We start from the raw sequence: 72,089 nt of genomic DNA on the forward strand, positions 1-72,089 counted from the left end.
ATTGATGGAGATATAGATTGGGGGAGGTTTAGCATGTGGATCTACTCAGTGCAGTGAGGAAGATAAACAGGAATGTAAGTCCCCACCCACTTTGGAGAGAAAAGCAGAGAACCCAGCCCCTTCTGCGCCAAAGGCTCCTGTAGAGACAAGCCGTCCCAGAGGGGCAAATGCTGACACAAGTCTCACCACGTTTGCAGAAATTTTAATTTACCAGGGTACATCCCATGAATGTAACATTGTGATAGCAAACGATCTCAAGGGAATATTTCTATCAAAACAAGAATGGAGGTGGAGTGGTTACTGGTGAAGAGAAGACAGAAAATGAAATATCACCCTTCAATCTTTCCTTAGAAGGTGAAGTTGCTGTGTTCTTCTCACTCTACTTACAAGTCTTTCAAAGAGAGAAAGAGAGACACTAACTTCTGTGTTTGACCAAGGTAATAAATCTTTCCTGTCTTGATGCTAATGTAAATGCCCATAGTCCCTCCATTAAGTGTTCATTCTGTGTTTTGGTTTGTAGACATCGGGCATTTGTCGGTTGTTATATGTTCTCTTTTGTAATTTGTATATTTTGTCTCAAGATTTGGTAATACTTTGAGTTTAGTTTTTTTTTGGGAACGTATGGTGATTTGAAAGTGTAGTGTGTGCCTGTGTCAGTATCCAAGATATATAGATAATGTATTATCCTTTGAAGCAACTTTGGATGGTTGGCGTAAAGGAATAACTGTGACAAAATATTCATTTTGAATTTCACTCCCATAGCTTGATTAAAACTTAGCTCTTGGAATTGGCAACAGCTGATTAAAATTAATTGAAGAAATAAAATTACGATGTAACTTATCTGCTCTATCTTCAAATTAGAGCATTGTGTTTGGATTGAGGAAAGTTTCGGGGTAAATTATAATTTTAGAAACTTTATGTTTAAAAAGCAACCTTCACCATTTACTTTGTCTCCTGCCATTAAGCCAATTATATATCCAACTGGCAAGCTCACCCTGAATCCCATTAATTTACCATGTGGAAGCTTGTCAAAGACTTTACTAAAATCCAAATAAATAATGTCTACTGCTCTGTCATCAACCACCTTCCTCAAAAAAACTCATTCATGTTGTGAGACATGATATTGCTCACACATAACCATGCTGACTATCCTTTCTCAATTTATGCCTCTCTAAATGTCCACAAACCCTATCTTTTATAATCACCTCCAACAATTTACCACAACCAAGTCAGCCTCACAGGTCTATAGTTCCCTGCTTTTTCCCGACAATCTTTCTTGAACAAAGATACAATATTCGCCACCCTCCAGTCAACAGGCATCTCACCCATTGTTGTAGATGATGCAAATATTTCTGCAAGAGGACACATAAGTTCCTCCCTTACTTTCCACAATGTTCTGGAATACATTTGATTAGGTCCCTCCTGTATTTTCTCTAAGACCTCCCAAATTTCTTTGTCTTTAATGTGAACTGTTTTTTCAAACGTTCAAGTTTATTTCCCTATATTCTCTAGACTCTGTTTCTTTCTCCACAGTAAAAACTGACGTAAAGTATTCATTTAGTTTCTTTCCCATCTTCCGCAGTTCAACACAGATGACCTCCTTTAAGAGGCCATACCCTCTCTCTCGTTGCCCTCTGGCTCTTCGCTTTGGATTATCCTTAACCTTATCTGCCAATGCTAACTCAAATCCCCTCTTTGCCTTCCTAATTTCTCTCTTAAGAATGCCCCTACAATCTTTATATTGATTAAGAGATTCAACTGAACCAAGTTGTCTGCATTTAAAATAAGGTTCTCTCTTATTTTTGACAAGAACTTCATTATCTTTATTCATCCATTGTACCATACTCTTAGCAGCCTTACCTTTCACTCGAACAGGAATAAAATGCCTCTGAACTCGTCATCACAGTCTTGAATGCCTCCCACCCACCAGATATCCTTTTTCCTGAAAACAGTCGACTCCAATCAGCTTTTGAAAGTGCTTAATCACATACCATTAAAATTTGCCTTATTTCAGTTAAAAATTTTGATTTTTTATGGAAGGCTTGTCCTTGTTCATAACCATTTCATCACTGAACTTTGATTACTAGATTCAAAGTGTTCCCCTGGCTTTACTTCAGTAACCTGTCCTGCCGTTTTACCCAATGTAAGGTCTAGTTTTGCTCCTTCTCGAGTAGGAACATCCACATTTGATAAAGAAAATTTTCTTGAACATATTTGACAAATTTTTGACCGTCCAAACTTTTAATACAATGATAACTCCAGTCAATGTTTGGAAAATTAAAATCCCCCATCATGGTGGGCGGCACGGTGGCACAGTGGTTAGCACTGCTGCCTCACAGCACCTCAGACCCGGGTCCAATTCCCGACTGAGGCGACTGACTGTGCGGAGTTTGCACGTTCTCCCCGTGTCTGCGTGGGTTTCCTCCGGGTGCTCCGGTTTCCTCCCACAGTCCAAAGATGTGCAGGTCAGGTGAATTGGCCATGCTAAATTGCCCGTAGTGTTAGGTAAGGGGTAAATGTAAGGGTATGGGTGGATTTCGCTTCGGCGGGTCGGTGTGGACTTGTTGGGCCGAAGAGCCTGTTTCCACACTGTAAGTCTAATCTAAAATCTAATCTAAATTAACAGCCTTATTGTCCTTGTGCATATTGGAGATCTCCCTACATATTTGTTTCTCAGTTTCTCTCTTACTGTTGGGGAGCCTATTGTACAATCCCATCAAAGTGACCTTTCCTTTCTTATTTGTTATTCGTTTCCATATATTTTCACTGGACAATGTAAATAGAAAAAAGCAAGAGCTGCGATACTGTCCTGATCAGACATTCCCAGGAAAGGAACAGCACAGGGTGAAACATAGATCAAAGCCCACTCTGCAATGTCAAAACTGAAAATAAAGTTGCTCTGACTCTGTTAAACAAAACCAAAAGTGCTATTACTATGGGGAGAGAAAACAAAAGATGAACAAGCAAAAAAAAAAGGCTCTACCTTGATGGTCCTCATCGACCTCTTTTGGGACATGGACAACAAGGGGCCAAAGTAAAAATAAACACAAGCAAAATCAAAGAAAACAAATAATTAAACAAACAATTAAACAACTCAGTAAATAAATCCTCTCTGCCCCATCCCTAATGAACACTCCCAGGACAGGGACAACGATAGTTTAAAATCCAAGGTATATAAAACAGCCCTCTTCCTGGGGCACCAAACTGAAAATGAACACAAACTGAATGGGCTAAATGTAAACTGATACTACAGAGACAATTAACTAAATGAGAATATCATTATCCACACTGATAATGCACTTCAGCCCCCACGGGCCCAGCAGTCTCAAAGGCCTCGACTGTGCGGGTGAGCACTGTGTGCTCCCTCTCCAGGGACACGTGAGCATGGATGTAACTGTGAAAGAGGGGCACACAATCTGGAACAATGAGCTCCCCTTCGGCCTGCTGCCTGTTGATGGTGATCTTGGACAGGTCCAGGAGCAAAGCCATGAGAAAACTCAGACTTGTCTACCCCTCCCCCACCGGGTCCTCACGGATCAGGTGTGTGGGGCTGAAGTGCAACCAACGTTTAACAACAGACCATTCAGAGAGATAAAAAGGTACTGCAAACAGATGCACCATCTCCTCCAGGGCACAGAACATGCACGTGGTCTGGCGCCTGGTAAAATTACTCATTCACCAAGATTGCTGCACGTAGCATTCTCCACCCCAGATCCCCGATGTAAGAGGAGAGGACACCTTCGTAGACGGCCCTCCATTGGAGAACGCTGCCACCGGAGGGTGAAACATTACACCAAGGCACGTCCAGGTGGTGGGTGAAAACACAGCAGTGGAGAGTGTATATACAAATAAAACCACCGTGCTGTTCAAAAGGGCATCGGGAGGTTATCTCTGAGATGGCTCAGACTGTGGAGCACCCATGTCACTTTGGAGAGTCGGCTGTGTACGGTACAATGTGAAATTCCGGACGGATGGTGATCAGTTTGTCCGGAAGATCACTGCACGCCTGAGCTGCCTCGAGTGTCCGTGAGGTGTGGGGGCTGAGTGCCTTGTCCAACAGAGTCTGGATGGCTCGGGGCACGAACCAAAGGGGGACCAACACCCTCGCAGTCAACCTTGTCGGTGTTATCCAGTCCACTCCTCTGCCATCCAGTGGGTCACCAACTCTGGTCATCCCTGTAACCCGAGCTCTCTCCTCCCCCAGCCAGCACAAACCGTGTTCAGAAACCTGTTCCTGAGCAGTGCTCCCGGATAAGAGCCAGCTCTCCAACAGGGGGAAAAACTCCAACTAGAGCTGAATGTGTCCCAGACTGTGATCCGGTTCAGATAGAAACCAGACAATCCCTGAAAGATGACCTGAGACTGGGACCAATCCACGAACAGGAATTGCGTGTTGGAACGGAGGTCGTGCACTTGTTGGAAGACATACGTCATGAGACTCAATGTAAAGGTATCACTACAGGGTCTGAAGGTGGGGAGTCATTACCTGAGTGCAATGTCACACCAGCAGCTGACCACCCTCCTCCAGCAGGAGGCTCAGAACCACAGCAGTGACTCAGCACTGTCTCTTGTCCCAGAAAAACCCAACGAGTTTTTAACTGGACGGTGGTGAGGAAGCCAGGAGGGACCAAACTGACCAGCCAGTACCACAACATGGCTGTCACTAATTGGTTTGTGACTCACAATCACATTGTGTAGGACAACACTCATGCCCTGATGCTTTCCAGATCTGAGACGAGGGATTCATCATCAGTCAGCAGCACAAAGAGCTGCAGGCAGACCCTGTATCTTTTTAACAGTGAGCAGAAGGAGGGGCCAACACGGTTGAGATCCCGAAGGATCCACACCCGTAATCTCACGCATGCATCCCGGTACTCAATGAGATCCAAAGCCTCCTGCTTCCTTCTCCCTCTGGTCCAGAAGTGATGTAGCGAGTCCAGGAACTACTTGTCATCCTGCAGCAGCTTGTTAAGTGCAAGTACACGGTCCTCACTCCGGTGCTAAATGGACCGTGCTCTGCTCAGACCAGGTTGTGATCAGTAAACTGCACTTGCTGCATGGAGGACTTCAGAACACAGGAGGCATATGCCCTGGAAATGGAGATGCAGTCAATGCTGGACACTCCACGATCTGATTGTGACCAACTTTGCCTTCCTTAGTCTCTCAAAGAGCTCTGCCAAATGCTTCATGTGATCTTTCCATGAATGGCTAATGATCATCAAGTCATCCATGCAGGTGACACAATTAGACCATAAGACCTAGGATCAGGAATTAGGCCATTCAGCCCATTGAGTCTGCTCCACCTTTCACTCATGTCTGATACGATTCTCAACCCCATTCTCCCACTTTCTCCCAGGTCCTTTAATCTCCTTGATACTCAAGAACCTATCTATCTCAGTCTTAAATTTATTTAATGACCTTGCCTCCACAGCCTTTTATGGCAATGAATTCCATGGATTCACCACTCTCTGGCTGAAGTTTCTCTTTATCTCTGTTCTTAAAGGTCTTTCCTATAGCCTTGGGGTAGACCCTCAACATCTAGTGTCTCTCATGAATGGAAACATTTTCCCGACATCTACTCTGCCTAGGCCATTCAGTATTCTGCATGTTTCATTAGATATCCCCCTCATCCTTCTGAACTCCATGGAGTTTAAACCCAGAGTCCTAAAACGTTCCTCAGATGTTATATTTTTCAGTCCTAGATCTATTCTCATAAATGTCCTCTGAACATGCTCCAGGGCCAGTATCCTTCCTGAGAAATGGGACCTAAAACTGTACACAATACTCAAATGTGGTCTGACCAGAGCTTTATCGAGCATCAGAAGTACATCCTTGTTTTTATACTCAAGTCCTCTCAAAATAAATGTTGTCATTGCATTTGCCTTCCTAACTAATCACTCAACCTGCAAGTTTACCTTAAGAAAATCTCAGACTAAACTTTCCACTTCTCTTTGCACTTCAGACTTCTGAATTCCCTCCCCATTTAGAAAATAGTCCATGCCTCTATTCTTCCTACCAGTGTACATCATCACACACTTTCCAACATTGTACCTCATCTACCACTTCTTTGACCACTCTCCTAATCTGTCCAAATCTTACTACAGCTTCTCCATCTCTTCAGTATTACCTGTCCCTCTACCTAACTTTATATTATCTGCAAATTTATCCAGTATGCCCTCAGTTCCTTCATTCCTGATCATTAGTGTATAAAGTGATAAATTGTGTTCTCATCACTGAGCCTTGGGGAACAGCACTTGTCACCAGCTGCCATCCTGAAAAGGACCCTTTTCTCCACTCTCTGTTTTCTGCCAGACAGCCAAGCTTCCATCCATTCTAGCACCTTGCCTCTGACACAATTGGCCCTTATCTTACTCAGTAGCCTTCTGTGTGGCATCTTGTCAAAGACCTTCTTGAACTTTAGGGAGATAACATTGTCCCCTGTTTTCCTAAAATCTCTTCCTTAGTTCAAGAAGACTCGGTCCTTGACATTTATCCTGAAAGGGGCAATGAACTGGGCCGGGCTCTGATCACACTGGTTTGGTACAGAGATGAAAAGGATTTGAGAGGCTTTTTGTTTGTATGTAAACAGATGAGACTTCAGGTAAAGTGGTCATGTTTTAGAAGTGATCTGTATAATGAAAGGGGTGGGGGGGGGTGGTCAGCTCTCCAGCTGAGCTGAGCAGTTTTAGTTCAGTCAGACCTGGTGAAACGTTCAACAGGGAACTGAGTGGAAGCTCTCTCTCTTTCTGCCCTTTAAATTCAACCAGGAAGCATGTGTTCCATTTATACTAGTTTTTAAAGGGAGTTTGCTTTTTGGGACTGTTGCTTATATTCAGAACAACATAATTTATTCCAGTTGGATAGGCTGAGTTCTGTAAGGGTTCTCTATTCTATTCTTTGTGTTTCATTGTGTAACTTTGTGAATAAATTTTTGTCTGTTTTAAAAGCTCTCAGTCAACCCAGCTAACATAATCTGGGTCATTAGCCCTGTACACTTACTGAAACAAATTACAAAGTCTGAGTTGCCTGCTTAAGCATGTTTTGAGTGGTCTGGCTTCGTCCATAACACTAGTTAGCCATGGTTGCCACATCCTCCCTGTATGTGCTTCTTTTTCCTCAGGATGAATCTTTGCTGTGCCCACTGAATTACTACCTGAAACTCCTACCATTGCTGTTCCACTGCCTTTCCTGCTGGGAGGTGCACGGTGGCTCAGTGGCTAGCACTGTTGCCTCACAGAGCCAGGGTCCCGGGTTCGATTCCAAGCTTGGATGACTGTGTGGAGTTTGCACGTGTCTGAGTGGGTTTTCTCCAGGTGCTCCGCTTTCCTCCCACAGTCCGAAGATGTACTCGGCGGAGGGTGGGTGTGGACCAGTTGGGCCAAAGGGCCTATTTCCACAATGTAGGGAATTTAATCTTCATCTTGCATCAACTCTGTTCAGAAGCCTTAGAAAAGAGGCTGGTGCATTTTTCATTCCAAATGGCATCACTTTAAATTGAAAAATCCCATTTGGGCTCCAAAAGCAGAAACTACTTTTGCTTTGCCCAGCAATGGTAATTGCCAGGAACTGTGAAGTAAGTCCCACTTTATGATTTAAGTGGCTTGTCTTATGTTTTCCACACAATACTCCAGCATTGCAATTGGATGTGAATCAAATTTAGACTTTGTGTTGACCTCCTGATAATCTATGCAAAATCATTGAGTACCACCAGACTTCGGAACCAACACAATCAGTGAACTCCACTCACTTTGAGTTATCTCTATCAAGTCTTCTTGGAGCATCGCTTCCACTTCCTTCTAAACCTGGGCTGCTTTGAGAGGATTAAGCTTGTAGGGGTGTTGTTTTATCAGATCAGCATTCTCTATGTCAACCTCATGTACCATGGCATTAGACCGCCCCATTCTATTTCTACATTGGTTCTCAAGGACTGTAACAAATATTTCAATTCAGTTCTCTATTCCTGGGACAGAAAGCTCACTGCCTTATCCCGTTACTTGACAACTTCGTCATTACTCAGTTTATTTTGAGGCATATCAAAATCCAAATCACCTGGATTTGATTCCTCACTGAGTGGCAGGAGCTAATACCTGTTTTTCTAGCTCCCTTACCCTGTCATAGTATTGTTTCAGCATGTTCACATGATATACCCAATCATTTTGTTTCCTACCTGGCACCTTTACCAGATAACTCCCCTGACTTAATTACTTCTCAATCTGATACGCATCACTAAACCTTGCTTTGAAGGGATCTCCCACCATTGGTAACAGCAACGATACTTCATCCTCACAGGCAAACATACAACTATTAGATTTCTTATCTGCTTCTTTGTTCAATAAGTGATGTACAACCTTCAAATGTTGTCCAGCTAATTCACCCACTCTGTTTAATCGGTCTCTGACCTCAGATACATAATCCAACTGTCAGATCTCTGACTTTTCCTCAATTATCAGCTTTTCCTGAATTTTAAAGGTTGTCTTACTTTGTCCGATTATCAATCCAAATGGAGTATACACAGTCGATTCATTTGGAGAATCTCTAACAGCAAGTAATACAAAGGGGATACATTTAACCCAATCGTTCGGTTAATCCTGGCAAGAAACCCTCAACGTGGTCATTAGGTGCTGATGCTATTTTTCTAATGATACCAGAGATTCAGGATGGTCCGCATTTGAAGCTTAATCTTTCCATGACCTCCTTCGATAATTTGGCAAGAAGATTGGACCCTTGGTCTGAATGAATCTCTGAGTAATCTATAATGTGTAAAGAAAGCAAGCAACTCTTCTACAACATTTTTGCCTGGAAATTCTAGAACGGAATTGCTTCCAGAAATCTAGTGGACACATCCATTATGGTTAGGAAATTCTGGTTCCCACCTCTGGTTTTAAGGAGGGGGGGGGGGGGGGGCGGTCCTACACTATTATAATTCTTGCAAAAGATTCTTCAAAAGTGGCACTTCTCATTTGGTGCCACTTCAAATGAGAAGTGGCACCAAAGGTGCTGGTTTCATCACTGCCTGTGCTTTTCTTGCCATCTGACAGGTATGAAAGGTACTGCAAAATTCAACCACATCTTTATGTAATATAGACCAATAAGCATGTTTCTACATCTTAGCCCGAGTCTTCCTCACTTCTAGATGACCTACAGCAGGCAATTTGTGTACTTCCTGTCTGTATTCTACCAGCAACTTATCTGGTGAAGTTCACATGCCTCATCTGTGCTAATCTGCCAAGGTCTCCATTTCCACCGAAAGATTTTATTCTTAAGATAATAGCTTTCTGGAATGTACTGATTCTTTTTCCAAATAGGCTTTATGATATTAACCTTGGTTGTCTCATCGTTTTGTTCTAACTCCATTGACCTTTCAGAACTAAACCCCTCTGTCTGATCCTCTACCTGCTGAGATTTTTCCTTTACTACCTAATCAGAGTGTCAGCTGACCCGACCTCATATCCTTCATCTTTTCTTTTAACTCCTCAGTTCCCTGGTTTTCTTTTGGTTTCTCCATTCCACTACAATGGGCCTCATTCCCAGCTGTGATCCGGCTATATCATTTCCAAGAATTAACTGGACACCTGGAATAGCCAATTTTCCAGTCACTCCCACTATCACTTCCCCAATCTTGATTGGACTTTCTAACATTATCTTACACAGGGGAATACCACTCCTCATCTTTTCATTTATTCCACAGATTACCACACACTCAGACAATATTTCAGAAGGATTGCAAATATTTTCATCTCTTATTATTAGAGTCAGACTATTTCCATACCTCTCAATACTTTATGTTTATTATCTATTCCCCCTAATCTACCAAACACAGGTGACGTCTTTAAAAAGATCAAGCACTATCTTACTATCCAGGCTGTGACTAGGCTGTGCACTCTCCTTCAGCCCCTCAAATTCCCTTGAGATTTCCTTCACTGCCTTAACTAATCTGATGAGTTTAAATACCACTCTTTTACCACATTCTTCTTCCCAGTGCCTTTCTTAAACCACCAGCATTGTGACCTTGTGTGTCTCATCTTGTTGCAGGAAAAAAACCTGAGATCTTTCACCTCTTTTCCACCTTCTTGCGTTTCTTTATTCATCATGGTAAACTGTTCCCAGTTGTTTTTTATTGTAGCATCTAACTCTTTCCCAATTTCTATCCCTCATTTGCTGTCAGAAGCTGGATTTTGATTTATGTATAATTGCATATTCATCTTCTATCTCTTCAGCTCTTCTTGCTGTTTTAACTTACTGTACCTCAACATGAGTTGTCATCAATTCTGGAAGTGAGTTTTTAAACTTCTCCAGCAGAATACATCGTTTAGAGCCTCACATCTTTTCTACTTTTACTTTTCTCAACTACCTATTGAAATTGCTCTGTTTAATTCTTTCAAACTCACTGCAAGTCTGATATGGTACATTTCTTACATTTCTGAACCATTGTCTGTACCCTTCTGGTACCAATTGTTTGGCACTCGACACAGACTTTTTTACTTCTTCATATATCCTGACACCTACTCTGACAGCACCGTACACAATTCACTAACTTTGTTTGGATCAACAAAACCCACATGGTTACTGGCCACTTTAATTGTTTAGCCATTTTCTGAATTGAGATGAAAAAGGCTTCTATATCCTTCCCATCACATGTAGTTAATGCTCAGATATATTTAAATAGGTCTGCACCTGGCCTTTGGCTACAGTGATTTAGCTCATCACCGTCCTCCTCACTAAACCTACCTTCATCTCTATCCTTTGGAACCAACTTTCCTGTCTAATTGTCAATTTTTGTAGTTTCCTCTCTCTCTCTTTTTCCTTCCTTTTGCAAGGCACTTCCCCGCCTGCTCTGTTTCCTCAACGGTTAACTGTCAGTCGTAATGTTTCAGTTCCTTTCTAACTCGAATTGTCTTACTTGCAGTTTAATTTTCTAACTCCACTGTACTTGACTGTAGGACTTTTGCCTGAAACATCAATTTTCCTGCTCCATGGATGCTGCCTGACCTGCTGTGCTTTTCCAGCACCACTCTGATCTCATATCTGTTTGTCTGGAATACTTAAATGCATGACTAACTCTGTTACAATTTCAGCTTTTTAATTATTCCTCATTAAACCCAATTTCAGCTTGTTTGCTCATTCTACAAGTGTCACCTTTTCCTGATTTTCCTAAACTTTCTTGGCAAATTTGAGAAGCGTCTTTGCCCTTGAACCCCTTTAAGCAATGATCTGAGCCATTTCCTCATTTTCAATTTAATCAACAACAAGCCACCAAAATTAAACAGATTTTCCAGTTCTGACTTATGTTTTATTTTAAGATCTAGGACCTTAGTCCAGAGGTCTGCTTAAATCTGCTGGGACCTTTTGTATCCTAAATCTGGAAACTAAATCTGTCCAGATCGTGGACTAGAGTCACCAGTCTGTTGTAAAGCAGAAGTTGACCCCTCTCTGAGACCTAACATCAAAACACTAAGAGGTGCACCACATAATTTAATTTGTAAAAGAAAAGTGTGAAAACTGATGTAACCTGCCTTTCAACAACTTCGTGTTTAGATAAAATAAATCCCTGACTCTCATTAAAATCAACAAGTAACAATTTATTTAACTAACTCCAACTGAGAACAAATTAGCTAAACTATTACAAACCAAATACATCCCTTGCAACTGCTAATTTTCCCAAATAAAACAAAATTCTAATGGTTTGCTTTTCTAATAAACATAAGGCTCACTCATCTAACAAAAACAGAATTTAGTCTCTCAAAATTACTGCCAGGTTCAGTGTCTTCCAGATTTTTCTGTGCCTCCTGCATTGTTCTTCTGTCAGGAACATCTTCTCTGTTGTTTTTACTTCTGTTATTTCGAAGCTTTTTTGTCGAACACATGCTGATTGTGAGAGCGAACTTCTTTCTCTCTCTCTCTCTCTCTCTCTCTCTCTTAGCTCTTAGCTCTGGAAGACGGCTGTAATCTCCGCCTGCCCATTCTTTTATGCCCTTGATAAATATATTAATATCCTTTACAATAGAAGTGGTCCTATGTTGTCAAAACCATCAGATTTACATTTAAATCGGTCTTTAGTATCAAAGTACCTGTTTCAAATCAAGTCACTAAATTCAAAAGCCTTATCTTGGTAATAACTGATGCTTGTTTTGCTCATGATGTGACTTTCAATGCAAATGCTTCTGCTTGGGCTCTCTATGTACTGCTTTAAATCTCCAGGCACAAAAAAGCATCATCTTTTAAAGGGATTTTACAAACATCAAATTCTGACTTCCTGCCTCCCAATCTAAACTTTGCATCTACGCCGGACTCTGAGGCAAGGCAGTTCCTCTGGATGTGCCTCACCTCCTTGCAAGAATGACATAACACAGGCTCCACCAACTAGAACACCCAGTAAGCAGCACTCAAACGAAGGTGCCCTCCGGGACCACCTCCCGGGTCAGGCAGACAAACCCTTATAACCAGCAGGAATAACCATGTCTCAAGCGGGCCTCCTTGAGACTGAGCAGTCGTGACATGACATTCAACTTTCCCCACCTGGGCTGGCAGAGGTGGTGGAGAAGGAGCTCAGACAGAGCAAAGAGGGAGACATCAGATAAAATGACCTTGAGTTCCACTTACCCACACTCTCACCGTATCTCTTACTTGTTGAAACAAAAATCTCTCTTTGCCTTAAAAATCTTTACTGAAATAGTGTCAATTACATCACTGAACAAGGAATTCCATAGATTAACAACCCTCGAGATGAAGAAGTTCCTTCTCAGTTCAGTCCTAAATCTGCTTCCTCTAATCTTGAGTCTATGCCCTCTGGTCTAAGATTCACCTGACGGGGAAACATCCTCTCTACATCAGTCTTATATATTCCCTTCATAATTTTCCATGTTTCTATTAGATCACCTCCCCCACTTTCTTCCAGATACCAGTGAATATAATCCCAGATTACTCAGCATCTCGTCATAAGCCAACCCCGTCAACTTCAGAATCAACCTCGTGAACCTCTCCTCTGTACCCCGTCCAGTGCCAGTACATCCCTTCTCAAATAAGCAGACCAAAACAGAACACAATATTTCAGGTGTGGATTCACCAGCATCTTGTACAGCTGCAACATAACCTTCCTTCTTTTAATCTCAATCTCTTTAGCAATGAAAGGCAAAATTCCATTTGCCTGCCAAATTACCTGTTGTACCTAAAGACCAACCTTATGTGATTCATGCACAAGGACACCCAGGTCCCTCTTCATAGCAGCATGCTGCAACCTTTAACCATTCAAGTAATAATCCTTTTTACTGTACTCCTACCAAAATGGATGACTTCACATTTATTAATATTGTATTCCATCGGCCAGACCTTTGCCCACTTAAAGTATTTATGTTCCTCTGCAAAGTTTCACAGTTCTCTGCACACATTGCTTTGCCACTCATTTCAGTGTTAACCGCAAACATTTACACATTACACGTTATCCCCAACTCCAAATCATCTACATAAAGTGTGAAGAATTGCGGTCCCAACACTGATCACTGAAGCATACCACTAGTTTCTGATTGCCAATGAGAATAGCACTCATTTATCCCCACTCATTGCTTTCTATTATTCAACCAATCCTCTGTCCATGCTAATACTTTACCTCTAACACCTTGCATCTTTATCTTATGTAGCAGCCTATTGGGTGGCACCTGATTGAAGGCCTTTCAGAAATCCAGAGAGACCACATCGACTGGGTCTCCACTGTCCACCTAGATCATAATGTATTCATAGCATTTGAAGAGATTGGTTAAGTGTGACCTGTCCTTCATAAATTTATGCTATGTCTGCCCAACAGGACAATTTCCATTGAGATGCCTTGCTATTTCTTTCTTGAAAATAGACTCAAGCATGTTCCCTACTTCAGAGGTAAAGCTATTCGGTCTATAATTCCACATCTTTTGTCCCCTTCCCTTTTTAAACAGTTGTGTCACATTTGCTGTTTTCCAATCGGCTGGAAGTGCACAAGTGCACTTGCTATTTCTTTTACCACACTGAGCCGCAATCCATCAGGCCCAGGAGACTTAGCTCCATTAGCTTGCCCAATACTTCTTCTGAAATAATGATTGTTTCCTGGTCCTCACCTACCTTTGTCTCTTTGTCAATTACTAGTATATTATTAGTGTCCTCCACTGTGAAGACCGATACAAATACCTGCTCAAAGCCTCAGCCAGTCCATCATATCCCATGACTAAATGCCCCTTCTCATACTCTGAACGACCTATATTTACTTCAACCACTCTTTGTTTTACATATTTGTAAAAACTTTTGCTATCTGTCTTTATATTCTGTGCTCGTTTTTTTTTCACATTCTATCTTACTTTTCTTCCAATCTCTTTTTGTGGCTTTCTTGTTAGCCTTTAAAGTTTTCCCAATTTTCTGGTTTTCTGCTGTTCTTGGCCACGTTGTATGCCTTCTCTTCAATTTGATAGCCTCCCTTATTTCCTGAGACACCCAGGGCAGATTACCCCTTTTCTTAAAGCCCTTCCTTTTCACCGAAATATATTTCTGCTGAGCACTTTGAAAAATTGCTTTGAAATTCCTTCACTGCTCATCAACTGTTCCTCCAGAAAGTCTTTGTTACCAGTCTACTTTAGCCAAGCCCTCCCTCCCTCTATTGCAGTTCCATTTTTTCAAGCACAGGACCCTGGTATTTGATTTTATCTTTACAATCTCCATCTGCATTTTCTAAATTCAACCATGCTATGATTGCTCCTTCCAAGAGAATCCCAAAATATGAGGTCATTAATTATTCCTGTCTCATTACACAGGACCAAATCTAAGATAGCGTGCTCCCTCATCAGTTCTTTTACATACTGTTCCAGAAAACAGTCATGGATACACACAACAAAGCCCTCCTCAAGGCTACCCTGACTGAGCTGGTTTGGCTAATCGACATGTGGATTATAATCCCCCTACAGCTGTCCTAATTTTACAGGCATTAGTTATTGCTTTATTTATTGCCGGCCCATTGTGATATTATTTGGTGCTTATACACGACATCTATCATTGATTGATTTTTCTTAGGATTTCTAATTTCCAACTGAATGGATTCAATCTTATTCTCCATAGAACCGATATCATCACCGCCCTGATGTTGTCCTTGAATATCAGGGCTACAGCATCTCCCTTACCTTCCTGTCTGTTCTTCCAAATAGTCTGATACCCCTAAATATTTAACTCCCAGTTGTGACCATCCTGTAACCATGTCTCCATAATGGCTACCAAATCATTTTCATTCACGATAATTTGTGCCATGAACCCATCAGCCTTGTTATGAATGCTATGAGCTTTCAGGTAAAGTGCCGTGATGTGAGCTTTCCACCCCTCATGATTTCCAACATCTCCAATAATATCACCTGAGTTATCTTTTCTTTTTACTTCTTTCACAGTCTGTCTTGAACGTAAACCCTCCTGCACAGAAGCTAACCTGCTGCTTACCTTTTTATTTATCAGCATACTGTCATTTTCCCTCTCCCTTCCCCCAACTCACTGGTTTAAAGTCCCAGTGACCACCTTATTTATCCTTTTCACTAGAACACTGGTTCCAGATCGGTTCAGGTAGACACCGTCACATTGGTACAGATCCCCCCAGGTCCAAAACTGATGCCAATGTCCCATGAAATGGAACCCCTCTTTCCCCCACCACACCCTCAGCCACATTTACTTCTCTAATTTTCTTCCCTCTAAGCCAATTTGCATCTTGCTTTGGCAGTAATCCAGAGATTATTAGCCTTGAGGACGAGTTCCTTAATTTCGTTCCGAGTGCTTGATAATCCCCAAAAATGTGCTCCTTCCTAGCCTTGCCTAATTTGTTTGTCCCAGTGTGGAGCACAACAACTGGATCACCCCCTTCCCGCTCCAATGTCCGTTCAAGCTGATCGGAGATGTCCCGCACCCCCTGGCATCAGTCAGGCAATACACCATGTGGGACTCCTGATTCGGCTTTCAAACGATACTATCGATCCCCCTAATTATAGAATCCCCTATAACTACCACTTGTCTTTTTGCTCCCCTCTCTTGAATGGTCTTCTGCACCATGGTGCAGTTGTCAGCTGGCTCATCCTGCTAGCAGTCCTTTTCCTCATCCAGACAAGGAACAAGTATCCCATACTTGTTGGAAAAGGTCAAGAGCTGAGGCTACTCCATTCCTGAACTCAGGATCCCCCACCTGCCTCACTTGCAGTCACACCATGTTGTCCCTGATCACTAACTGAATTTGAATTATTCATATCTACCAGGTGTGACTGCCTCCTGAAACAAAGCGTCCAGGTAACTCTCCCCCTCCTGGATATGCCACAGTGTTTGAAGTTCAGAATCCAAATCATCAACTCTGAGCTGGAGATCCTCCAGCAACTAACACTTGCTGCAGATGTGGTCACTGCCATTCACAATGGGATCAGCCAGCTCCCACATCATACAGCTGCAGCACATCACCTTCCAGCCAGCTCCACTTAGTTAATTACATTATTAATTTAGAAATAATTAACTTCTAATGCTTCTTTGCTCTGCTCAAGTTTAGCCACTGCCCAAATATATCAGTTCACTCTCCTTCCTGGAGCACAATTTGACCGCTCCCGCAGAAAATGGAGACCGCTGACTCTCAAGTTAAGCCCTTTTCAAGGGAAATTTACCTTCCCACCAGTTCCCTGCTCCCACTGCTGCTGAAAATGGAGGATGCCCCACCCCCACATAGGAACAACTGGCTCCTAATCAACTTGTTGTTTTATAACACCCCACGGTTACCTTAGATACACCTTCGTTCCCCCAAAACCAGGACCACTACCTCCCTTGCACAACGCACAGAGAAAACCTGACACAGGCTTAAAATCTGATTCTAATACTGTGTCTTCCTAGAAGCCTTAAAATGTGGAAATAGGCCATTCGGCCCAAACTTCTAGATTGACTCTCCAGATAGCAGCCCAGACTCAACCCCCTACCTTCTCCCTGCAAGCCTGCATTCCCTACGACTAATCCACTTAACTTACGTATCCCTGGACACTGGGCAGTTTAGCATGGCCAATCCACCAAATCTGAACATCATTGGACTATCGGAGGCAGACACACAGACCTGGGTAGAAAATGTAAACTCCACACAGGAAATTGCTGGAGGCTGGAATTGTACCAGAGTCACTGGTGTTGTGAGGCAAGAGTACTAACCACTGAGCCATCATATTCAGCCCTATCAGTCAACACAGTGCCTTATGCTACAAAGTCCCAAGTCACAGGCCTTAAACAAGAGTTGGCCAAAACTCAAAGGCAAGTCACTGGCAGATGATACAGGTCACAGTCTGGAAATAGTAACAGTGGGAGTCCCAGGGTCCAAACAGTTTCCAGGCTAAAGACACTAGCATACAGTCACCAACAAATAAGTGCTCATGCCCTAAGTTGTTAGCGTCCAGATCTGCTGAAATACCTGTGAGTGCCCTACCCCCATGACTGAGATTCCCACCACCATTGTTCTCCCACTCTTTCTGATCCCCACCTTGTGTAGCTGAGCTCTGGTTGCACTCCCCAGAGAATCCCTCACTCTCACTGTTCTCCAACACAGAAAATCGCTTCCTGAGTGAGATGCACCGTGGGGCTTTCCTGAATCTCTGACTACCATTGACTGGTGATCAGTGTCAATCAGAAACACTTCAGCTGCCAGGTGGCCACGTCCCAGCTCTCAACCCCCATTCTGAAGCTGATCAAACCAGTACTACATCCTGCAGACGTGGTCAGGGAAGGTGAGTGCAGTACCTGAGCCTTGCCCTCTCTCCATCCACTGCCCTGGGGAGAGATGACCCCAATGGTCCAGCAGTCACTGCTCCCAGAATGGGAGTGCATTTATGTGACACGTGCAGGTACAACAACACTGCTGCAGTTTATTTAAAGTGAAACAGAATCTTTATTTACAAGAACATTAATTATTTACAATATGTACAAATATAACTCAGTGAAAGATCTATTGATTTCATGAACTGCACACTCTGGATGAGTGTACAAAGTTGTATACTTTTGGATCAGTTTCTAAGAAAGGAGAAGTATCTGGAGGAGATCAATTCTTCCTATAATGTCCACGATCTGGAGAAGATCAATGCTGAGACAATGTTGAGGTTGCAGACAGAGCATTTGCTGAGGACCTGACAGAGATCAGATGCTGTTGAAGCTGTGAAGACCATAAGATGAAGTAGAAACGATCCGTTGGTGAGACAGAAACATTGATGTTGAGGAGGACTGTTTGTTTATTGACGGCTAGGAATGGGATCTAGAGCATAATAGTTGGTATGAGAAGACAAGGGTCTGGGCCTTGTTGTGCTGAGGTCTCATTTGGGGACCATGCAGCAGCAACTGCAAATTACTCTTTTACACCAGGAGGTCCATTGGGTGATCCGGAAGCGATGGGTCTGCTTGGTGAGGAATGCTGCTAAGGCCGCTGCTTGATCGCGGTGATGATCCTGGTTGGAACTGAAGGATACGCAGTCTGAAATGTAGGAACTCACCATGTCGGGGTAATCGTCAACGAGTTGACGGGAAATACGTTTCAGGAAGTTTTGGTAACTCCAGCCTGGGGCCTCGAGATACCTCTCAGCTAAGGAGCAAGCCTTTGTGGATCCAGTGGCTGAGAAAATCTTCTGCAGTGCTGCACTGCAACACTGGATGGTTTTCTCACTTTTAGTATCCAAGTGCAACAGCAAGGGCACGATGTTGGTGTGGAGCTGTCATTGGAAATCACTGGACTCTCCAAACGTGGCCAATATTTCCAACGTTTGGAGAGCTCCCACAGAGACTTGCTCACTTCCTGCCCCAAACAGTGGCTGTATCCTGGAGAGGATTGCATTTAAAAAGGGCCTGATCATTTCTGCTGGTGCCTCAAGGATGTTTTTCTGAAGGCAAGACAACACCGCAAGAGTGAATACATCGCTGTTCTCTGGATTGCCCAACAGGCTCACCAAGACATCGGTCACACTCCAACACCGTCGCCTCGCACCAAAATCAATGTTATTTAAAGCTCTGATGCAGAGCAACTGGCTAACGGGTGAGGAGTCATACCAGCAGAGGTATCGTATTAAGCTGTTAATGACGATGTCTGTGAGACCCAGTTCGGAAAAGCAAGGAGCTTTCAGGAGTTCCCCAAAGAAGATGATAATCGGAACTGCCTGACAGTCCTGGATTCGAACAATTTGGGAAGCCAGACGATGTATGGTCTTAAACAAATCATCACCTGCAGATGCTGTCATTGCCTGGGCCAACAGAACAACCCCCTGATCAAATCCAACCCCTCGGAGCTGTTGCCATCCTCCTACCATCACCATCCAGTCTGAGATGTCACTTTGACCAATTAGATCAAACAGGGCCTTGAGTGACCTCACACACCTTTCATTCAGTGACCTACTTGTATCAGCATCAAACCCAGCGGTGAAACCTCTCTGCTGTGACTGAATATCTGTATCACTGGGCAGAGAGAAACTCATTCCGCTGGTGAGTGATATAAGCAAGCCACTGAAAATGTGTGGGAACAATGTCCTCACCGCGTCTGCCATCCTGGGCTGAGTCAGTATTTCATATAAGCCATGGACTGCAGTCAGTGAGACGTTGGCCAAGTACATGTTCCCACTGACGGGGCAGCTTTTTCCCTCCAGAGAGTACACAAGATGTTGGATCGTACTCACTGGACAGGCTCTATCCTCAGCTGCTGCTCTCCACAAATCCCGCATGAACTTGTCCCCTGGGGGGCGACAGAGCAGGAGCTGGGACATAGCTGCTGTTGAGTGCTGTGAGGTCAGAGCAGACATCCCTCGTAGGACACGCCCTTTCACCTCCTGGTGAGGGATGATCTCCAAATGAAGCCCCAGCACACGCAGGATCTCGGAGACCCGGTCCTGAAGTTGTTTTCGCTCTTGCAGGAAGATGTTTTCCAAGAGCAAGGACGCGACCCGGGCACAGCTGGGATTTTGGTCCGACAGACTGCCACAGACCATGAGAAGCAGGTTGTCCAGCTGACAGCGCGGCAGGCTTTGGCAAATCAGCTTCATCACCTGATGACACTTCTCAAACTGAGCTCCTTCATCAGGGTCCATCAGATCTTCTGGAAGGGTCTTCAGAAACAACAGACGCTCTTGATATTGTTGTAGGCTGGCTCCATCAGCCACTATGTACATGGACAGGATGGTACTGACCGCGCTGAGGGCCACATATCCCTCTAAATGCTTCCTATTCATTTTCCTCTCCAGAATCCTTTTACTTGCTGTAATTATACCAGCCTCCATCAATTGGTTTGTCAGCTTGTTGGGTGCACGCACCACCCTGTGCATGAAAACATTGCCCCTCACTTCCCTTTTGAATATTTCCTCTCTTGCCTTAAACCTATGTCTTTAGGTTTTGAACTCCCATACCCTGAGGAAAAGACCTTGCCTACTCAACCTATTCATGCCTCTCATGATTTTATAAACTTCTATAATTTCATTCCTTGGCTTCCAACATCTTGGGGAAAATAGCCCCAGTCCATTCTGCCTATCCCAAAATCTCAAACTCTCTCACCCTTTCACAACATCCTTCATGTAACAGGGAGACCAGAATTGAATGTAGTGATCCAAAAGTGGCCTCACCAATGGCCTGTACAGCCGCGACATGATCAAAGCAGTGGATCCAGCACCAATCCTTTAGGCACACTGTTGGTGACAGGCCTCATGTCTGACAAGCAACTTTCCACACTTTTAAAGTAAAGGGATAAACAATGAAATAAGACCAAGGCTGCGACTCTGCCCTGATCAGACCCACTCGGGACACGGACAGATCCGGGTAAAACACGGAGCAAAGCTCACTCTGGTCTAACAAGCCAGAAAATAAAACTGCCTAAACATAAATAATGATCTGGTCACTCTGAGGAGATACAAAAATAAATAAACAGATAAAAAGTGGCTCTCCCATGATTCTGTCTGCAATTCCCTCTTCTGGGCAGGGACAATGAGGGACCAAAGTAAAAAATAAACTCAAACAAAATCAAAGAAATCAAATGAATAAACTGTTGTGAAGGTGGATAGACTAAGTGTAGCCTGTGAGGCAGGAAGATAGAATGTGGGGTTTATAAAATTGTAAAGCTGTAAAATGGAGAAAGCATGGCGTGGTCCCTTTAAAATATTGTTTTTTTCTTAGAATTAAAATGGATGTCTGTGAACAGCTTGAACATTTGTCAGAACACAGAGATCCTGAATTGAAGCATTTTGTATCGAAACGGCAGTACAGGTGGAAGATTCTTTATCCAAACATCCAAAAAAAGAAAATCTGTGAAATCCTAAGTTTTTTCTGTAAAGTTTTTTCTCATTAACAAGGTTGTTTGGCGAGCAAACAGTTAACCCAAGTCGACACCCACTCAATGTGTGTCATTCAGATGTGACATGGGATGGTATGGCCAAGCACTGACAGGCCGAGGGTTTCTCTATGAACACCCAAGTCGACACCCACTTGATGAGTGTCTCTCACATGTGAGATTAGAGGGGTCGTGGTTAAGCATGTTCTTAGTTAGAAGTCTGCTTCTCCAGTACAAGTTTAAAGGTGAAATTTTAAAAAATGTCACTATTGTGAAAATCAAACAATTTTGAATTCTGAAAAACAGCTGGTCCTGAGCATTTCGGATAAAGGATCTTCTATTTGTACAGTTAGTAAAACCTGCTGCCTGGCCCTGCTAATACAGCAAGGTTTGCATTTCGCAAATGAATTTGAATGGAGCTGTCTGATACCAAAAACCTGTTAAATTTAAATCGGATGGTTTTGACAACACAGGCCAAATCCTATTGTAAGAAATATTGATATTGTCATCAAGGATATAAAACAGGGGGCAGTTGGACAAAGACCCCAGAGCTACCTGCCATCAGCCAGAGTTAACAGCCCTCAGCTCGAGAGAGAGAAACTGGCTCTCACAGTCATCTATAATTCCTGACAGAGGAACAACAAAGAAGGCATTTCTGAAAGAAGAATTGGAGGAAAAACCATTCCTGACAGAAGATCGATGGAGGAGACACTGAACATTCCACAAGACATGTAACCTGGCTGTAATTTCTAGAGACCAAATTCTATTTCATCTATTGTATGAGTGGAACATTGGAACAACATTCCATTAAAATCTAGTTTTATTTGGTTATAGTTCATAGTTAGAAGGGATTTATTTAGTTTACTAATAGTTTCGTTTATTTATCTAACTCTAAGAGAACATATTGTTACTTGTTGATATTGAAGGGAATATCGGGGATTTGTTTTATTTAACCACAAGAAGTTGCTGAAAGGCAGGTTACACCACTTTTCACACCCTTTTTACAGATTAGAAGGTGAGGTGCTCCTTTTGGGTATTTTGCTTTGAGTTCTCCAGGGTGGTTAACCTCCCCTTAATAACAGATCGGCAGCTCGGGTGCTGCATTTGGACATATCTGGAGGGATCTGGACAGATTTGAACAGACGTAGGGTATGAAAGGTCCCAGCAGATTCAAACAAACTTCGTGGCTAGCGTCCTACGTCTTTAAATAAAACATTAGTGACAACTGGAAAATCTGTTTAATTTCAGTTGCCTGTTGTGGGGAAAATGGAAAGTGGGGAAATGGGTCTTAACATTGCTGAAGAGGTTCTGGGGGCAAAGATACTCTCCAAATTTGCCAAGAAAGTTTAGAAAGGCATAAAATGGTGGCACTTTAGAATGAGCAAACAGACCAAAAGTGGGTTTAACGAAGGATAGCAAGAAAGCTGAAATTGTAAGGGAGATTACCAAGCATTTAGCTATGCCTAAAGTTGAAGGTATATAACTTTAAATGCAATGGAGTTAGAAAAAAAAAGAATTACAAATGAGAGAATTGGAGTCAGAAAGTGAAAGAGAGAAAGAGAGAAGGAAGGGACCTGAAACAGATTGAATTACGGTTACATGCAGAGGAACGGGAAACGAAAAGAAGATTCCCAGCAGAGGAAAAAGAGAAAGAGAGAGGAGAAAGGGATAAAGAGAGAGAATTGGTTCTGCAGAAGTTGGCAGTTAGACAGGAAATTCGACATAACGGGATGCATGTGAAGGTAGAAGATAGGCTGAGTGAGGAGGATAGTGATAATGAGTAAACCCAGGTAGCCAAAGGCTTGGCAGGGATATCTTCAAACATGTCAATACTTGATCAAAATTCGATGAAAAGGATGTGGAAGCCTTTTTTGTTTCCTTTTGAGAAATTGGCTCAGCAGATGGACTGATCTGAAACTGCGTGGGTAAGATTAATCCAGACCATGTTAAGGAGGCAGGGCTAGCGAGGTGTTTGCAGCGCTGTCAGAGGTGGTGTCAGGAGAATAGGAAGAAGTGACAAAGGCTATTTCGAGTGTCTACGAATTGATATCAGAAGCATCCAGACAATGGTTCAGAAATGTACGAATGGAACCAGGTCAGACTTCAATCGAGTTTGAAAGAATTAAACAAAGCAACCTCACTAGATAGATGAGATCATTCAAGATAGGAAAGACACATGAAGCTCTTAGAGATATTATTCTGCTAGAGGAGTTAAAAAAACTCACTTCCAGAAGTGATAAAGAACTCATGTTGGGAAACAAGGAGTTAAAACAGCCAACGGAGCCCCAGTGGATGGTGAGTGAATACAAATTAGTGTGGAACTCGAAATGTAGCTTCTGACAGCAATTTCCTTCCATACGAGATAGAAATTGAGAAAAAGAGAGAGATCCTTCGATGAAAACCAAATGGAGATCACACTTTGAACAGATTATTACAAGTGCAAAAAAACCCCCAAGAGGGTGGAAATGAGGGACAAAACCTGAGGTGTTTTTGCAGCAAAATGCTGGAACATACAAAGTCACAGTGCCGATGGTTTAAGAAAGGCACTTGGAGAAGGAATGGGGAAAAAGGTTAAACCAGTGAGATTAGTTAAGGCAGTGAAGGAAATCCCAAGAGAAGTTGAGGAGCTGAAGGAGAGTAAGATAGTGCTCGATCTTTTCAAAGACTTCACCTGTGGCAGTAAGATTTACTCAGGTAGATCAGGGGAATAGGGAAAAAACATTGAGAGAGAAGGGAGCGCGTGTGTTTCTAATAGTGAGAGAGCTTAAAGACCACGTTGAGGGCTTATTGTCAGGATGACCCAAATGATTGGGATAAAGATATCCCATTTTTTATTGTTTACTACCAGAGATGGTAGAAATGAATCGACTCAGTTTGTTCCTTTTGAATTGATGTTCAGACACAAAGTGTGAGGGCCTTTAAAGGTAATTATGGAAAAGTTGACAGGTCTGAAGTCAGAGATCTCACAATTGGATTATGTATCAGAGACGAGAGACAGATTAAACAGAGTAATTGAATTAGCTAGACAACATTTGAGGATGACACAGCACCTAGAAGAAGATAAAAAATCTAAAGTACATACGTTTGACCCTGGGGATAAAGGTTGGGGCCATTAACAATGGTGGGAGATGCCTTCAAAGCGATTATCTGATAGTGATGCCAGATAGAGAAAAAAATACTGGGTACGTCATGTGAAGATATTGAAACAGTCCTATGAAAAGGAGAATGAACTTGCAAAACAGGTATTAGTTACTGCCACTCAGAGTAGGAATCAATCCAGAAGATTTGGATTTTGAATTCTAACAAGAGGTTTGAATTTGGTGTTTGTAAAATTGTAAAATGGGGAAAGCATTACGTGATGTATTTAAAAGTTGATGCTGTTTCTGTGGTTAGAGATTCAAATGCAGTATGTAGAAAGCATGAAATGAAACATTTGTATCAAAAGGCTGTACAGTAAGGTGGTCAAGCAACACTTTTTACCTGGACAACAGTCTTTTGAATTTCATCAATCAATTTGAACCAGGCATTTCGATAACAGCAAACTATTCAGTTTAAATCTGGCAGTTTTGGCAACATAGGTCTACTGTAAGAAATGTTAATATGTCGACAAGGTTATAAAAGGGGGCAGTTAGACAAAGACCCCAGAGTTAACTGCCATCCGCTAGAGCTAAGAGCCCTCAGCTCTTGAGAGAGGAAATTGGTGCTCTCAGTCATCTATGTATGAGAGAAAGCACCATCTAAATTCCTGACAGAAGTACGACTCTGAAGACATTCCTGACAGATCAACAGATGAGGCACTGACCATTCTGGAAGATACGTAACCTGGCTGGAATTTAGAGAGACTAAATTCAATTATTGTTCTATGAGTGGAACTTCTATTTATTGGAACAGCATACCTTTATAATCTTCGGGTAAAAAATGAGGTCTGCAGATGCTGGAGATCATAGCTGCAAATGTGTTGCTGGTTAAAGAACAGCAGGTTAGGCAGCATCCAAGGAATAGGAAATTCGACGTTTCGGGCATAAGCCCTTCATCATTCCTGATGAAGGGCTTATGCCCGAAACGTCGAATTTCCTATTCCTTGGATGCTGCCTAACCTGCTGAACCTTTATAATCTTGTTTTATTCAGGAACAGCAAGTAGATAAAAGGGTGTTATTTGATCTGTTAATAGTTTTGTTAATTTGTTCGTTGTTCGAGTTGTATTAGTAAATTATTACTTGCTAATTTTAAAGTGAGTGTCAAGGATTTAGTTTATTTAACCACTAGAAGTTGCTGAAAAGCAGATGACACCACTTTTCACACCCTTTTTAAGATTAAAGGACGAGGAGCTCCTCTGACATTTTGGTTTCAGTTCTCAGCGGGGAGTCAACCTCTGTTGTGTAAATCTGCCAGCACCAGAAACAGCCGCATCTGACATCACCACCCAGCCCCTAACGACACCCTCTCAGACCCTCCTGCAGGGTAGAGATATCTCATTTATGGATGCCATTGGGATGAATGGAGACTCTCTGTCGGGGAGGTCATCCACGAGGAAGACGAAGCACATTCACGTGACATACTGATATTTTTTTCCTATCTGGCATCTTTAGCAGATAATTCATTTCTTTTCAATCTGATAGGGACGACTAAACCTTCCTTTGAAGGGATTTCCTATCACTGGTGACAGCATTACTTTTTCCTCACAGGCAAATGTTCAAATTTGAAAATTCTTACCTATTTCTTTCTTCATTAGGTGCTGTGCCACCTTGAAATATTATCTAGCAAATACACCTACTCTGTTTAATCTGTCTTTCAGCTCTGATACATAATTCAACTGAGAAATCTCTGGCTTCAGACCTATCAATTTTCCCTTAATTAATTTTAAAGGTCCTCATACTTTGTGTCTGAACATCAATTCAAATGGAACAAACTGAGTCAATTCATTTTTAGCATCTCTCATAATAAACAACATTTGAGTAATCCTGACAATAAACCCTCAACATCGTCTTTAGGTGCTGATGCCCCATTTCCAATCCTCCCTGAGATTCAGAATGGTACACACTTGATGTAATATGTTGAATGTAGAAGCTATCCATGACATCCTTACATAATTTGATAGTAAAATTTGTCTGACTGAATCTCTGAGTAATTCGCAATAAGTAAAGAAAGCAAGCATCTCCTCCATAACTTTTTTTGCCTTGACATTCTGTAATGGAATTGCCTCCAGCAACCTAGTAGACAATCCGTTCTGGTTAGCAAATACTGGTTCCCACTTCCGGTTTTAATGAGGGGACCATCATAACCATTTATAATCCATGTAAAATACTCCTGAAACGTGAGAATTGACAACAAAGGTACTGGTTTTATTCCTGCCTATGGTTTTTCTACCATCTGACATGTCTGAAAGGTGCAGCAAAATTCAACCACATCTTTCTGTAATCCAGGCCATTAAAAATGCTTCTGTATTCAAAGTTTGTGCGAAGATTTGTAGCTCGGGTGCTTGTTGTAGTGGTTCTGTTCGCCGAGCTGGAAGTTTTAGTTGCAAACGTTTCGTCCCCTGGCTAGGAGACATCATCAGTGCTGTGGAGCCTCCTACGAAGCGCTTCTTTGATGTTTCTTCCGGTATTTATAGTGGTCTGTCCTTGCCGCTTCCGGGTGTCAGTTTCAGCTGTCCGCTGTAGTGGTTGGTTTCCTGGGTCCAGGTCGATGTGTTTGTTGATGGAGTTTGTGGATGAATGCCATGCCTCTAGGAATTCCCTGGCTGTTCTCTGTCTGGCTTGCCCTATGATAGTAGTGTATCAACACTACTATCATAGGGCAAGCCAGACAGAGAACAGCCAGGGAATTCCTAGAGGCATGGCATTCATCCACAAACTCCATCAACAAACACATCGACCTGGACCCAATATACCAACCACTACAGCGGACAGCTGAAACTGACACCCGGAAGCGGCAAGGACAGACCACTATAAATACCGGAAGAAACATCAAAGAAGCGCTTCGCAGGAGGCTCCACAGCACTGATGATGTCTCCTAGCCAGGGGATGAAACGTTTGCAACTAAAACTTTCAGTTCGGCGAACAGAACCTCTACAATGCTTCTGTATCTTAGCCTGAATGTTCCTCACTCCCAGATCAACTCCGACAGGTAATATGTGTTCTACTTACAATACTTCCGGTCTGTACTCTACCAGCAACACAATTTGGTGAACTTACACCCATTTCTCATTTGCACTACCCTGCCAAGGTCTCCATGTCTGCCTTGAGATTTTATCCTTGAGGTAATACCATTCTGGAATACGCTCTGATTATTTTTCAAAACAAGCTACATGACATAAATCCTTTACCATCTCATCCTTTTGTTGTAACTCCATTAATCTTTCAGAACTAAACAACGCACCCTAAACCTCTAACTTGCTTAGATTTTTCCTTGACCATCTCATCAGAGTGTCAGCTCACTGGACCTCAACTCCTTGATCTTTCTCTTTTCCCCTTCTTGTTTCAACTTTTGTCTATATGGTTCTTGTCACCAGTCCAGAAAAATGCCAGGTATTTTTCTTTTAGCTCCTCAGTTCCCTGGCTTTTTTTTGGTTTCTCCACTCCAGGAGACTAGGCCTCACTCCCAGCTGTGATCCAGTGATATCATTCCCAAGAATTAACTGGAATTTTGGAATAGCCAATTTTTCCGTCACTCACACAATCACTTGCCCAATCTTGATTGGACTTTCTAACCTTATCTAACACAGGGGAATACCACTCCTCTCTCTATTTATTCCATGAGATGACCACACTCTCAGACAATATTTCAGCAGGATTGCAAATATTGTCATCTCTCACTATTAGAGACACACTAGTTCTCATATCCCTTAATTTTTTTTTACTTATTCCCCCTGTTCTACCTGAGTAAAACGTACTCACACAGGTGAAGTCTTTGAAAAGATCAAGCCGGTGACGAGGCTGTGCCCTCTCCTTCACCTCCTCAACGTCTCAAGATTTCCTTCATTGCCTTAACTAATCCGACTGGTTTCAATCCCACTCTTTTACCACATTGTTCCTCCCAGTGCCTTTCTGAAACCATTGGCACTGTGACTTTGTGTGTCTCACATTATTGCTGGGAATGTACTTGAGACCTCTTTTCCATCCTGTTGGGTTTCTCTTTTCCACATGTGGTCATCTGTTTCTAGTGTGATCTACTTTTTGCTTTTCATTGAAGGATTCACCACTTTCCCAATTTCTATCCCTCATGGAATGAAATTGCTGTGAGAAGCTTGATTTCGAACTACGGACTAACGCTTATTCATTGACCATCTTGACAGCTCTTCTGGGTATTTTAAATTTCTGTTCCTCAGCGTGAGCTCTTATCAATTCTGGAAATGGGTTCTCACACTCCTTCAGCAAAATAATATCTCTAAGATCTTCATACATCTTTTCTATCTTTAATGCTTTCATTCATCTATTGAGGTTGGCCTGTTTAATTTTTTCAAACTGAATGTAAATCGAATGTCGTTCCTTTCTTATATTTCTGAACCGTTGTCTATCTACTTCTGATACCAGTTCAGAGGCACTCAAAATAGACTTTATTTACCTCTTCATATTCTCCTGACACCCACTCTGACAGTGCTGTCAACAATTCACTAGCCCTACCTACCAACTTTGTTTGAATCAACAAAATCCATATGGTCGCTTGCCACCTCATTTATTTAGCCACTTTCTCAAATGAGATGAAAAGGGTTTTTATGTCCTTCTTACCAAATTTATGCAATGCTTGGATATATTTAAACAGGTCCCCACCAGGCCTTTAGCTGTGGGGATTTACCTCATTATCACTATGCTCCTCACTAAAATTATCTTCTACCTTCATCTCCATCCTTTTGAGGCAACATTCCTGTCTAATTGACAACTTCTGAAATTCAAACTCTCTTTTTCCCTTCCTTCTGCTCGGACCTTCCTCTCCGTTTTTTTCCCCTCAGCTTTTAACTAATTCAAACTGTTTCAGTTCCCTTTCTAACTCCAATTATCGTATTCGCAATTTAATTGTTTCTAACACCACTGCACTTGACTGTTCGTCTGGTATACTTAAATGCATGGCTAACTCCGTTACAATTTCAGCTTTGTTGTTATCCCTCATTGAACTCAATTTTAGCCTATTTGCTGATTCTACAAGGGTCACCTTTTTCTGTCTTTCTAAGTTGTCTTGGCAAATTTGAGAGGCGTCTTTGCCCCAAAACCTCTTTAGCAATGCTCAGAGCCATTTCCCCACTTTCAATTTAACCAACAAACAACCAATATTGAACAGATTTTCCACTTCTCACTTCCATTTAAAAACCTAGAACACTAATCCACAAGTCTGTTTCAACTTGCTGGGATCGTTCCGAAGCAAAATCTGTACAAATCTGTCCAGATCCTGGATTCAAGCCCCCAGTCTGTTAGAAAGCAGAGGTTGACCCCTCTCTGAGATCTAAGACCAAAACACACACAGAGGAACTTCATACCCTGGAATCTGTAAAGAATATTTAACAGATGTAACCCACCTTTCAGCAACTTTAGTGGTTAAATAAATCACTGACTCTCACTCTAAAATTAACAAGTAACAACTTATTTATCTCACTCGAACAGGAAACAAATAAATTCTTAACTAATTATTCCTGAATTAAACAAAATTCTAATGATTTGCTGTTCCAATGGATAGAAGCCTCAGATAGAATTTGGTCTCTCAAAATTACAGCCAGATTCCAGATGTTGTGCCTCCCCTGTTGTTCTTCTGTCAGGAAAATCTTCTTTGTTATCCTTCTGTCAGGAACATCTTCTCCATCATTGGTACCGTTATTATTTAGAAGGTGCTTACTCTAAGACATAGAAGAGGCTGAGAGAGCCAACGATTTTCTCTGGAAAGCTGAGGGCTCTGAGCTTTGTTGAATGGATGTTGTCTCTGGAGTCTTTATCTGACTGCCATTTCAATTTATACTCTTGATGACATCTCAATGTTTCTTACAATACGATCGTTCCGCTGTTGTCAAAACTTTCAGATTCAAAATTAATAGATTTTTCACATCGAAGTGACTGGTTCAAATTGATTGCCTAAATTTAAAAGTCTGTTGTCTTGGTAAAACCTGCTGCTTTCCCTGCAAACTGTGCAGACTTTCCAAACAAATGTTTCAGTTCAGGCTCTATGTACTGCATTGAAATTGTTAAGTGCAGAAAAAGCATCATCTTTTCTGCATGTTATCTACCTCGATTTGAAAAGGTCTTTTATAAGGTGCCTCACGGGTGGCTGAGTAAGGTGAGGGCTCATGATGTTCGAGGTGAGCTACTGGCATGGATTGAAGATTGGCTGTCTGACAGAAGGCAGAGAGTTGGGATAAAAGCATCTTTTACAAAATGGCAGCTGGTGACAAGTGGTATCCTGCAGGGTTGAGTATTGGGGCCGCAGCTGTTCACTTTATAAATAAATGATCTGGATGAAGAGATTGGGGGCATTCTGGCAAAGTTCGCCAATGATACGAAGTTAGGTGGACAGGCAGGTAGTCCTGCGGAGGTGGGGAGACTGCAGAAAGATTTAGATAGTTGAGGAGAATTGTCCAAGAAATGGCTGATGAGATTCAATGTGAGCAAATGTGAGGTCTTGCACTTTGGAAAAAGAACACAACGTCTATTTTATAAATGGTGAGAAAATTCACAAAACCAAAGGACGAAGGAATCTGGGACAGCTAGTACAAAATTGTCTAAAGGTTGACTTGCAGGTTGAGTCCGTGATTAAGAAAGCAAATGTAATGTCATTTATTTCAAGAAGGTTGGAATGTAAAAGCAGTGATGTGCTACTGAGACTTTATAAAGTTCTGGTTACGCCCCATTTAGAATACTGTGTCCAGTTTTGGGCACCACATCTCCGCGTGTCCAGTGGAGATTCACACAGATGATCCCCAGAATGGTAGTCCTAACATATGATGAACAGCTGAGGATCCTGGGATTGTATTCATTTGTGTTCAGAAGGTTGAGGGGAGATCTAATGGAAACTTACAAGCATGGCTTAGAAAGGGTGGAGACTGGAAAACTGTTTCCCTCAGGCAGGGAGACTAGGACGCGTGGGCACAGCCTTAAAATTAGAGAGTCAATTTAAAACAGAAATGCAGAGACACTTCTTCAGCCAGGGAGTGGTGGGCCTGTGACTTCACTGCCACAGATCGCAGCAGAGGCTGGGATATTAAATACCTTCAAGGCAGAGATTGATAAATTCTTAATCTTGCAAGGAATTCAGGGATACAGGGAGAGTGTGGGTAGGTGGTGTTGAAATGCTCATCAGCCATGATTGAATGGTGGAGTGAACCCGATGGGCTGAATAGCCTTACTTCCACTCCTCTTTCTCATGGTCTTATCTTTTAAAGGCACCATGCAAAAGTTCAGGCTCCAGGAACTGACATTTCAAGAAAATGGCTGGTCAGAAATAGAGGTCAAAAAGTGTCTCCCAGCTGCAGCAACAGCAGCCAGTCTGAATTACGTGTCCCTCCAGGCAGGCAGGCAGACTGCCGTGCATGAGGCTCCAGTTCCCAAACAGCAGCGACTCTCTGGTACAGTTGGCATTATTACAGCAGTCTTAACTCACCAAGAAGAAACGCAGTACACCAGGCTTCCAAAGGCAGCAGCAGTGAAGAATCCCAAGCCCCATTCCCTTGACAGCATTCAAGGCTCCAGACTTTAGGCCTAAACCAGCTCCAGCTGCTCTCAGTTCCAGCTGGTGTTGCCACTCCAGCTTCCACAGTCCAATGACAGCAGCAGCAGAGTGCAGCCTCCCAATACACTGCCCTCTACAAGGGAAATCACCCTCCCTCTCCACTCTCTTTCTCTTGCCATCGAGCCAGTTCTGCAGCCAAATTCTTCATGTATTCAATGTGATCAACCTTGCTAACCAGCCTACCATATGGAACCTTGTTGAACGCCTCACTGAAGTCCATACACATTACATCCTCTGCTCTGCCTTCAACAGCCTACTTCATCATTGCTTCAAAAAAATTAATAAAGTTAATGAGACATGATTATCAATGTACAACACCATGCAGACTGCTGAATCAGTGCTATCTATTGAAGTACGTTTCCCTTAAGATCCCCTCAAATAACTTGCCCACCTCTGATGTCAGTCACATCAGTTTGTAGTTCCGTGGCTTTTCCTTACCTCTTTTTTAAACAGTGACACCACTGTAGCCAACCTCCAGTCCTCTGTACCTCATCTGTGACTATCAATGATACAAATATCTCAGCAAGAGGCTCAGCAATCACTTCTCTAGCTTCCTACAGAGTTCAAGGGGACACTGATCAGCTCCCAGGGATCAATCCACCTTTCTGCATTTTACAATATCCCGCACCTCCTCCACATCTTTTGAGTCCATGTTTGATGTTATTTCTCTGTTATTCAAAGAGATGATCTGGAGATAGAGAACTGGAAGATAAAAGATAAACTAAATTAAGGAGAATAAAATTGGTTACAGGTTAAAGAGGTTACAGAATTTGAAAATAGTGAATTTTGGACAATGTATGCAAATAGATTAACTGAGAGAAAAACACAGATGTTGACAGTTTGAGCAGATCATTCCACTCAAAAGACCGAGGGACATGACGTAGATGACAAAAATGTAATCTTAGACTTGGTTATTGGGTGAGGGCTGGGGGTGTGACCCTTGCCTTGGCCATAATAAGAGCAGTCATGGAGGAAACACAATTTGCAGAAGAGGCAAAGGAGAGAATCCATCAACGGACTAAACATACCAAAACAATCTGAACTCATGCTCCAAGACAAATGAGGTGTTGGAGATGTAATGTTCAAGTGAATCCATGGGTGAGAATATATTGCATATGAGTTGAGAGTGTGGTGCTGGAAAAGTAGAACAGGTCAAGCAGCATCCGAGACCAGGAAAATCAACATTTTGGAGGGAAGGGTGGAGCCGATGAGTGGGAATGAAGATGGACAGGTAGAACAGGTCATGAGGGTGGTGCCGAACTGGAAGGTTGAAACTGGGATAAGGTGGGAGGAGCGGAAATTCATGGTCACCGACTCCATCTCCATCAATGGTCACCGACTCAACGCTGATATTTTCTACAAACCCACTGACTCCCACAATTACCTGGATTAAACCTTCTCCCACTCTGCCTCCTGTAAAAATGATACCCTTTATTTCCAAATCCTCTGCTGCATCTGCTCCCAGGGGGATCAGTTCCATCATAGAACACACCAGTTGGCCTCTTTCATGAAAGACTGTAACTTTCCCTTGACAACATAGTGGAAGATGCTCTCCAATGCATCTCATCCATATCTGACATCTGTGCCCTCAAATCCCACTCCTCTAAATGCAACTACTACAGAATCCCCCTGGTCCTCACTTTCCATTCCCCACCTACCTCTGTATACATCGCATCATCCTCTGCCATTTCCGCCATCTACAAATGTACCCCACCACCAGGGATATATTTCCCTCCCCACCCTTATCCACCTTTCCATAAAGACAATTCCCTCCATGACTAGCTCATCAGGGCCACGCTCCCCAACAAGCCATGCTCCCTCCCGACACCTTCCCCTGCCTCCGCAGGAATTTCAAAACCCAAACCTCACGTCCCCCCTCACCTCTGTCTAAGGCCCCAAAGGACTCTTCCACACGCATCAAAATTTCACCCGCGCTTTCATTGCTCCCGATCGGTGAGACTGACCGCCTACTCTCAGAGTGCATCAGAGAACATCTCCAGGACACCCACACAAACCAACCCCACCGCCCTTTTGCCGAACAATTTAACTCCCCCTCCCACTCTGCCAAGGACATGTAGGTCCTCGGACTCCTCCATTGCCACTCCCTTACCACCCAACGCCGGAGGAAGAATGCCTCATCTTCTCCTCGGGACCCTCCAACCCTATGGTATCAATGTGGATTTCAACAGTTGCCTCATTTCCCCTCTCTCCCACCTTCTCCCAGTTCCAACCTTCCAACTCAGCACTCTCCAACTTCCTTCCCACTCATCCGCTCCACCCTCCCCTCCAACCTATTACGTTTACCCCCACCTCCATCCATCTATCACGCTCAGCTAACTTCCCCCCAGCCCTATTCCCCCACCCACCACCAACGCTCCTAGTCTCATTTCTGATGAAGGACTTTTGCCCGAACCATCGATTTTCCAGCTCCTCGGATGCTGCCTGTCCTGCTGTGCTTTTCCAGCACCACACTCTCAACTCTAATCTCCATTATCTGCACTCCTCACTTTTGCCAATATTGTAAATAGCTATAATACTGGTCTTGCGAGCTCTGGTCATTGAAATATTCAGCATGTATCAGTTCAGAAGATGGCAAAATAAAATTGAAAGATGAGGCTTGAATGAACCTGAAGGGCTGATTGTTATTATAAAAGGGATTGTATGAATTAAGTAGTTCAATCTTTTTGGTATTTTAACTAATTATATTCATAAATAATGTGGAATTAATACATTGACTGTTGATTATAATCTTAAGAATGGTTCACAAAATGAATGGAAAATGGTGATCCTAAGACAGATATCTTTGGATCGAGAGGGTGGAGATGTTGACCAGGGGTTGCTCTCACATAAAAGCAGCAAGCTGTTGAACAGAAGTTACCCAAGCACCAGCCACTGGCTCTGAGGGTGACATCAGGTACAAGTCCTTATTTGGAGGAAGAATAATGGGGTAGTCTGAAAGGTGCCCCACAGTGGAAAGACAACAGCTCTCAGATGAGCAATGAACCTAGAAGAACAAGACACCACAGTTCAGGATGATTAGGCCAAAGGATAAAAATGCAGGATTCAATGTGCCATCAACAAAAACTTTGGAGAGCAGAACTTGACAATTTTGTGGGTCCCACATTTTTAAATGTGAAGAGGACTTTAAGACCTGGAAGAAATTGTCTGGTTAGCATGAGCTTCTGTTTATGTCATAGATGCATGCAGCATGGTCCAACCAGTCTATGCCGAACAGAATCCCAAACTAAACTAATCCCTCCTGCCTGCTATTCTTCGGGATTTGCTGTTATTTTTGTTCACTGTTCAGGAAACATCAAGGTCTGTGAGTGTGCACTTGAATTTTCACCTTGTATGAATTGTATGCCTGCTGTTCTCCTTTTCCGAACCAAATGGTGTAAATTGTATGTTTGTTTTAACTAAACTAACAAAGGTATTGATTAGAGTCATAGAGATGTACAGCATGAAACAGACCCTTCAGTTCAACTCGTCCATGCTGACCAGATACCCTAACCTAATCTCAATCCATTTGTCAGCACTTGGCCCATATCCCTCTAAACCCTTCCTATTCATATACCCAACAGCTGCCTATAAAAAGTTGTAATTGTACCAGCCTCCATCACTTCTTCTGGCAGCTCATTCCATGCACCCACAACCCTGTGTGTGAAAAAGGTGCTCCTCAGATCCCTTTGAAATTTTTCCCCTCTCACCCTAAAGCTCTCCCTCTAGTTTTGGACTCCCGCACCCCAGGGAAAAGACCTTGTCTTTTTATCCATGCTCTCCATGATTTTATAAACCTTTATAAGGTCACTCCTCAGCCTCTGATGCTCCAGGGAAAACAACCCCAGTCTATTCAGTCTCTCCCTGTAGCTCAAATCTGATTGAATACACACTAGTGCTGAGCCAATGACTGTTGTCTAGGGCAGTAACCGGACAACACTTCTTCAATGCTTTGAGCATTCCCACCTTTCAGGCAGTGAGTTCTAGATACCCACCATCCTTAGGATGATATATATTTCCTCAAATCCCAATGAAAACCCCTGCTGATAAACCTCTCCTGTCCACGTTTTAAGAATTCTGTTGCCTCTGCGTCTTTTACATTTCTGTGTCCCAGATAATGTTGGGGTAATTGAAATCACCGACTCTTATGACCCTATGTGTTTTACACTTCTGTGAGATTGCTTACATATCAGTGTTCCCATCTCTCTCTGACTATTTGGGGTACATTAGACACCACCTACAATGCGATTGCCCCATTTTTATGATTAATATTTGCCCAGATGGCCTGATCTGAGGTGCCTTCTAAACTATAATCACTCCCTATTGCAGTAAATGATGCCTTGATCAATATTGCAACGCTGCCTCTGTTACACCTTGCCTTCTGGCCTGAAGTTTCTGTATCCAAATAATTTATATAAATGACAATTAAAACTGGACCCCCTACCAATCCCTGTGGAACACAGCTGGTCACAGGCCTCCAGCCCACTAAATAACCCTCCACTACCACACTCCGCCTTTTATCATCAAGCCTATTTTATATCCAATTGGCAAACACACCCTGATTCCAACCTGATCTAAGTTTACTCATTAGTTCTGCCATGCAGTACCTTGTCAAAGGCTTTGCTGAAGCCCAAGTTGATCATGTCTGCAGCTCTATTCCTCATCATCTATTTGGTTACTTAATTAAAAAAACTCAATCAATTTTGTGGGGCATGATTTTCCTCGCACAAATTAATGCAGACTATCCCTAATCCTACCTTGCCTCTCCAAATGCATGCAAATCCTATTTTTCAAAATAACGTCCAACAATTTATCAATGATGCCAGATTCACAGGTCTATAATTTCCAGGCTTCTACTTCCATCTTTTCTTAAACAATGCAGCAACATTAGCCACCCTCCAATTCTCTGGTACTTCACCCGTGTTTATAGATGATACAAATATTGCTGATGGAAGCACCACAATTTCCTCCCTAACTTCCAGCAATCTCCTGGGATACACTTGATCAGGTTCTGAAGATTTATCAAACTTTATGTTTTCTCAGACCTCCAGCATTGTCTCTTCTGTAATGTGAAGTATTTTCAAAATATCAATATTTCCCTGAGTTCTCTAGCCTCCATTTCTTTCTCAACAGAAAAAAGTTGATATGAAATATTCATTTAATATCTTTCCCATCTCTGAAGGTTCAACACAAAGACAACCTCATTGATCTTTAAGTAATTTTACTCTCTCTTTATTTGCTCTCTCGTTCTTAATGTATTTGTAGAATCTTTTTGAATTTTCTTTAATTGTATTGGCCAAGGCTATCTCGTCTTTCTTCTTTGCCTTTCTGATTTCATTGTTAAGAAAACCCCAGCCAAGATTCTTCATACTCTTCAAGGGATTCAGTTGACCCCAGTTGTCTATATCTAATTTGCTGACACTACTCCTTCAACAAGGTTATGTTATCCCTGGCTTTTCTTTCAGGGAGGTCATAAAAGACACAGATTCCAAAACGTCTACGTGTGAAGGGTTTTACGGACAAAAGGCTTTCAAGATTTAAAAAGAAACCTTGTACAAGGAAAGGGGAGTGGCCAGTTCTGCCAGCTCAGCTGTTCTCTAGTTTGGTTTAGTTTTTGGTAGTTTGCCTATTCACTGAAAGCAGTCAAGCAGTTGTGAAGCTGCTGGACCCAAGGGAAACAGGTCCATGTGAAACCCCTGTCTCTCTGACTTCTCTCTTGTAAGAACCTGTGTTTGAGTTTACCTTTTGTGCCAAGGGTGTTTATGGGAATTATTGCAAGTATTTGGAACAACATCATTAAGTTGGGGTGATGCGTTGGGCTTTCAGATAGGTTAAGTTATTCGCTATCCTGTTCTCTTTTGTTTGTGTTTCATTTGGTAATCTTGTAAATAAATTGTTTTGTTTCAAACTATGTGATTTGACCAATTGCCTCACTCCTGGAATATCCTCACACCTGCTTAAAACAACCAGCAAAGTTAGGGTCTGGGCTACTTTCTTGAACTGTTTTGAGGGGGTCTGGCCTGGCCCATAACACTAATGTATGATTCTTCTTTGTTCAATCGTACCGGTTGTGAAAGTCAATGAGTGGGTTCACCTTTGTGGGCATTTTAAACAAATGGTACGATTTTTGTAGCTGGATAAGCACCAAATCCTCACATAGAGGATTTGTACACAAAGCTGGCAGAGAGAGCTGTTCTTCATGAAACTGGATGTGAGACATTGCGTACTTGCAGTTGTAGTTAGATGAGGATTTGCAGAAGTATTCTACAATCAATACCCATAAAGTATACACAATTGTACAAGACTACCATTTTGGGTATCATCAGGTTGTGCAGACGATGATGAACATTTTACAAGATCAACCCCAGATTGCCATTTATCGAAATGATGTGCTAATACTAGGAAAGATCAATAAGGGGCAGTTAGAGAACCTGGTCATCGTCCTTAGTCGATCCTTTCAGGTGAGCATACAGCTGAAAAGGGAAATATCTATGTTCCAGTCACTTCAAATGACCTGCTTGGGCTCCAGAGTCAACAAGAATGGGTTACACCCATTGGAAAATAAAGAGAGGGTGATCAAAGGTGCCCTGGCTCCCATTCTGCATTAGAGCTTAGATTTTCCTTGGACTAGTGAACTATTATAGAAAATTTATGACTAGTCTGGTCTCGATCCTGATACCTTTACATCAGCTCTTAAGAAAGGGGTAGCCTTAGAAATAGCCATAGAAATAGGCACGGTGGCACAGTGGTTAGCACTGCTGCCTCACAGCGCCTGTGACCCGGGTTCAATTCCCGACTCAGGCGACTGACTGTGTGGAGTTTGCACATTCTCCCCGTGTCTGCGTGGGTTTCCTCCGGATGCTCCGGTTTCCTCCCACAGTCCAAAGATATGCTGGTCAGGTGAATTGGCCATGCTACATTGCCCGTAGTGTTAGGTAAGGGGTAAATGTAGGGTATGGGTGGGTTGCGCTTTGGCGGGTCGGTGTGAACTTGTTGGGCCGAAGGGCCTGTTTCCACACTGTAAGTAATCTAATCTAATCAATCAAGCCATAGCCTTCAGGGATGTGAAGAAACAGCTATCATCCTCTAAGGTGTTGGCATATACGATTCCAAATGAGATCTGTTGTTGACATGTGATACCTCCCCATAAAGCACCAAATTAGTATTAGCTCATGGGGGGCCCAATGGAGAGGAACACCCAATAGCATATGCATCCAGGACTTTAGCTAATGCAGAACCAATTTAATTTGGAACAATATTCAGGAGGCCATGTACCAAATGTGGATACATTGAGTGATGCCCCATTGGCAGATACAGTGTAGTTGGTAACACCACTGGAAGAGAACACAACAATTTTAAAGTTTCTAGACACACTTCTAGTCACAAAGTTAAAAATCACACAATAACAGGTTATAGTCCAACAGGTTTACTTGGAAGTACTAGCTTTCGGAGTGCTGCTCCTTCATCAGGTGGTTGCGGAGTATAAGATTGTCAGATACACAATTTTTGGAAAAGTTTACAGTGTGATGCAACTGAAATTATATATTGAAAAAGACCTGGATTGTTTGTTAAGTCTCTCATCTTTTAGAATGACCATGTGGTTTCAGTACTTACATCTGTAAATCCCAGAGCTATTTTTTAAAGTTACATTCTCAAGTGAACTTAAACTATAGGTGCCATGTCAGTTCATATAATGCATTGAAGGTGTGAGGTGCCCTGTGTAGGGCTGTCTGTGCCCCAATGTTTAGACTAATTCTATTCCTAAAGAAGGTATTTACAGAATCTTGCATGGATTTATGCAGCTTTTGAGCAAAGTAAAATGCAATTCTGCAAGTACAAATTCACCCCACAAACTTATGTGTGTGCGCGTGCGTGTGTGTGGAGGAGTGTCTGTATAGTGCAGTGGGGTCACCTGTAGTGTGACATGAACTGAAGGTCCCGGTTGAGGCCATCCCCAAGGGTACCAAACTTGGCTATCAGCCAACATTGCCTATCTCATACGCTGCAAGCAAGGATGCCCTGAGGAATAGTATATTAGAGAGACGAAGCAGAGGCTATGGCAACAGATGAATGAACACCACACAACGATCAACAGACAGGAGTGTTCCATCCCAGTTATCCAGGACATTTGACCTTGGACCTTCGGCGCACACACACACACACACACACACACACACACACACCCTTCTCTCATATGCTCACACATACACTCCCACACTCCCACATACGTGCATCCTCTCACACACTTATACCCCTTTACACTCACACACACTTATACACATTATACACATTCACCCTCTCTCTCACGGACAAACATACCCCTCTCCTGCACACACATGTCAGATTCTGTAAATCCCTTTTTTATCTAAATGATGAGAGACCTAACAAACAATCTGGTTCTTTTTCAATATCAAATTTCAATTGCATTGCATTGTAAACTTTTGTTATAAATTCTGTGTCTTATGATCTTAAAATCCACAAACACCTGATGAAGGAGCAGCGTTATGAAAGCTAGTGCTTCCAATTAAACCTGTTGGACTATAACCTGGTGTTGTGTGATTTTTAACTTGTACACCCAGTCCAACACCAGCACCTCCAAATCAGGACAATATCAGACTCTGAGCACAAAAAGATCCAGTCCTGGTAAAACTGAAACAGTTGATGGTGATGGGGAATCATCACAAGCTGAATTGAAATCTTTTTAGACCTGGAGAGACCAGATCACCAGTAGAGGATAACATTTTTTTATGGCAGGCAAGAATGATTGTCCTGAGTAAAGGACACCTCCAGTTACTGGCTGAACTCCATCAGCACCATCCAGGGGTTTCTAAAATGAAGAAGTTGGTGAAAGGTTAAGTCTGGTGGCCTGGATTGAATACAAACATAACAATGTTGGTGGGGCAGTACCCAGAGTGCCAACAATGACACAAATTACTGCCAGCAGCTCTCTCACATTCATGGGAATGGCTGGATGAACCATGGACTCAGTTACACGTCGACTGTGCAGGTGCTTTCATGGGCTCAATGCTCTTAGTCATTGTGGCCACCCACTCAAAATGGCTAAAGCTGCATAAAGTTCATTATCAATAACAGGGCAACAGTAGAGACATTGTGCATGTCTTTTGCAATACATGGATTCCCGAAAGTGTTTGTCACAGATAACAGGATATCAGTTACAAGGAGGGAAGTTGAGTGTTTCCTAAAGTCAAACAGTATTCAGCGTATAAGGACAGCTCCATATCATCCACCATTCAATGGGCTGACAGAAAGATCAGTCCTAGCTTTGAAGGTAGGGTTAAAGAAGCAGCCTGCTGCTTCACTAGATACAAATGTATACTGGTTCCTATTTGATTATAGGACCACCCCTCATACAGCTACAGGGATAGTCCAGAAGAGTTGCTAATAGGGAGAAAATTCCACATCAAGTTAAATCTGACCTTCATAGACCAGGGAGGGGGGAGGGTGAAATGGCATCAGGAATACCAATGCTGGACACAAGACTCCACTAAGCAAGAGACAGTTTACTTCAGGGGATGAAGCTGAGTGAAAGAACCATGGAATGGTCATGCATGGGCAGGAGGACCCACAGATAAAAGAACTAGCTTATATCCTCAGACTCAGAGGAGGTGGGATGCAGTGATTGTAATGAGGTTGGCCAGATGGATTTCATTGTATATGAGATCCTTGAATAGAGCTATTAACATAGTCCAATCTGGGAGCTCTGGCTGACAGATATGAACAGGAGTGTCAGACATCCTGTTCACTCTGAGACCTGGCTCTAAGGGATCTGGATCAGTGTCAAGGACTCTTCATGTGTTAATAAAAGGTGACTTGGTGGTGGGATCCAGGCCTTTTTGGAGTTATTTCACATCCAGCAATCATCCCATTATGTCAACCCAATGGTCCATACAGAGGTTTTCTTTGTGCATTCCTTTAGAACTTGCCTCAAAAGTGTCTTTCTGAACGTTGTGTTCCTACATTGCAGTATGGGAGATGGAATGCTGCTCACTTTCAGTGAGAGAGACTACCAATGTCTTAGGAGGATGCCCTTAACCAGCTCTTTGTCCTGAAAACCCAGTTTTGGTTAGTTCTACATGAACATGGGTGGCAGCAATCTGTTCACAGTCTGGCGCACAGACAGCTGAAAGGGCACCAATAGAGATAACATTGTTGAGGGCATGATTACTGTCATCTGAGAAAGAAGAACAGGCTGATGTATACCAGAACCACTCACATTTCCCTGAGCTGCCGTTGTATCATTTCTAGGAATCTACTGGAAAACTGACTGCAGCATAGCTGAGACTGTACCTCTTCCTTCGAACACATCGTCTTTGAATATTCTTAATACTGCTGGTTGCAACAGCCTGTGTCATTGATGATTCAATCATTCACAGTGCCATCTCCTCCAAAAGATTCAGGATATAGTGAGCCTGTCCACCTCAGTATTTTCTGCTGCCTGCTGAGATGTGCCATTCGCTCTTGCCAAAGAGAGAGAAGTAAGAGTGTTAGTGAGTGTGTTGCACTGAGTTTGGATCCCATGCCTATCATTGCTGAATGACAAGAAGTATGTGAAAGCTGTGAGATGTCTGTTTGAGGCGTGCAGCATCAATATGTGTGTGAAGATGAGTTGGACTATCTGAATGGTAAACATGAGACTTGACTGTTGATTAATTAATGAGGGAAAGTTGGATTGAGCAGCGTGTGAACGGGTGGTGGAGATAGCTGGTTGATAATGTTTGAAGATGTGTTCACTGCCTTTGATCACGCTTGTTTCATCATTGAACTTTTCACTGTGCGAGGCATTGCAGCAGATTCCAGCTTCCACAGCAACCTGCTTCCATTCCCTTTGCAATGTACGCCTGCAGGCCTGGAGCTAAGTGAAAACATTGATTTATTTTTCATTTCCAGCTCCTAGACTAAAGTTCCCACACTATGTCAGAGCAACCTGAGACTTCTGCCTCTGTTCTGCTGTTCCATTGTTAGTCCATCCCTGAAATACTTTTGGAAATAGTACTGCCAAATGCTGCGCTTTGAAATCAAGAGGCTCAAATGGCTTTCAGGAAGAAAACGCTAGTTTCAACTTATGCCATACATGCGTTTAGAGGGCAACAGGCCATTTTGTCCTGGGGTTTATGTCACCATCATGTAAAAAGCAGATCACAATATCAGCATCACATTCACTGGGAGTTAGACAATCGCAACTGTAATCCCCATGGCCTTTCATGAGCCATATACATTGTTAGTCTTTTCAAATTAAAACATTTCTCTGAACAGTTACTACCGATAGGAATAAAACTTCCCTTTCTGGGCCTGAGTTGTTCAGTTAAAAACATACAAAAGTTTTAGTTTGCTGCGCAAATTTGATTGGCAAGTAGCACACAACTCAAACATTTCCTGGAAGTTACTGGATAGTGCTTCCATTTTTATGCAGTTAATAACACTGTGTCAAATTATCCAACAATTTGTAGCAAGTGATAACTCACAGGGTGTCCTTTCTTTATAAGTAATTTGCTGACCCTGCCAGCGATGACCACAACCCATGAATGAATAATTTTTGAAGAATTAATTATTAAGCTATTTACATGTTAATGATGGTGTGCGCATTATTGATATTTTGATGATAAATTTTGGCCCATTCATTTATTTTATTCTCATCATCTTACAGGCAGTACTTGTACTTTGAGACTCATGCTTTGAAGCTGAATGAACTTTGCAGTAAAAGGTGACATGACTGATGGCTGTTGAGGAGTTTGTCATGATTAGCATAAAATGTATATGTAGAGAAATGGAGACTTGAAAAATCAATGTTCATTTCTCTTAAAATAAACTTTAGAGCTTTCGATGTTTCCATGGTGTAGTGCGGGCAAGGATGTAGAAGCATTAGCTGTGTGGAAGTTGTATAGGTCATGCCTTCAGTTCGCTTAAATCAATCAGGTGAACAGTGGGATACTGCTGTAAGATTGATTTCAGACTTTGTAGTTTTTTGTATGGAGAATCCAGGTTAAGACAAATGAGCTCCTGTGTTATCAGTGAAAGCAATTTGAAAGCAGCAGTTAATGATAACAGAGTCCAGCACATTTATCTGTTAAACAGAAGGAATCAATAAAGTTGACAAATTACCGTAGTTTGTCCCGTCAATGTCTCCAGCTTCCTCAGTTACTTCTCTATATCCCCTTGTCTTTCTACTGTTGAACATGTCATCGAACTGTTTGAAACTCCTAACCAGATTCAAAGGCAGAGAATAAATCTGCACTTTAAATTGTCCTGTTCAATGCTCTGGTTATATCAACGTAGATGTTAATATTGATCTATTCCTGTAAAGGGCACCAACCGTGACAGCGAATGGATTTCTTTGAATTTTGCAAAAAAAATTAATAAGCAATAAAAGGAACATTGTTTCATTACACCAGAGAAAAAACATGTTGTACAGGCTGTTAAACATTAAATAACTGGACAGGCAGGTGTAAACACTGTTTATTTCAGAGAATTATATCATGCTTATCATTGAAGTTGTTACTTGACGTCCTTCTCATATTTATGTTGATAAAGAATAATATGAAAATAATTTAACCTTTTCAAGTTAAATTTTGCACTCATACTATTTATTTAACAAATACCAAAGAATTAATCTTCATACCTGCAGTGGGATTTCAGTTTCAAGTCTTCATTCCATTAAACTGATAATCAGCAACATGTTTTTTTTTGATATACTTACTTAGAATGATACACCAAGGCTGCTAATTCTACAACATACTGCTATCCAAAGTTCTGTGGCCTGAGGCAGAATCTTGTTAACGGGCGGCACAGTGGCACAGTGGTTAGCATTGCTGCCTCACAGCACCAGAGACCCGGGTTCAATTCCCGACTCAGGCGACTGACTGTGTGGAGTTTGCACATTCTCCCCGTGTCTGCGTGGGTTTCCTCCGGGTGCTCCGGTTTCCTCCCACAGTCCAAAGATGTGCGGGTCAGGTGAATTGGCCATGCTAAATTGCCCGTAGTGTTAGGTAAGAGGTAAATATAGGGGAATGGGTAGGTTTCGCTTCGGCGGGTCGGTGTGGACTTGTTGGGCCGAAGGGCCTGTTTCCACACTGTAAGTAATCTAATAATAATACATCGGGGATCTTGTTTGTTGGATGGAGAGCCAGTGAGAAACCCACATTGCCTCTTCAGGGAAGGTCTATCAAATTGCATGTCAATCAGATAGTGCCCTTCCGCTGGTATCAAGATTCCTTCCTGGCAGAAATGCCAGCCAGCGAGAGCTATCCGTCAATCAGGGGCCAGAAGTCTTGTGGTCAGCCACATAACAGGAACATGGCTGATGGTAGATGCACAACTCTGGAGACTCAGGACAAAGGCAAATAGTGAGAAGATCTTGGATTGAAATTTGCAGGGAAAAGGGGATGGAGAGTCAAAAACAAGAGTAGGAGTGACTCCCAACAGGTAATGTTGCCAGATGTCTGCTCCCTCAGATAGGTACTGAGTGTGATTGGTCACGAGCATTAGCCCCCATCCCTTCAACCTCCAAGTACACTGCTCTGTCAAGGTTACAAGCTGCGTAGATGGTAGTAACTGGAATACAGCATGGTAATCGGCCTGCTGGTAATGGAGTTATTCTCAGTGGCAGCAGGTGGGATTTGTAAATGATCCTAAATTGGACATTTTAGACCCTCAAATAGGACGGGTCAGACCAATGGCCTTTCTAGTTCTGGTAATGAGGGAAGGTAGTGAGCTTGGCTACTCTGCATTCTAATCTGCTTCAATTCCAACCTCCAAGCTCACCACTTGTAATGGTGAAAGGTTCATTCCAAGCACAGGGATGTTTACTCATGAATATATCAGTTAGGAGAAGAATTTAGCTACTTGACCCTTCAAGCCAGCTCCACTATTCCCTAAGGCCGTGGCTCATCTGAACCATGTTGACTCTGAATGACAAATTTGAACTTTTCTATTTGCTGTTTTATAATGTATAGGCTCTAAGTTTCACAACAGATATTAAGCTATGTGGCTTGTACTTGCCTGATTTCTTATTCCCTCCATTTTTGAGCAAAGGAATTACATTCACTGTTTTCCATTCAAATGGCATATTCCCCAAATTGAGGGAATTTTTGAAAATTGAAACAAAGGCATCAACCATTCATAAACATTTTAAGGCATAGGGATGAAGTCTATCAGGAACTGAGTACTTACCAGGCCTTAGTTCCAACAATTTGCTCATTATCATTATCTTTCCTCCATTTCCTGATTTGAAAATATTTCTGGGCTTTGCCTGCCACTGTGAAAACTGATTCAAAATACCTTTAAAATCATCTTCCATCTCCTTAATTTCCCTTATTAATTCCTAAGACTCACTTTCTGTGTTGGTAATGCTCAGAAAGCAGCGGAGGTAAGGTCATTGAATTGTTTAAGGTCGGGGTAGATCTAATCTTGTTAAGTAAGAGAATCAAAGGTTGTCACATATAAATGGGAATGTGAAATTCAGAACACAAATAATCTTCTTGAATAAGATTGTAAGACCATAAACATAGGAGTAGAAATTAGGCCAGTCAGCCCATTGAGTCCGCTCTGCCATCCAATGATGGTTGGTAAGTTTCTCAACCCCATTCTCCCTATATCCCTTGATCCTCAAGATCCTGTCCATCTACGTCTTAAATATACTCAATGACCTGGCATCCACAACCTTCTGTGGCAATTAATTCCATAGACTCATCACTCTCTGGCTAAAGAAGTTTCTCCCTATCTACATAGACCTAGGGTAAACGTCTTCCCTTTTACTCTAAGACTATGCCCTTGGGTCCTAGTCTCTCAGACCAATGGAAACAATTTCACAACATCTACTCTGTCCAGGCCATTCAGTATTTTGTAATTTTCAATTAGCTCCCACCCTCACCCTTCCAAAATCCATCGAATGTAAACCCAGAGTCCTCAAATGTTCCCCATATGTTAAGCTTTTCATTTCTGGGAGCATTCTCGTGAACCTCCTGTGAACACGCTCCAGGGCCAGTACATGCTTCCTGTTATGGGGCCCTAAACTGTTCACAATACTCCAAATATTGTCTGAGTGGAGCCTTATAGAGCCTATATTCAAGTCCTCTCAAAATAAATGCCATCATTGCATTTGCCTTCCTAATTACTGACTCAATCTACAAGTTTACCTTGAGAGAATCCTGGACTAGAACTATCACATCTCTTTGCACTTCAGACATCTGAATTTTCTCCTCAGTTAGAAAATATCCATGTCTCTATTCTTCCCACCAAACTGCATGATCTCACACTTTCCCACATTGTACTTCATCTGCCACTTCTTTGTCTACTCTTTTCAACTGTCCAAACTCTTCTGCAGCCTCCCTGCCTCCTCAATGCTACCTATTTCACTGCCTATCTTTGTAACATCTGTCATCTTAGCCACTATGCCCTCAGTTCCTTCATCCAGATCATTAATGTATAAAGCAAAAAAATGTGTTCACATCACTGAGCCTTGGGGAACACCACTTGTCACCAGCTGCCATCCTGATAAGGACACTTACTCCCTGCTTTCTGCCAGACAGCCAAGCTTCTATCCATGCTAGCCACCTTGACTCTAACACCATGGGCCCTTATCTTACTCAGTAGCCTCCTGTGTGGCGCCTTGTCAAAGGTCTTCTTGAAGTCCAGATAGATAACATTCATTGGCTCTCCTTGGTCTAGCCTGCTCATTACTTCCTCAAAAAATTTTTGCAGATTTGTCAGGCATGACCTCCCCTTGGTGAAACCATACTGACTTTGTCTGATTTTACCATACACTTTCAAGTATTCAGAAATCTCATTCTTCGTAATGGATTCCAGGATCTAACCATGACTGAGGTTAGGTTAATCGATCTGTAAATTTCTGTCTTTTGCCTAACTCCCTTTTTGAACAAGGGTTTCATGTTTGTAATTTTCCAGTCCTGTGCGACCTCCCTGATTCTAGTGATTCCTGAAAGATCAACACTAACGCTTCCGTTATCTCTCTAGTTCTCTCCCTTGGAAAACTGGGGTGTAGTCCATCTGGTCTAGGTAATCTATGCACCTTCATGCCATTCAGTTTTTCTAGCACCTTCTCCTTGCGATGGCCATCATACTCAGCTGTGCCCACTCACTCTCTTGAATGTTTGGAATATTACTCGTGTCTTCCACCATGACATGAAGTAATTATTCAGTTCTTCAGCCATTTCCTTGTTCCCTAATACTATGTCTCCAGCACCATTTTCCAGTGGCCCAATGTCCACTCTTGCTTCTCTTTTGCCCTTTATATATCTAAATAATCTCTTACAGTCTTCCTTTATACTATTGGCTTGCTTACCTTCATATTTAATTTTCTCCCTCCTTTTTTTTGTTGTCCTCTTGTTGGTCTTTGTAAGCTTCCCAATCCTCTGGTTTCCCATTGTCCTTCACAAAATTACATGCTTTCTCTTTTTGCTTTTATGCTATCCCTGAGTTCCCTAGTCAGCCATCGTTGCCTCATCCTCCCTGTACCATGCTTATTTCTCCTCAGGATGAATCTTTGCTGTGTCTCCTTAATTACTCCCAGAAACCCCTGCCATTGCTGTTCCACTGTCATTCCTGCTAGGCTCCTCTCCCACTCAATTCTACCCAAATCTTTCCTCATTCCTCTGTAGTTGCCTTTGTTCAACTGTAATACAGTTACCTCTGATTCTATCTTCTCCATCTCAAACTGCATAGTAAACTCATTCATATTATGATTCCTGCCTCCTTACAGTTCCTTCGCCTTAAGCTCCCTTATCAAGTCTGCCTCATTGCATAATGCTAAATCCAGTATTACCTGTTCTGTAGTGGGCTTCACCACAAGCTGCTCCAAAAAGCCATCTCAAAGACATTCTACAAATACCTTTCCTTGCAATCCACTACCAACCCGATTTTCCCAGTCCACCTGCATATTGAAATACCCCAGGATCATTGTAACTTTGCCTTGCCTGCACATCTTTTTTATCTCCCGGTGTATCTTGTGCCCCAGCTCTTGATTATTGTTTGGAGGCCTGCACATAACTCCAACTATGAGGTTTTTTTTCACTTTTGAAGTTCTTCAATTCCACCCACAATACAATACCATCTGACCCTACTTCATTTCTTGCTATTAATTTCATTTCATTTCTTACTAATAGGGCAACCACACCCACTCTGCCCACCTACCTATCTTTATGACAGGATGTATATCCTTGAATATTTAGCTCTCAATCCCAATCCCCTTGCAGCCATACCTCCGTGATGCTCATTACATCATACCTGACAATTTCGATCTGCGCCACAAGCTCATGTCCCCTGTTCCGTCCGATCCAGCCTGGAATTGCAGAGAAGCTGGAAGACCTTAATGGCCTACTTCAACCTCTAATTCAGAAGTTATGATTTCATATGCACTTTATTCATTCTTCTTTTTAAATTGTTTACAGAAATTGCTACGATCTGTTTTTATACTTCTGGCTAGCTTTTTCTTATTCTCAGATTTTCTTTTCTTATGAGTCCAATATTCTGCCCAATCCCCTGAAATGCCATCGATCTTTGCATGGCTCTATACTGTTTCTTAATTTTAATATTATCTTTAACTTTGTAGCCAACCATAATTGGTGGGTTCTCCTTTCAATTTCTTCCTTCTCATAGGAAAGTATTCTAAAATATTCTCTTAAATATCTGTCACTGTTTCTCTGTTGTGGTGTTCCTTTACCTAATTAGCTAATTCATTTCAACAAGCTTTTAGCCCTATTAACTGCCCTTAGTAAGTTTAAATTACTAGCCTTCAACTGAATGCAGAATTCAAACATACTATGGTCACTGCTACTGAGGGTAACAAACCATATGAGGTCATTAATTGATCCGTCTCCTAGCACAATGTCAAGTTGAGCATAACTTGCAATTTGCTTTCTCCAGAACCAAGAAGCTCAAAGAAACTATATCAAAAACATTTCTTTTTTCAAAGCAATATTTAACTTCAATTAACCTTTGCAGGTTTGTTCTCTAGAATGAAATGTGTTGACAGGTGTGTACATATAGAGAACCTTCAATTAGAAATAGAAGCTAATTTTAATTTTAATTGTTTAAAAAATCATTCATGGGCTACGATTGGTGAAGGTTCTATTGCCAATCCCTAGTTGCCCTTGAGAAGGTGTTAGTGAGCTGTCTTCTTCGACTGTTGCAGTCTATGTAGGATGTAGGTACACCCACAAAGCCCTTATGGAGGGAATTCAAGGACTCAGTTTGAGTATTGAGACTAGTTTTGGTCTCCCTGTTATAGAAAGGATATTATTAAGCTGGAGGATGTTCAGAAAAGATTTACCAGGCTATTGCCTGGAATGGAGGATTTGAGTTAGAAGGAGAGGTTGGATATGCCGGGACTTGTTTTATTGAAGCATAGGAGATGACCTTATAGAAATCTATTGAAAAAAGAGTTGTATAAATAAGTTGAATGACAGGTGTCTTTTCCATATGATGGGGAATTTCAAAGCTAGTTGGCATATCTTTAAGGTGATAGGAGAAAGATTTAGGGAAAACACAAGATTTAGGGGCAATTTTTTTACACAGAGAATGGTTTGTGTATGGAACGAACATCCAAAGAAAGTGGTGGATGTGGGAATAGTTACAATGTTTAAAAGACATTTAGGTAAGTTCATGAGTAGGAAATGTTTGGAGAGATATGGGCTAAGTGCAGACACATGGGACTAGTTTAGTTTGGGATTATGGTTGGCAGGGATTGGTTGGACTGAAAGGTTGCTGTATATATATTTTAAAGTCTGGATGGTGAGTGGCTTGGCGAGAAATTTGCAGGTAGTAGTGATCCCATCAGAGATTCTTTCCTTACTCTAAATATGGGGAGGTGCTGTCTAAGGAGCTTGGTGAATTTCTGCAGTGCATCTTATATATCAGCACACACTTCCGTTACTGAGCATCGGTGATAGAGAGAATGATTGCTTGTGGATATAGTGCCAATCAAGCCTGGGTTTCTTTGTCCTGGATAGTATTAAATTTGTTGAGTGTTGTTGGAGCTGCATTCATCCAGGCAAATGAGGAGTATTTCATTGTATTTTAACTTGTGCCTTGCAGGTGCTGGACAGACTTTGGAGAGTTGGGAGGTGAATTACTTGCTGTAGGATTCCTAGCTACACTTGCTCTTCTAGCCACAGAAGCAAAGGATTCTATATGGAAGTGAAGGCAAATGTTCAAATATTACATTCAAAAAAGGGGGCAAAGTGGACTGTGGGACTACTGAGGAATTTCCCTGCTCTCCATTACTGGGAAGATCGTCACCTAAATCCTGGCTAAGTGTCTCTTCCTAGCCACAGATTCATAGAGAATGTAAACCATAGAAACAGACCCTTCAGTCCAACTTATCCATGCTGACCAGATATCCCCAACTTAATCTAGTCCCATTTGCTAGCAGTTGGTCCGTATCTTTCTAAACCCTTCCTATTCATATACCCATCCAGATGCCTTTTAAATTGTACCAGCCTCCACCACTTCCTCTGGCCGCTCATTTCATATACAAACCGCCTTCTGTGTGAAAAAGTTACCTGTTAGGTCCCTTTTATATCTTTCCAATCTCACCCTAAACCCATGGCCTCTAGTTTTGGACTCCCACCCCCCAGGGAAAGACTTTGTCTAGTTATCCTATCTATGTCCCTCATGATTTTATAAACTTTTATAAGGTCACTCATTAGCCTCCGATGCTCCAGGGAAAACAGCCCCAGCCTATTCAGCCTCTCCCTGTAGCTTAAATCTTCCAACCTTGGCAACATCTTTGTAAATCTTTTCTGAGCTCTTTCAAGTTTCACCACATCCTTCTGATAGAAGGGTGGCCTAATTCACGTCCTGCATAGCTGCAATATGACCTCCCAACTCCGATACTGACCAATAAAGGAAAGCATAACAAATGCCTTTTTCACTATCCTATCAACCTGTGGCTCCACTTTCAAGGAACTATGAACCTGCATTCCAAGCTCTCTTTATTCAGCAACACACCCAAGGACCTCACCATTATGTGTGTAAGTCCTGCTTTGATTTGCCTTTCCAAAACGCACCACCTCACATTCATCTAAATTAAACTCCATCTGCCACTCCTCAGCCCATTGACCCATCTGATCAAGATCCTGTTGTAATCTGAATTAACGTTCTTCATTGTCCACTACACCTTCAAATTTGTTGTTATCTGCAAACTTACTAACTACACCTCCTATGTTCACATCCAAATCATTTATATAAATGACTAAAAGCAGTGGACCTAGCAACGATCCTTGTGGCACACCACTGGTCACAGGCCTCCAGTCTGAAAAAAAAAATATATTTTTTAATTCAGACCCTGAGGAAATCATTCCTGAAAGCCAGTGTGACTCCTGACCAAACCATGGAACTGTTGACATGGTTTTTACTGCTCAAAAATGCCAATAGAAATGACAGAAGCAACATCAACCATTCTACATAGTCTTCATCAATCTGACCAAGGCTTTTGACTCATTTGTAAAGTGTTATGGAAAACCCTGCGAAAAGCCAGGTGGCCAGAGAAATTCTAGGAGAAAGTGAGGACTGCAGACGCTGGAGATCAGAGCTGAAAATGTGTTGCTGGAAAAGCGCAGCAGGTCAGGCAGCATATTCTTTCCTGAAGAAGGGCTCATGCCCGAAATGTCGACTTTCCTGCTCCTTGGATGCTGCCTGATCTGCTGTGCTTTTCCAGCAACACATTTTCAGGCCAGAGAAATTCACCAACATCGTCCACCTCCTCCAACTCTAGATGCTGGCAACTGTTCTTATCAATGGAAATATAACTGAATGCTTTGTTGTTGAAGATAAGGGTCAAGCAGGGATGTATCATCTTTCCCACCCTTTACTCCATCTTCAACACAACTATGCAAGTTCTGGTCCACCCCTCTATTAAGATCAACAGAGAACTCCTCCCAAACACAGAACATTTCTCCTAGATAGGAAACTATCTCTCATCTAAGGCTAACATTGATGTAAAGATTCACTGTCACATCCAACCTGCGAGCACCACCTTCAAACGTCTAAGGGTGAAAGGTCTAAGGTGACGACCACAACATCTGTGGTGATACTAATATTCTTGTACATAAGGTAGTCATCATTATGGTTTTTCCATATAGTGCCAAAACCTGAACTATGTATGGATGCCACCTCGTATGAATGGGAAGGGTTTGGAGGGATATGGGCCGGGTGCTGGCAGGTGGGACGAGATTGGGTTGGGATATCTTGTCAGCATGGACGGGTTGGACCGAAGGGTGTGTTTCCATGCTGTACATCTCTATGACTCTATGACTCTAAGTACATCAATGCCGTTTAAGATGGATTCTGTGTATCTACTGGAAGCACAGGTATACTGACATAACCAATAGCACCAGCACTGAGGCCATAATTATTCCAAAATCATGTACTTCGGATGCCTGAGTAGTGACTGTCCAAGCAGCTCATCTTTGCACAAATGACAGAAGGCTTGCAAATGAGAGGAGGACAAAAGAATCATTCCAAAGATTCACTGATGACTTCCCTCAAGAAATGCAACAGAGATGTCAATGTGGGAGAACCTTATCCAGAAGAGACTGACTTGGAACAATTTTCTGTACGAAGGGCACAATTCTTTGGGAACGCTCCATTGACAAAAGGAATATGGAAAAAAGAACCTGAGAAAGGAATGCCAATGATCTTAAGCCTAAGGGTCAATTCTACCTCTTGGAAACATTGGGTAAATGTGCGCTCAGAGATGAGGGTCTGGAATGATAAAATTACATAATTATATTAACTTTGTAGTTACAATCAGCAAGCCACAGAATTGCAAGTAATTTAAGAAAAAGCATATTGGATACATGTAGGTTCCAGTTCATTGACTCTTTATATCATTGGCAACTTACGTAACAAAGGAGAAAAAACGTTATGTAACAGTGAAGAAAAACATGCACCTTTTTATTTGTACATGGGATGCTTGTGATATTGGCTATACATACTTTTATCCACATTTACCTATCTCCCTGGTTAAGATGGCAGTGAGCTGTTGAACTGTCTTCACAGCAATTGTATCCCTTAAGGCATTCAGATACATTTTAAACCCTGTAAATTTGGACCTACCTTTAATGAAATCCAAACACAATAAAGACAAAGTCCCCCTTGTCTTCCTGTACCACTCCACCAGACTACACATCCAACCTATCATCCTCAAATACTTCTCCCAACTCCAACTAGACCCCACCACCATGAATATCTCTCTCTGCCTTCCGCAAGGACTATTCCCTTCACTGCACTTTGGTTGGTGCCATTCTTCACAACCCCGTACATTCCCCTAAAAAACGGAAAAGATGCAAAATTTGCCAACACACCACCACCTCCATCTCCATCCAGTGTCTCAAACAGTCCTTCCAGGTCAGACAGAGGTTCACCTGCCTCTCCTCCAACTTGGTTTACTGCATCAGGTGCCCCTGATGCGGTCTTCTCTACATCAGGGAGCCAAACGTAAACTCAGGGCATGTTTCATTGAGCTGGGCTTGCAAGGGCAAGCCTGCCTTCCCAGGCACCGCCAAATTCCATTCCACTTCCCATTCCTCCATTGCCATTGTGAATCAGATCGCACATTGAAGGAATAACACCTCATCTTTAACCTCGGCAACCTAAAGCCCAGAGGACTCAACACTGAGCTCTCCAATTTCAAATAATCTTCTCACCCAACCTCTAACTCCCTTTCCAGCATCACCTCCTCCTTTCCATTCCTCTGATTAAACTTCCTTTTGGCAAGAAACTGGATTCATTCCTCCTATAGACCTACCAGGTTGCACCTACCAACTGTATTCACCTATCATCACTTCAACACTCTTCCCCTCTCCCCACCCATAATCCTTCACTCCTCCCTCTTTATTTGCAAAATCCTCTATCCCCACCTCCAGTCCAGAAGAAGGGTTACACCCAAAACATTGACATCTCCACCTCCTGATGCTGCCTAGTTGTCTGTGCTCTTCCAGCCTCCAGCTTGTCTACTTCTTCAACTGCTGACAGTCTTCTGTTGTGGTTCTGCTCGCCGAGCTGGAAGTTTTTGCTGCAAACGTTTCGTTCCCTGGCTAGGGAACATCATCAGTGCTGTTGGAGCCTCGTGTGAAGCGCTGCTTTGATGTTTCTTCCGGTATTTATATTGGTTTGTTCTTGCCGCTTCCGGGTGTCAGTTTCAGCTGCAGTGATTTGTATGTGGGGTCCAGGTCGATGTGTCTGTTGATGGATGTTCTTGCCGTTTCCGGGTGTCAGTTTCAGCTGTAGTGGTTTGTATATGGTGTCCAGGTCAATGTGTCTGTTGATGGAGTTTGGGGATGAATGCCATGCTTCTAGGAATTCTCTGGCTCTTCTCTGTCTGGCTTGTCCTATGATAGTGGTGTTTTCCCAGTCAAATTCATGTTGCTGGTTGTCTGAGTGTATGGCTACTAGAGATAGCTGGTCGTGTCGTTTTGTGGCTAGCTGATGTTCATGGATGCGGATTGTTGGCTGTCTTCCTGTTTGTCCTATATAGTGTTTTGTGCAGTCCTTGCAAGGACTACCTATCTCTAGTAGCCATACACTCAGACAACCAGCAACATGAATTTGACTGGGAAAACACCACTATCATAGGACAAGCCAGACAGAGAACAGCCAGAGAATTCCTAGAAGCATGGCATTCATCCCCAAACTCCATCAACAGACACATTGACCTGGACACCATATACAAACCACTACAGCTGAAACTGACACCCAAAAACGGCAAGAACATCCATCAACAGACACATCGACCTGGACCCCACATACAAATCACTGCAGCTGAAACTGACACCCGGAAGCGGCAAGAACAAACCAATATAAATACCGGAAGAAACATCAAAGCAGCGCTTCACACGAGGCTCCAACAGCACTGATGATATTCCCTAGCCAGGGAACGAAACGTTTGCAGCAAAAACTTCCAGCTCGGCGAGCAGAACCACAACAACGGACACCCGAGCTACAAATCTTCAATCAGATTTTAAACACTGACAGTCTTCTCTTGAGAAGGACCTGTCGCGATTGCTGCTCAGTTCTCAAGGAACCCTGGATACAGAAATGCTTACTCACTCTTCCACTGCTGCCATCACCAGCCGACAGGACTGCCCTGACCTAGTCAACAGCTAATACAACAACCATGGTGCGCTCAGCTCAGATTAACTTGCAAGGAATATCACACAGAAATCACAAGGCAATAAGACAATACAATCCACAGCCTCCCTCCAATGATGTTCCTCCTGATGTATTGTTATAATTTAAAATGTAATGCAGGATAATACAATAGACTTTAAAAAGAGGCAACTGATATTGTTTGACTGTAACTGAAACATTATTAGAAGGAGAATGAACTGAAGATCTGCAATAATACGTCCCTGTACATTTCCATGCATTTTCCCAGGTACAGATACAAAGGTGGAGAAAGATCCTAATTAAGGCGGTGGAAATTTTGTTTCAGCTTTGGAATGAAGTCCTTATGGTGTTGTTGTTTACATTAAAATCTGCTTTTCCAGTGTTTTCATCCATATAACACAGATTTATGCTCCCTTCACTGAAAATTAATATCCATGATTCCTATCAACGGGCATAAAAGGAAATGGGTTTTAATATTGGAGCCTAACAGGATAGAAAGGGAGGCAAGAGAGGAGGGGGAGTTGCTTTTTTGATAAGGGATAGCATTACAGCTGTGCTGAGGGAGGATCTTCCTGAAAATGCATCTAGGGAAGTTATTTGGGTGGAAGTGCGAAATAGGAAAGGGATGATCACCTTATTAGAATTGTATTATGGACCCCCTAAGGGGAATTGAGAAACAAACTTGTAAGGAGATCTCAGCGATCTGTAAGAATAATAGGGTGGTTATGAGAGGGGATTTTAACTTTCCAGGCATAGACTGGGACTGCCATAGTGTAAAGGGCTTAGATGGAGAGTGTGTACAAGAAAAAGTTTCTGATTCAGTATGTGGCTGTATCTGCTAGAGCAGGTGCAAACCTTAACCTACTCTTGGGCAATAAGGCAGGGCAGGTGACTGAGATATCAGTGGGGGAGCACTTTGGGGTCAGTGACCATAATTCTATTAGTTTTAAAATAGTGAAGGAAAAGGATAGACCAGATCTAAAAGTTGAAGTTTGAAATTGAAGAAAGGCCAATTTTGATGGTATTAGGCAGATGTTCGCAGGAAAAGGGATGGCTGGAAAATGGGAAGCTTTCAGAAGTGCAAATACAAGAATCAAGAGAAAGTATATTCCCATCAGGGTGAAAAGAAAGTCTGGTAGACATAGGGAATGCTGGATGACTAAAGAAAATGAGGGTTTGGTTAAGAAAACGAAGGAAGCATATGTAAGGTATAGACAGGATAGATTGAGTGAATCCTTAGGAGAGTGTAAAGACATTAGGAGTATATTTAAGAGGGAAATCAGGAGGGCAAAAAGTGGACATGAAATAGCTTTGGCAAATAGAGTTAAGGAGAATCCAAAGGGTTTTTACAAATACATTAAGAACAAAAGGGTAACTAGGGAGAGAATAGGGCCCCTCAAAGATCAGCAAGGCAGCCTTTGTGGGGAGCCGCAGAAAATGGGAGAGATACTAAATGAGTATTTTGCATCAGTATTTACTGTGGAAAAGGATATGGAAGATATAGAAAGTAGCGAAATAGTTGGTGACACTTTGCAAAACTTATTACAGAGGAGGAGGTGCTGGATGCCTTGAAACACATAAAGGTGGATAAATTCCCAGGATATGATCAGGTGTTCCCTAGAATTCTGTGGGAAGCTAGAGAAGTGATTGCTAGGCCTCTTGCTGTGATATTTGTAATATCGATAGTCACAGGTGAGGTGCCGGAAGACTGGAGGTTGGCTAACATGGTGCCACTGTTTATGGAGGGTAGTAAGGATAAGCCAGGGAACTAAAGACCAGTGAGCCTGACGTCGGTGGTGCACACGTTGTTGGAGGGAATCCTGAGGGACAGGATGTACATGCATTTGGAAAGGCAAGGACTGTTTAAGGATAGTCAACATGGCTTTGTGCGTGGGAAATCATGTCTCATAAACTTGATGGAGTTTTTTGAAGAAGTAACAAAGCAGATTGATGAGGGCAGAGCAGTAGATGTGATCTATATGGACTTCAGTAAGGCGTTCGACAAGGTTCCACATGGGAGACTGATTAGCAAGGTTAGATCTCATGGAATACAGGGCGAACTAGCCATTTGGATACAGAACTGGCTCAAAGATAAAAGACAGAGGGTGGTGGTGGAGGGTTGGTTTTCAGACTGGAGGTCTGTGACCAGTGGAGTGCTACAAGCATCAGTGTTGGGGCATCTACTTTTTGTCATTTACATAAATAATTTGGAAGCGAGCAGAAGAGGTACAGTTAGTAAGTTTGCAAATGACACCAAAGTTGGAGGTGTAGTGGACAGTGAAGAGAGTTACCTCAGATTACAACAGGATCTTGATCAGATGGGCCAATGGGCCAAGAAGTGGCAGAGGGAGTTTAATTCAGATAAGTGCAAGGTGCTGCATTTTGGAAAAGCAAATCTTAACAGGACATATACACCTAATGGTAAGGTCCTAGAGATTGTTGCTGAACAAAGAGACCTTGGAGTGCAGGTTCATAGCTCCTTGAAAGTGGAGTCGCAGGTAGATAGGATAGTGAAGGAAGTGTTTGGTATACTTTCTTTTATTGGTCAGAGTATTGAGTACAGGAGTTGGGAGGTCATGTTGCGGCTGTACAGGATGTTGGTTAGGCCACAGTTAGAATATTGCGTGCAATTCTGGTCTCCTTCCAATCGAAAAGCTGTTGTGAAACGTGAAAGGGTTCAGAAAAGATTTACAAGGATGTTGCTAGGGTTGGAAGATTTATAGCCATAGGAAGAGATATAGGGAGAGGCTGAACAGGCTGGGGCTATTTTCCCTGGAGCATCAGAGGCTGAGGAGTGACCTTATAGATGTTTGCAAAATTATGAGGGCCGTGGATAGAGTAAATAGACAAATCTTTTCCCTGGAGTCGGGGAGTCCAGAACTAGAGGGCATAGGTTTAGGGTGAGAGGGGAAAGATATAAAAGAGACCTAAGGGGTAACGTTTTCACACAGAGGGTGGTGTGTGTATGGAATGAGCTGCCAGACGAAGTGGTGGAGCCTGGTACAATTGCGACATTTAAAAGGCATTTGGATGGGTATATGAATAGGAAGGGTTTTGAGGGATATGGGCCGGGTGTTGGCAGGTGGGACTAGATTGGGTTGTGAAATCTGGTCAGCAAGGACGGGTTGGATTGAAGGGTCTGTTTCCATGCTGTACATCTCTATGACTCTATGACTGTAGTCTAATTTTAATTTTTCCCCTTACTGGCTGTTTCTCTTGTGCTTTGAGGAAACCAATTGTATAGCTATGATGATATAGTTACTCCACAGCTTTCCCTATCCTTGTGGTTTTGGAAGGATCCGCCAGATGTATTCTGTGGCAACACATTGTTATGATTATAGTCACATATACAGATACATGTATGTATTTTGTTTCCTTAGAATATTGATACTGGTGAAGGCTCCTATTCTCCAAAATGGCATGATTGTACAATATTGAAGAACCTCAATTCCTGTAATTCATTCTTAATGTGACACTAGACAAATGGATGCACCTCAAATGCTCAACATTCAGCTCTGGCTGATTATTTTCATGAAATATTATGGCATAAAAAAAAACCCAAGTCCAGTATACACATATTTGGCCAGAAACATGAGTGATTTGCTTCACTAGCTGTGATTCAGTGAAGAGCCTGATCACATGGTACTTGTAGCAAGGACACCTTGAGGTAACGTATAAAAACTGAGTTCACAGCTGCTTCTTACTGCTTAATAGCTCATGATCGGCAACTATCCTGCTGTTAAACTTTTGTTAGTTCTCATAACATTAGGACGAAATGCAGGTCGTGTCGTATTAAATAATTCAATTAACCTTTATTACAGCGACTGGTATTTACAGATGTTGGCTACAATCAAAGGCTTTATGTATCTGCACTCAAGCTAAGCAATTCATATGAACTGTCTTGCTGCATCAGTACAGAATTTAGCAAGATAGACATTGATACCTTATACCATTAGGTCACATGCCATGATACAAAAATGACATCATGAATGTATCCTTCAAAGATATATCACATATATACTGCAAGACATATTACAACACTTGGCACAGCAAACTATTTGTCATCCTGCCTCTGGGATCCTCAAACATTTAGAGAGCTTACGTAGGATGATGTTTCCATTTTGTCAAAGGAAAGCTTTCTAACTAAAGGAGATGGATTACAAGAGTCCGCCAGTACTTGTATTTGTGAGGCTGCACTAACCAGAGGAATAGAAAGGTTGCTTAAGAAAGCTGCTCCTTAAGACTGTAAATTTTAGCAGGAAGTTCTGCTACTGCACCTGGGGGAAGATAACAACCTCTCCAACCACACAGGCATTGATGGCAGTGGCAAGTCAGAGTCGTAATATTTTTAAGTGCCAAGTTCCAAACACTGACTTTTTCACCATTGATACAAAAGTTTCAATGGCACATACAAATTGGTAAAGCAATAATGTGGGTTTTTTTTAAAAAAACAAATCTATTTACTAGGAACTTAGTAGAATATATATTGTTTGTGTCACTACTCCTTCCAACTGCCCTACAAGTTTTTGTATTAATACATCAATGTGTCAAGGTAGACAATTATTGAAAGTAGTCGAGAGTGTGGTGCTGGAAGAGCACAACAGGTCAGACAGCATTCGAGGAGTAGGAGAGTCAACATTCCGGGCAAAAGCCCTTCATTAGCTTTTGCTCGAAACACCGACTCTCCTGCTGCTCAGATGCTGTCTGAACTGCTGTGATTTTCTAGCACCACACTCTCAACTTTATTCTCCAGCATCTTCAGTCCTCACCTTCACCTAATTATTGACAGTAGTTTAAGATATGGTCCTATAAGGCTGCATTCATATCATATATCATATCATATCATATCATATCATATTAGTTCATGTCATATCAGACAAATGTCAGAGATAGGTTCTTTTCTCAGAGAGTAGTAGAGACATGGACTGCCCTGTCTGCAACAGTAGTAGACTCACCAACCTTGTGGGCATTTATATGCTTACTGGATAAATATATGGATGATAATGGAGTAGTGTAGGTTAGATGGGCTTCAGATTGGTTTCCCAGGTCAGCACAACATCGAGGGCTGAAGGGCTTGTCTTGAACTGTATTGTTCTATGTTCTATGTTCTATATTATATCATATCATATTACAATAACATTAGCACACCGTACAGCTCCACTCACTCTTCCCTGTAGGCATGCCAAAATGTAACAACCAATGCTTACACTCACTTTTAGCCTATTGCCTGATTACATGTGCCTTGCAGTCACCTTCATAAAATCTGTCCTACCCTCCTGTCAACACAAGCAATTATGAACAGCAATTTCAATGTGTTTTTTTTCTCCTTACATGGAAAGAGAGAACATAACCTTGGTGAAAGGCAGAAATCTAAGGGTCAGGGAAGAGGATGATGATATCCACTGAAGGACATCCCGTCAAACAAACATTAAATGTATAGCCACTTGTTTGAATAAAATGGATCAGTTTCCAGAAGGCTGCAGATATCATCAATGACGTGTGATAAGCCTGAGCTTGCTGAGACACAGGTACTCACACATGCTGAGAAGGCAGCATGTTAACTCAGTGGTTAGTGCTGCTGCCTCACAGCACCAGGAACCTGAGTTTGATTCTGTCCTCAGGCAACAGTCTGTGAGGCGTTTGCACATTCTTCCCAAGTCTGAGTGAATTTTTGCTGGGTGTTCTGTTTTTCCTTCCACAGTCCAAAGATGTGCAGGTTAGGTGGATTGGCCATGCTAAATTGTCCATAGTCTCTAAGGTTGAGCAGGTTAGGTGGATTAGCCATAGAAAATGCAGATTATAGGATATGAATGTGTGTCTGAAAGGGATATTCTTCAGAGTGTCAGTATGGACTTGATGGGCTAAATGGCCTGCTTCCTGGGCAAGACGTGCGGGATTCTCTTGTGGCTATTCCCATCTCAAACAAATATGCTGTTCTGAAAAATGAAGGGGGTGATGGACTCTCAGGGAAATGTAGCACAAACAGCCAGGTTTCTAATACTAAGACTGCTTTAATGTAATAAGAGGTATATTGGGTTCCAAGTGATCAGTTGTGACAGGGGACTCTTTAGTCAGAAGCACAGACAGATGTTTCTGCAGCCGACAATAAGATATAAGAATGGTGTGTTGCCTCCCTGGTACCAGGATTAAGGATATCTCAGGGAGGGTGCAGGATATTCTCAAAGGGGAGAGGGACTACCAGGAGATCATTGTACTCATTGGAATTCGAAAGGGACTGATATACTGCTGGGCAGATTTTGTTTAGAGTCTCTCAGGAGGATTTAAAGTAGCACAGGGTGTATATCCAGGGAGATAGTGAGGAAAGCGATCATTCTGAGACTGGTGCAATTGGGCAAAGGAGCAAGTCAAGGCAGGCAGGAACAGAGCTGAGAATAAGGTAGGACTGAACAACTAACTATTTATTTGAATGCAAGAAGCCTAACAGATAAGGTTGACAAACTCAGGGCATGGTTGGGTACATGGGACTGGGATATCAAAGTGATTCCAGAAAGATAGCTCAAGAATGGATAAGACTGGCAGCTTAATGTTCGAAGGTATGGATACAAAAATAAGGATAGTAAGGAGGGAAAGAGAGGAGGGGAGTGATGTTTTTGATTTGGGATAACTTTACAGCTGTACTTGGGGAGGATATTCCTGGGAATACTTCCTGGAAGTTATTTGAATGGAACTGAGAAATAAGAACGCGATGTTCACCTCATCAGGATTATACTGTAGGCCACCCAGTAATCAGCAGGAAATTGAGAAGCAAATTTGTTAGCCTATGTCCATTATTGGTAAGATTAATACAGTGATAGTGGTAGAAGATTTTAACTTTTCAAACATAGATTGGAACTGCCGTAGTGATAAGGCCTCAGATGGAAAGGAATTTGTTAAGTGCATTCAACATAATCTTCTGATTCAGAATCTAGATGTATCTACTAGAGAAGGAGCCAAACTTGACCTACTCTTGGGAAAGAAGGCAGGGCAGGGGACTGATGTATCAGTAACTGAGCACTTTGGGGCCAGTGACCATAATTCTATTAGTTTAAATAGTGAAGGAAAGGGATAAACTGGATCTAAAAATAAAGGCTCTAAATTAGTTTCAGTGAATTTTGACGGTATTAGGCAAGAACTTTCAAAAGTTGATTGGGGGCAAACATTTGCAGGTGAAGGGACAACTGAAAAGTGGGAAGCCTTCAAAAATGAGATAACAGAAGTCCAGAAACAGGATGTTCTTGTTCGGGTGCAGGGCAAGGGTGGTAGGTGTAGGGAATGCTGGATGACTAGAGAAATTGAGGTTTTGGTCAAGAAAAAGAAAGAAGCATAAGTCAGGTATAGACAGGAGAAACCAAGTGAAAAAGAAGAGTATAATGGCAGTAGGAGAATACCAAAGAAGGAAATCAGGAGGGAAGAAAGGGGACATGAGATAGCTTTGGCAAATAGGGTTCAAGACAAACCAAAGTGATTTTACAAATGCATTAAGGACAAATGCGTAACTAGGGACAGAATAGGGCCCCTCAAAGATCAGCAAGGCAGTCTACTGGTGGAGCCATAGGAGATGAGGGTGATACTAATTGAATATTTTACATCAGGGTTTACTGTGGAGAATTTTTGGAAGTTAGAGAACTTGTGGAAATAAATAGTGAGATCTTGAAAAATGCCCATATTACAGAGGGGAAGGTACATTAGGCATAGAGGGAAATAAATCCCCATGACCTGATCTGGTGTACCCTAGAACTTGTGGGACGCTACAGAAGTGATTGCTGGGCTCCTTGCTGAGACGTCAATAGCCTCAGGTGAGGTGCCGGAAGACTGGAGTTTGGCTAACATTTGGCTAACCACCTATACACTTAATGGTAAGGCCCTGGGGAGTGTCACTGAACAAAGAGACCTTTGAGTGCACATTCACATTTATTTGAAAGTAGAGTCACTGGTAGACAATGAGGAAGGCATATGGCATGCTTTTCTTTATTTGTCAATGCATTGAGTATAGGAATTGGGAGATCATATTGTGACTGTACAGGACTTTGATTAGGGCACTTTTGGAACACTGCATTCAATTCTGGTCTCCCTGCTACAGGAAGGATGTTGTGAAACTTGAAAGTGTTCAAAAAGGATTTACAATGATGCTGCAAGGGTTGGGAGATTTGAACAATAAGGAGAGGCTGAACAATATGGAGCTATTTTCCCTGAAACGTCAGAGGCTGTGGAGTGATGGTATAGAAGTTTATAATATCATGAAGGACATAGATAGGGTGAATAGCAAACATCTTTATCCCAGGGAAGACCAAAACTAGAAGGTATAGTTTTAGGATGAGAGGGGAAAGATTTAAAAGGGACCTAAGGGGCAACTTTTTCATGCAGAGGGTCGTGCGTATATGGAAAGAGCTGCCAGAGGAAGTGATGGCGGCTGGTACAATTACAACATTTCAATGTCATCTAGATAGATGTATGAATAGAAAGGGTTTAGAGGCACATGGACCAAATTATGGCAAATGAGACTAGATTAATTTAGAATATCTGGTTGGCATGGATGAGTTGGACCAAAAGGTTTGTTTCCACGTGGACAGCTTGATGACGTATGACTCTGTATCAAAGATATTACACTGATCCATGGCTCACTGTTTACTTATTGTACTGTATGTGGTCTGCACATGATTTCTTTTATCCTTAAGAGCTCCTATTGCTCTGTAACCATGTCTGAGCTCAGCCTACTTCACTGTAATTGTTGCTATCCATCTCTTTGTCACTTCAGTATTTGCTATTTCTAATGCACTCCAGCTTTACACTTTCTGTTCTACGTCAACTTCAAGTCATCCAAACTTTACTACCCATTGTCGCAAAGATATAAAATATGGATTATTTGAATTCCATTGGCCTACTTAATGCCTGAGACTTTAAGGACTGAAGCAGATTTTAGAAAGTGAGCAAGACACTGACTTAAAATGGCCACATGGATCAGGTAACCAAGTTGGCCAAGATTTATCAAACTGGAATAGAATAGACAAAAACCAGTCTGAGCTAAATTAACATTTACTCTAGGGAAATGAAATTAGTCAGTCCTTTCCCACGGGAAGTATGAAAAGGTCCAGCTCTACAATGCATTCTAATAAATTGATCAGGCATGATTTCTCTTCATGGAGCCAGTTAACTCTGCTTGATCATATTATGTATTTCAAAATGCGCTGCTTTTGCAATCTTTATAATAGACTCTAACATTTTCCCAACAGCAGAAATTAAGCAAACTGGTCTTTAATTACCTGTACTTTTTGTCTCTTTCCCTTGTTAAATAAAGTAGCAATACAATTTTCTAATTTTCTGGGACTTTTCAGCCCCGAAGAAGGTTATTACCAGCACTTTCACGATCTCTGTAACTACTTTTTTTAACATCCAAGGGTACATCTCATCAGGTCCAGATGACCCATTGGTTTTTAGTCCCATTAATTTGCTTAGCTCTTTTTCTCTAGTGATAGTTATTGTATTTGTCTCTCCTTTTTTAACCCCTGATTATTTAGTAATTTTCATTTAGGAAGAATGTTTAGTAAGGTTGCGGATGACACTAAAATTGGTGGTATAAATGACAGTGCAGAAGGTTATCTAAGATGACAAAGGGATCAAGTGGGTTAATGTGCTGAGGTGTGGTGGATGGATTTCAATTTTGATCAATGTGAAATATTGCATTTTGGTTAAAATAAAACAAGGGCAGGACTTGTATATTTAATGGTAAGGCCCTGGGTAGTGTTGTCAACCAGAGAGATCCTTTAGATGGTTAAGAAGGTGTTGAGCACTCTTGCCTTCATTGCTCAGATCATTGAGTATAGAAGTTGAGACATCATGTTGAGTTTGCACAGTACATTGGTTAGGCCACGTTTGGAGCACTGTGTCCAGTTCTAGTAGCCCTGCTACAAAAAGGATATTATTAAATTGAAGAGGGTTCAGAAAAAGTTAACCAGGATGTTGTCATGAATGGAGGGATTGAATTATAAGGAGAGACTGGATAGACTGGGACCTTTCTCACTGGGGCATGGGTGACCTCACAGAGGTCTAGAAAATCAATTATTCCTTCCAATCTTCTCAACTGCAACTTGTCTTTATACAACTATATGCTTTTTCTTTAAGTCTGATATTATCTTAAACCCGTCCTATTACTCATGGATGGAAGGCCTATCCCGTTGAAGTTTTCTTATTTCTTGGAGTGATTGATTCTGTGTATTCTGAAATGTAACCTTAAAAGTCTGTCACTGCATCTCTTTTAATCTATTCTTTAAAACAATTTGCCGATCTATTTTAGCTAGATCTGTTTTCATGTCCTCTTGAGATCATTCCTTTCTCCCTCAAAATGAATGTTTAATTCAATCATGTAGGCCACTGTTGGAATATTGCATGCAATTCTGGTCTCCTTCCTATTGGAAAGATGTTGTGAAACTTGAAAGGGTTCAGAAAAGATTTACAAGGATGTTGCCAGGGTTGAAGGATTTGAGCTACAGGGAGAGGCTGAACAGGCTGGGGCTGTTTTCCCTGGAGTGTCAGAGCCTGAGGGGTGACCTTATAAAGATTTACAAAATTATGAGGGGCATTGATAGGATAAATAGACAAAGTCTTTTCCCTGGGACCGGGGAGTCCAGAACTAGAGGGCATATGTTTAGGGTGAGAGGGGAAAGATATAAAAGAGACCTAAGGGGCAACTTTTTCACACAGAGGGTGGTACGTGTATGGAATGAGCTGTCAGAGGATGTGGTGGAGGCTGGTACAATTGCAACATTTAAGAGGCATTTGGATGGGTATATGAATAGGAAGGGTTTTGAGGGATATGGGCCGGGTGTTGGCAGGTGGGACTAGATTGGGTTGGGATATCTGGTCGGCATGGATGGCTTGGACCGAAGAGTCTGTTTCCATGCTGTACATCTCTATGACTCAATGGCTGCTACTAACAGTTATGCCTTCACAATGAAATCATTAATTTGTCATGATCATTGTGCCAGAACAAGTCGAGTACAGCCTACTCTCTAGGCAGCTCCAAAACATGCTGTTCCAGAAATAACCTGAAAACATTCCACCTATTCCCCATTTAGTCAACTTTTGGCCATCTGTCTTTTTAAAATCCCCATGATTATCATTGTACCTTTCTGACAAGTTCCCCTTATTTCTTCTTTTATGCTCCACCCTACCATGTGGTCACTATTAGGTAGTCTGTACATCACTCTAACAAGCACCTTCTTGTCTTTCTCATCTCTCTTCTCTACCAAAACTGTTACCACAACCTGGTTTTCTGAACTTAGGTCATACCTCTCTATTGTACTAATACTAGCATTAATTTATTTGGCCACTGCTCCAACATTTCCCTAGATTGCTGTCATTCCTTAACATGCATCTCTCTCATTCCAAGTGGAAAACAGCTTGCAACAGGGCACCAAGAGTCGTGATTTGTGGGGGCTGCCTGATATTTCTTATTCCTTATCAGGAGACGATCCTAACTCTTATCATCTCGAATGGCTGATTGTGTGAAAGCTCCTGGACCAATATTGCAGACTGCCTTTCATTTCTTGGACCAGGATCCCCTGACTAAAGGGGATCTCTCTTGACTTGATTGAAGACTGCTGACTACTATGACAAATGTCCTGGCTTTTTGTCTGAGCTAAATGACATAGAAATGCAGCAGCACTGCAAATTCTTTATCAAAACAAAATGAATGTAAGTCAATGCTGTGAACATCCAGGCGTCAGATAGTGAGCACAAAGAGATGTATTGAACCGGCCCAAGATCCAACCTAGTCCTGTCCAAGAGCTGGGTGTATGTTCTTGAGTGAAGTCCCTTGTTGGAGCATTAAATGACAGTTGCTGTTGTGCTCAGAGGTGTAATATTGAAGTGCAGAAACATATTGTAAGTGAATCGGAGATGTGCCAAAAAGAGTGTTAGTGAGCAGGTTACTGCTGAGCAAATGTCACTTAATGCCACTGTGATGATAGCATCTGTAACTTACCTGTTAGTAAAAATGAGGTCCAGGAGCAACTTTGGAAAAGGCTTTAAGTTGCCAAGGACTGATGAGCAAAGAAATCCCTTTTTTTGTCTGTTTTATGCTCAAGTCTAATCTCTGAGACAGCATTTTTGTCATGATTTATTGCTGAATGATTGCTTTTGTTCAAAATAGATGTTGTTTGGCTTATGGTGGCAGGCTATTATTGTGTGTTACATAGGTTTGAGTACTAAAAATAAAACAGCATATATTTTGCTAAGAATTTGGTCGAAAGGCTTACAGCCTTGCACTCAACAGGCAGAAGCAAATGGACAATAATTAATAATCTTTTTGTATTATTGTGTTTTTCTGTGAGTATTGCCTCAAGACATCCTGAAATGACGTCAACTGAGAAATGTTTACTTCAGATCATTGATAATCTTTTATCAACTTTCTTTTGCAACTTATCAATATTGACAATTAAAATGTGTTTGCCTTCCTGAAATTAATTACCTTGAAAAGAGAGGTGTGTCAACATTGTGTGTTTATTCTTTATAAACGCATCTGCCACTCCCACCCCCTCAGTTTGTGTCTATCATAGATTGAGACTTCGGTTCATAAAATATTTAGTTACCCATTAAAATGTTATCCTTTCAAGATTGCAGGTCTCATTCAACAACTGTTTGCAGTTTATAGGTGCATCTGAATATTCCAACTACTGATAACCTGCAGAATGGAGAAAATGACAGTTTTTTTTAAATGAACTTGACCTCTTCTGTATACACATTAAAGCCTGACCTTTGTAAAATAGTATTCCAACTTCAGGAACAAATTTTTGATTATCTGAAAATGGCTCCAAATCAGAGAAATGAATCACAGGAGATATAAACCAGCAGTGTCACCAAAATTATCCAGTTTAAATTTCTTTTGAAGTGACTTTAGAAAAGGTTTATCCACGTAGAATAGGATGGAAGCCCTTTTGCCAAGGAATATTCAATTTTAGTGTAATTCTCTCACACTAACCATGCCGGTTTCCCAGACGTACAGGCTTATAAATCAAGGACTTTAAGTCAACACTGATCAAGATAATGCTGCACCTATCATTCCACAGCTTGCATGAGCAATATCCTAGTTTGCTAAAAGGCTCATTTTAAGCAGCAGTTCATGAACTTGTTTTGAGGCTCAGGGACAGCTTTAGTGAAGTCAGCACACCTGAATCTTGTGCCTTAGTTTTCATTGGTGTTGGGTGAGGGCAAGGTTGTGTGGTAAGAGTTTGGAGAAACAGGTAATAAACCTGACAAGGCCTGGAAATGGATGGCTCATCAATCTTAATGCAATGCAGTGTTTATGTGGCAGAAAGTGTTGATAACATGACCCATGTGAGTGGTGACTGGAAACTTCCAAACAGAATTCAGGTGATGGTGGTGGGGGAGAGGCTTCCAAACAGAATGCAGGTGATGGTGGGGGAAAGGCTGTTGACAGAGATTCAGGAAATGCTCTGGCTATCGTCAAGGCATGTGGTTGGCTGAGGTGAAGGATCTGTTGGAGGTCAGGCGACTTGATCAAGTTTCTATTTGAGGTTTATAAGGGGACTTCAGGCCCATCCAAAATCCCAAATAGAGCTTTAAAACTTATCTTCTTAAACTCTTGCAGCCCAGGACTCAACTACCAAACGATTTATTTAATGGAGAAATTGAAAATGCATGAACTCCTCTTAATACCTGCCCAAAACCAAATGTTAAACCTTCAGGTTGAAATTGCAGTTTGGGACTGTTGTGATTGTAATGAGGTCAGACAGGCCGACCTCATATAATATGAATTCCCTCACTGGGGCTGTTAATCTCCAATTTGAGAACTGAGGAAGTCTTATCAGGACTTTTGACTAGGTTAAGTTGACTGGCAGAGGCATGTCAGTTTGGTTTAACCTTTAAAGAGATGATGAGAGACTGCTTGGTATGTGAGATTAATGAACCATGTAAAAGTACCTACTAGCTGAAGCCCAGCTGGATTTCATACAGACACGACATCTGGCTTTATCATTGGAAAATGCTAGCGGGGCATATGGTTTACAGGGTATTCTGATGGAAGTGGACACCCTCGCCAGGCTGACACCCTCGCCAGGCTGACAGAGCTTGGGGAACACCACTTGAGTGAAGGCAATTGCATAGCATCATTGAAGGCATATCCTGAACAGAGACACTCTAGATCAGCCCACAGCAAAACTCCAAAATAAAGTAAAGGCTGGGCCAAATGGAGAAAAGTTTTTCAGTTTCCACTTTGACAAGTCTTTGCAGTTGCTGCCAGTATGTAGGCTCGAGAGAGCAAAAGAGTCCCACTAGATCAAAATGGAGTAAGAGAACTCATAGGCTGGTATCCAGGAGAATGCACCCCCTGGAAATTTCACCAACATCTTGTTTGGAACAGTTAAATATTTGGCAACATTTAAATCACAACCAATCAGAATAAGCATCTGGTTAAATGGTCACCCAGTTCTAATGAAGGTCAATACCATCACATCCATTTCAGTGATCGCAGAACCAGTTTTCAACAAAATTCAGTCCAGACTCCAAAACTTATGTTTGTGAAAGACCTCAGCTACACTGAGAACCTATACTAAGGAACCTTTACAGATTAAGGGCACAATTCCAGTTCTGGTCTCTTATGAGAAGTGGCTGGTTCAATTATCACTGATTGTAGTAACAGGCTTAGGTGCCAACTCAATGAAGCCAAATTTTTTGAGAAAGATTCACTTAGGTTGACTCAACATTTTGAATTAGAAAGTGGCTGCCTGAGTGAAGTCCAAATGAAATACATGGATGTTTTTCAGCAAGGTGTGGGAATACCAAAGAAGTCAAAGCCACTTTGCATGTTGACCTGGAAGCAATTCCATGATTCTGCAAGGCCCGTCCAATGCCATTGGCCTTATGTGAAAAGTAGAGACAGAAATCAGGAGCCTGGAATGCGGAGGCGTCATCAAACTAGCATAGTTTGGGGAATGGGCAGCATTCTGGTCATACTGGTTGTGAAGCCCAATGGATTGGTTCACCTTAATGGGGATTGAAACAAACAGTAAACCACTTTTCACAGCAGGATAAATACTCAATTTTCACATAAAGCAAAGCTGGCAGGGGGCTGGGCATAAGCTATGCTTACCTGCAATTGTGGTTAGCTGAGGAGTCCCAGACGTTTGCTACAATTAATACCCATTAGGGATTGTACCAATATACGAGCCTGCCATTTGGGGTGTCGTCAACCTGTGCAATTTTTCAGTAGATGAAGAATGTTTTTCAAGGTCAACCCCATGTTGTCATTTATTTAGATGACTGGCTAATAACAGGAAAGAGCAAGAATTAGCATTTAGAGCACCTGGACACAGTCTTTGCACATTTTACCCAGGGGGCATACACATTAGAAGAGAAAAATGCGTGTTCCAGGCACCCCAAGAGACCTACACGAGCTACAGAGTCAACATGATTAGTTACATCTGTTGGAAGATAAAATGAGGGTGATCAAAGGTTCCCCAGCTCTGATGTCAGTATTAGAATGTACATCTTTCCTTGGGGCTGATGAATTATTACGGACAATTCATGCTTAACCTGGCCTCCATCCTGGCACTTTTACATCAACTCTTAAAAAAGGGTCAGCCTTGGAAATGGTTGTCTAGAAAGCCATAGCCTTCAAGGAAGTGAAGAAACAGCTGTCATCCTCTAAGATGCTGGCACACTATGATTCCAAAAGAGATCTGATTGAGATTCCTTTGAGACATTGGGGTAATATTAGCTCATAGGGAGCCCAATGGAAAGGAATGTCTAATAGCATATACATCCAAGACTTTGACTAATGCAGAGCATAAATATACCCAGACAGAGAATGAAGGTTTTGCAATCTATTTTGGAGTCAGGAAGATCCACCAATTACTTTTCGGGTGTAAGTTTATCATAATAACGGACCACAAACCCCTGCTATTTTATTTAAGGAGGACAAGGCAATGCCAC

This window comes from Hemiscyllium ocellatum, chromosome 6 (assembly GCF_020745735.1).
Source record: "Hemiscyllium ocellatum isolate sHemOce1 chromosome 6, sHemOce1.pat.X.cur, whole genome shotgun sequence".
Lineage (NCBI taxonomy): Eukaryota > Metazoa > Chordata > Chondrichthyes > Orectolobiformes > Hemiscylliidae > Hemiscyllium > Hemiscyllium ocellatum.